This window comes from Tenrec ecaudatus, chromosome 12 (genome assembly GCF_050624435.1).
Source record: "Tenrec ecaudatus isolate mTenEca1 chromosome 12, mTenEca1.hap1, whole genome shotgun sequence".
Classification (NCBI taxonomy): domain Eukaryota; kingdom Metazoa; phylum Chordata; class Mammalia; order Afrosoricida; family Tenrecidae; genus Tenrec; species Tenrec ecaudatus.
Genome location: NC_134541.1, coordinates 37,368,254 through 37,440,342, shown reverse-complemented (window position 1 = coordinate 37,440,342; position 72,089 = coordinate 37,368,254). Strand labels below are relative to the sequence as shown.

At 43.7% G+C, this 72,089-nt stretch overlaps 1 protein-coding gene and 1 pseudogene across 1 annotated transcript; both read left to right on the top strand.

Annotated features, from left to right (window-relative positions):
* The first annotated feature begins 24,788 nt into the window (after positions 1-24,788).
* Positions 24,789-68,295, top strand: FERMT1 (FERM domain containing kindlin 1). The gene is made up of 14 exons (XM_075527827.1): positions 24,789-24,939; positions 27,455-27,688; positions 31,007-31,153; positions 37,138-37,351; positions 40,970-41,072; positions 43,402-43,509; positions 43,945-44,076; positions 45,973-46,022; positions 50,686-50,810; positions 53,183-53,289; positions 54,800-55,021; positions 55,877-56,001; positions 66,356-66,497; positions 68,122-68,295. Exons 1-14 carry the CDS (start codon positions 24,789-24,791, stop codon positions 68,293-68,295), a joined length of 2,034 nt encoding a protein of 677 aa, XP_075383942.1.
* Positions 51,211-52,045, top strand: LOC142422200 (hypoxanthine-guanine phosphoribosyltransferase-like; annotated as a pseudogene).
* Positions 68,296-72,089: the final 3,794 nt, after the last annotated feature.

Here is a 72,089-nt window from a genome sequence, read left to right as displayed (position 1 = left end):
AAGCCTTTGAGACCCCAGATGCTATTCCTTCTGATAACTGGGCATCATTGAGGTTTTTGGTCATGCTTTGCTGAAGCACCCATCTCTTGGGTAATCTCTGCATGAGGGCAAGCATTGAGCAGGCACATGTTGATATGGTCCTTGTTATGAATTTCTGGAGGCTGACAGTGGACTTGGAAGAAAGTGAGAAACTTTTGGAGGGGCTGCAGCTTTGAGAGACTTCCTAAGCTTTCCTGAGCTTTCCTTCCTGGAACTCACTAGATCCTCATGGTAAGGAATGAAAAAAGAACCCCTCATGATTCTTTCAGAGAGAGGAAAGATTGGGAAATGTATCCAGAATTTTCTCCATCAACAGCACCAACAAGGAAAGAGCATTGGCGAAATGTTGCAGCCAGGGAAAGAAGGAGAGGGTGGGTGACGGGAGCAATATCACTGGAGGAGGGGCAGAAACCCTCCTGAAGGTCATGATCCCAAAATGCGGCACCTAAAGTCTGACACTCATTCACAATAGCAAGCATCACCTCTCCCACAACCTGCCATCAAAAGGCAGCAGTACAATAATGGACTATCGCTGGAACGTTATGAGATACAGTCTCTCTCACAGAGAGTACGAAAAGAAGCAGAGAGGAGAAAATGGGGAGACAAAAACACTAGAAGAATTTAAAACATCTAGTACCACTCGCCACCAAGTCGTGATTTATAGGACTTTCAATGACTGTGATCTTTGAAAGTAGATGGCTAGGACCTTCTTTCAAGGCACTCTGGATGGATTCCAACTGTCAAGTTTTTAATTAGCAGCCAGTCACAAGGTCTACAGTTCAAAACCCCCAGCCGTTCAATGGGAGAAAGTTGAGGCTTTCTGCTCCCCCCAAATTTCCAGTCTTTGAAACTCACAGGAGCAGTTCTGTCCTGACCTCTTGGATTATAATGGATTAGAACTGACTTGGTGACAGTGAGTGTGGGCTTTCTGTTTTGTTTTGTTTTTTCATGTTTAATCATTTGTGTCACCCAAGGATTCTGAGATCTTACTTACAGTCTCTTAGTATTCACACACAGTAAAGTCATTTAAAATCAATAATTTAAGCTTCTTTCTTGGGGAGGAAATAAAGAAAAGAAATGAAAAGTAAAACAAGCAGAGGAAATAAAATCCTGAAAATTAAAGTCAGAAAAATTGAAAATGGGAAAATCACAAAACCAAAACTGATTGCCAATGGAAGGGGGTTGTCATTACTGATCCCTCAGACATTAAAAGAATCATAGAAATACTATAAACAACTCGGTACCTACAAATTCAATAAGTTGGACGCAATGGACAGTGCCTTGCAAACTAAATGTGCACAGGGATTGTCTAGATACCTGGCTAGACAAACGCAGATTTCTACTGAGTAGGTCTAGAATGAGACCTGAAATTCTATATCTCTGACCAACTTCCAGGTTATAGTGGAAATTGTAACTACTTGAGCTTCCTTTCTTTTTCCCCAAAAAACCATTTTATTGGGAACTAACACAGATATCACATAATTCCATAGTTCAATCATATCACACAGTATTGTACAGTTGCTCCCACAATCAGTTTCAAAAACGTATCTTTCTTCTTGAACTCCTTGACATCAGCTCCGTTTGACCACACCCCCTGCCAGACCCCGCCACTGCACCCCCTACAAACCCTTATTCTACTTGCTGTTCCCACAGGTTCATTAATCCTGGGTTTCATGAACTGAAAAAGGATCACCCCATATGAAAAAGTACATCTGAGATAAACCCAAATATCAACAAGCAAACACGCCCCCCACACACACACACAATAGAGAAAATGTTGAAAACCAGATAAGGCCCAATGTGCATCAGAGGGGCGGATCCACTGACAAGGTTTTACTTGAGCTTTCTTAGGATTCATGTGAACATGGTCTAGCCTTCTTTTCTAGGAGTACTTATCTAATTGAAAGATTATATGTCTTTGATGAGGTGTATTAGATTTGAACATAAAACCACTGTGCTGCATTTAAGGCTGTTGAAAATGGCTTATCATTGCCCACTTATGTAGTCGATCCTGCAGCTCTACTTACAAATTTTTATAATAGTTGGACAAAGTTCTCTCCTAGTATTTTAGAAATTTAGGACGGAAGTTTAAAACTATAAATCCACTTGTGTTTGAGACTCTTCCCTTCCCCATCTATCCATGACAACAATATTTGTCAGGGTCAGTCAATAGTTAAAACTAATAACCCCTCAATTTATTTCTGGCTCAACTCCCAAAACAAATGATTCTGACTTTTGATACCTCTGCTCAAGACCAGGATTCAGCGTTTCAAGCTTGTCCACATTCTCGTACCTCTGCTACCTTTAACACCTATACACAGAAGCAAGAAAGATCCTGGTGGTACCCAGCCAGTGATACGCATCTGGGAATAGCACACTCATTAGAGTTACCTTCTATTGGCCAAAAGTTAATCACATGTCATATCAGAGTGCAAAGGAGACTCAGAAGTCTGGTCTCACTATACACCCACGGAGAGGAGAAGGTTCTGAACATAGCAATGCAGTCACGGTGCTTGGTTTCTGCTTTAATCCCTCTTTATTCACTTTATGAATATTTATTACTATCTTACTTTTTCATTGCTTCTAGTGTATAAGGATACTGGAAAGATGTTTACTTGTGTTATATTGACTGTGAGGATCATCCCAAACTATGGATAACATTGTAAAGAATGGGAATTCCAGAACACTTCACCGTGATCCTGCGCAGCCTGTACACAGAACAAGAGGGAGTCATTCAAACCAATAAAAATGTGTGCCGGGTATGGGCCACTCACAGTGCTTGCTCAATCTATGTGCTGAGCAAATGATCCGAGAAGCTGGACTGTCAGAAGAACGTGGCCTTGGGATTGGAGGAAAACTCATTATCAGCCTGCAAAGCACATGCGACGCGCCCTCGCTTGCTGCAAGGGAGGAGGGCTAGGAGCACCTGCTGATGAAGTAAGTGCAAAGATCGCAGCCTTCGATATGGATTACAACTCAATGCCAAGAAAACAAAAATCCTCACAACTGGACCAATCGTGATAGTGGAGAAAATGTTGAAGTGGTCAAGGATATTGTCTGCTTGGATGCCCAAGCCATTCTCATGGAAGCAGCCATCAAGAAATCAGAGGACGCCCTGCACTGAGTGCTACACAAGCCCTCTTTAAAGTGCCGAATAGCAACGGTGCTACTTTGAGAACTAAGGTGCAGCTGACCCAAGCCAGGGCATTTCCCATTGCCTCATCTGCATGTGAAGGTTGGACATTGAGCAAGGAAGACTGAAAAAGAATGGATATATTTGAATTACAGTGTTGCCAAAGAATATTGAAACAACCATGGATTGCCAAAAATGAAATCTGTCTTGTAGAAGTACAGCCAGAACGCTTCTTTGTCTCAGGTATTTTGGGCATGTTTTCAGGAGAGACCAGTCCCTGGAGACAGACATATGCTTGGTGAAGTAGAAGGCAGTGAACAAGAGGAGGACCCTCCACAGATGGATTCACACACACACACAGTGGCTGCAGCAATAAGCTCGAACATAGCAACAATGGTGAGGAAGGTGCAGAACCGGGCAGCATTTCATTCTGAGGTACAGAGTTATGATTAGGCAGAAGGAATTCAACAGCATATAACGATAGCAACAAGACAGCAGCCTGGAAGCCATCCAGCTGCTGACAACTCATCAGCTCACACTCCGTGCTTGAGTTGTACTGAGGACCTAGCTGATCTGCAGCCCCGCACCACCACTTAGACCACGCTTTCTTCCTGGGATACCTAAAGTGAACTATGCCCTCCACAAAAGATGCACACTAAAGCCCTAACCTCTGCCCCAGGGACCGTGACCTGGTTTGGAGAAACAGAATTGGTCTTTGCAGATGTTAGCAGTTAAATTAACAGATCACACTGAGGTGGGTGCATCCTGAACCTAATCCTTCTGAGTGACTCCAAAGACATTACAAAAGAAAATATTAAAGAGAAGACACATGAGGGGGGAGTTGGGAAAGGGATCCGCATTCAGGGGAAACAGCATGTAAGGATCTGTCCACAAGCCAAGAGAATCCAAGAAATTCGTGGAGCTGTAGAAGCTGGAATGGAGTCCCAGTGGCATAGTGGTCAACAGTTCAAAACCACTAGCAGCTCCTTGGGAGAAACACTGGGCTTTCTACTCCTTTGAACAGTTACAGTCTCAGAAACCGCAGAGAGTCACTATAGGTGAGCATTGACTCAGGGGACGTGAGTATAGGAGCTGGAAGAAATGAAGGAGCATCTTCCCCTGAGAGCAGAGAGAGAGAGAATGTTAGATAGATAGATAGATAGATAGATAGATAGATAGATAGATAGATAGATAGATAGATAGAACATGTAATCTGCCCATATCAGAATTCAAATTTCAAAGTCACAGAATTATCAGAAATAAATTTTTGTTCCTTTAAGTCACCTACTTTGTGGTGCTTTGTGATGCAAGATCTAAGAAACTAAACCAAGCTTCTTTCTTCGATGACAACCATTCATTCTTCAAGAAAGAGTTGTGTCATCTTCAAGGAGAGATGGAAATAGAGGCCTTGTATGCTATTTGGAAAATACTTTTTGGCCATGTCATATTGCCTCACAAACAATATTGGCAACAGTAATAACAATAAAACTCCCAAAACCAAACCCACTGCCATCTAGTTGATTCTGTCTCATAATGACCCTATCGAGGTTTCAAAGACTGTAAATCTTGACAGGAACAGACAGCCTCACCTTTCTCAGCAGAGTGGCTATTGGGCTTGAACTTCTAACTTTTCAGTTAGCAACATATTGCCTAAGTCACAACACTACCCAAATATATACATACATACACACATACATAAATACATTTACTGCCATTGAGTCAATGATAACTCGTACCAACCATATAGGACAGGGTAGAACTGCCCTTTTTGATTTTCCAAGATGGTAACTGTTTATGGAAGTAGAAAGACCTGTCTTTCTTCCAAGGAGAGGCTGGGGGGTTCAAACTGCTGACCTTCAGGATTGCGGCCCAATGCATAACCACTACACCACCAAAGCTCCTCAACATTACCAAGGATCCTTCATAATAACAATAGCTATCCCCAATTCTTAATGTAGTAAACATTGTCCAACGGGTTTTAGTATAACTTCAATTATTCTTCATAGCGTTCTTCTGGTGTATCATCATTTCCATTGTACAGATGGAACACTGAGGGGAGGAAGGAGAAGTACTTTGATTCAGAACCCACAGTTATCAAAAGATAGAGGCTAGATGCAAATCCAACTCAACTTTCCCCAGAGTTTTTGTCCTTCACACTATACCTACATGTTTTTCATTATTTTCATTTTACATTATTTTCAAAAAGCAAAAAGAAAAGAACCTATGCATAACAGGCACATGGAAGAAAGGTACCCCGTGAATGTTTAGGAAAGGAGCCTCCAGTCCTAGTCAAGCCTTCAGAAGCCTGTAATCCCAGCCGACCTTTTGGTCACAGCCTCAAAAGAGACCCAGAATCACCCACCCAAGTCATTTCCAAAGTCCTGAGCCACAGAAATGGAAAGATAAGAAATGTGTGCTGTTTAAGCTACTTGTGATAGTTAGGTTTATTGTGCCAACTAGACCTCCAGAGGAACATGTGAGCAGAGTTTAATCAGGTCACAGCTTGATTGGATGGTGACTGAGATAAGTACTTTGCATTGCCAGCATCTCATCTCTCTTTCTCCCTGGTGGTGGACCAGCACTCTGCTACCTGAGCTAGTCCTTTGCCTCAACCAAGTGATGTGCTACTGTGAGTTAAGCCAACCCGTGGATAGCGTGCCTTGCCACACATCGCTGAGCTTCCGCCCAGACTTGCTTCACCATGCTGCTGGTACAGACATTGCTTCACAGCTGTGCGTATATCTCGAGACCCCATCAATGCCTGCTTTGCTAAGCTCCCCCACCAACATTGAGATGCTTCCACCACCACTGGATCCACAAGACTTTTCACCCACCAGCTGGTGATCTTCCTGCATTAGGCATCATTGCATGTGCTGCATGAGTCTAAAGAGGAATTTATGGATGAGTAGCAGACATATAGGCTAATATCAGACTTATGGACTTGATCTGGGCTGGGATGTTTTATTGATGCATGATTACTTCTTGATATAAATTTCTCTCCTACACATATGAGTGTCTCTGAATTTGTTTCTCTAGTCCACCTGGACTAACACACTGCTGAATTTTAGATAAGTGGGTATAGAATAAGAGACAACTCCTGAATACACCGCCGTCCTTACCTCAACCTCAGATAGAACTGTTATTGTTTGATCCTTACCTAAGATGCACTGGCTTTTAAGGTATGTGGTGCTGTGGGCCTCTTTGGCAGTGCGCTAATATCCTGCAGCTACGATAACAAATCACACAAACTTAGTGGCTTAAAACAATACAAATGTATTGTCTTCCCTTAAGGAGGTCAATTCAGAATGGGTCTTGCAGGGTCCACAGAGTTGTTTCCTTTCCCAGTTTCTAGAAGCTGCCAAAGAGGAGGCTTTTTACTTCCTCAAAGAGTTACCATCTCAGAAACCCACACGGGCAGTTGTACCCTGTCTTAGAAGGTGGCTATGTGTCTAACTTGACTCAGTGGCAGTGAGTTTGGTTTGGTTTGGGGGTCTGGACCCTCTCCTCAGACAAATGCTTTTAAGTGCATAAAATAACATACATATGGTGGCAAAGAATACTAGTTCCATGGAGTACAGGTACCAAAATATTTTTAATAAAAAATGTGTGCTATACTTGTATATGAAGTCACTAAGAGCCAGAAGAGACTGTAGGTACAGCCTTATTAATACATTAGATACTAATACATTGCTAATGACCTCAATTTCAAGGAATTGAAGGATAGCAATAGTGTGATACTTTTAAATCAGTGACTTCTATTGGATGTATAGTCCCAGACACTAGTACTGTGACTTTGTTTTGTTGCCTACCTTCGTGAACAAAGACATTTTCAATTAAAGGTTAGTCATTTTGTTTTTGTTTTGTTTCCCATTCCAACTCACGAACCTCTTGTTAAAAACCCCTGGTGGGATCAAAGCATTGACTGGATTTAAATAACTTAATAAATAAATAATGCTGCAGTGGATTAAACTGAAGGGAAAAAAAGATTTTCCTCTTCAAATTCCTAAGAACGTCCCTTTTCTATTCAATTTCGATTTTATGAAGAACCTACTGTGTTTGGAGTATACGTTTGACTTAAGAAAAATAAATAAATAACGAGAGATCAAGGCAACGTGGAAGTAAACGAAGGATTCTGAGAATTTACAGGGGGAGAAAAACCTGACCTTAATTTTAAATCACAATTGGGTGGGGGAAGGGTGGGTGGGAAGATTTGGAAACGTGACAACAGTGCCATCTAGCGAGTACTCTGGGGTAAAGCACCTCGTGAGCCTACCTAATAGCAGCTAGCGACCAGAACACTCACAGCTGGTGAGTGGATCCCGACTCAGAGGGACCTAATAGGGCACCGGAGAACTCCCCTCGTGGGTTTCCAAGGCTGTAAATCTTTATGGGAGCAGAAATCCTCATCTTACTCCCGCACAACACCTGGTGGTTTCACACTGTTTGACCTGGAGGTTAGAAGTTCAATGTGCAAACACTCCACCACCCACACACTCACCTATGACTATCAGTAGTTTCGGGCTCAGAGCAACTCTATTTGACCAGAGAGAACCGCCCCCTATGAGTTTCCCAGCGTGTAACTGTACCTGAGGTGAATGCCTCTTCTTTCTCCCACAGAGCGGCTGCTGATTTCAAACTGCTGACCTTGAAGTTAGCAGGACAATGTGTAACCCCAAAGCCACCAGGGCTCCCTTAATCACAGAAAGCTGCATTCGTTAAAGACGTATTGAGCGAGGGACGGGGGAGCAGGGAGGGAGGGAAAAAAAAAAAAGAGGACCTGATGCAGAGGGCTTAAGTGGAGAGCAAATGCTTTGAGAGTGATTAGGGCAAAGAATGTACAGATGTGCTTTATACAATTGATGTATGTATATGTGTGGATGGTGATAAGAGTTGTATGAGCCCCTAATAAAATGTAAAAAAAGAAAATGATTAGGGCAAAGATTGTACAGATGTGCTTTATACAATTGATGTATGTATAATCATGGATTGTGATGAGTTGTATGAGCCCCTAATAAAATGTTTTTTTTTAAAAGAGTTGTTAGAACCCCAATAAAATTATATATTTTTAAAAGACTTATTGAGCATCTATTATGGATTAGAATAAAAATAGACCCATGCCAGCAGCACCCCACACCATGAAGTCCACGTGCACCTCAGCCTAGTCCTAGTGAAGTCCCACATACAGGAAACCACAATCACTCCTGCCTGCCCTCTTGTTTGAACTTTGGCGGCAGGGGTGGGGGGAGGTGGGGGTGGGGCAGCAATAATAAATTTTTCAAGATTGTGGATTTCCGCATCTCCTTCCCCCTAGTGAATCTGGACAAAGTCAGCCACGGCCTCCAAGCCATTTCCTCAGCACTACACTTCCAAACTAACACAATTTAAGCAGACTAGCATAAAAGAAGAAATTAAACATGTCATTAAAAAAAAAAAGTCTTGGTGCAGGTGGTCTCACAGGTGAATTCTACCAAACATTTACAGAAGAGCTGGCAGCACTAAAGACAACTACAGGGGAATGCCCTTCCCGTGGTGACCCCAGAGCATTTTGACAAAACTCGAGCCAACAGACTCCAACAACATCTCAAAAGAATAATAATACACCGCGACCACGTGGGATTCATACCACCTGTACAAAGATGGTGCGTCATTGAAATGCTAAAATCAACATGATCCGTCACATAAATAAAGCAGAGTGAAAACCCAGATGATCAAGTCAATCGGGGCAACAACAAGAAAAAGCGTTTGCCATAAACCAACAGCTGTCCTTGATAAAACCACTCAGCGAAATAAGAATAGGAAAGAAATGGCTCAGTATAAATAAGGGTCTGTATAAACCAATTCTCAATGGAGGGAGTCTGAAAAGTGACACAGACAGGGATGTCCTTTATCACGGCTCCTATTCAATATTGATTTTGAGTCCAAGCCAGAGCAATAAGGTAGAAAGAGAAATAAAAGGCATCCAAAATAGCAAAGAGAAAGTATAAGACGATATTTGCAGGTGATAACATTTTATGCATCGAAAAGCCTGGAGACGAGAATTCTAACAGAACAGACAGATTCAGCAAAATGGCAGGGGACAAAATCAATGTGCAAAACGTACTTGATTCCTCAACCGCAAAACAGAGAGCTCTGAGAAGGGAACACTGTTACTTACAATCAGCGTGGCAAAGATGGAGCTCTTAGGAACCAATGTAACCGAAGATACAGAAGGCCTAATGTTTGTTTGTCTGTTTGTTTGTTTTAAACTACTACAAGAAACCAAAAGAGGTCTACATAAATGGAAGAATACACCAGGCTCGTTTATAGGAAGACTTGGCATTGTGAAAATGTCAATACCACCCAGTATGCTCTATAGATAAAAATGCAATCCTGGTGCAAATTCATAATCAGTCTTTAAAGAGATAGAAAAGCAAGTCATCGATTTTATATGGAAAGACCTCGATAAAAAGCACAAAGAACCACAAAAGAGGCCCCACATGTCCCAATCTCAAATGCTACTACCCAGCCGTGAGATTCAAGGCAGTCTAATATTGTTACAAAGGAACTGGTTCCCCCTTACTCCCCACACCCCACCTTTCCCTTACCCTCTTGGTATGGCTACTTCCTATATGGGTCCTGAGGGGGTCATTTGTCCTGGATTCCCTGTGTTTCCAGCTCTTATCTGTATCCGTGTACGTGCTCTGGTCTAGGCAGATTTGTAAGCTAGGATTAAGGTTACGATAGTGCGATGGGGGAAGGAAGTATTAAAGAACTAAGGGAAAGTTGTATGTTTCATTGGTGCTATACTGCGCCCTGATGACTGGCTGTCTCCTCCCCGCGACCCTTCTCTAAGAAGATGTCCAATTGCCTACAGATTGGCTTTGGGTTTCCACTCTGCACTCGCCCGCCTCATTCACATTGATATGGTTTCTTGTTCGGGGTCTGTGATGCCTGATATCTGATCCCATCGACACCTCATGGTCACACAGGCTGGTGTGCTTCTTCCAGGTGGGCTTGGTTGCCTCTCAGCTAGTCCCTTCAGGTATTTTGTCATTAGTGTTCAATGCCTGCAATCTGTTCTTGCGATAGCCTCCTACTTTAGGTGGGATGTATTCAAGGATATATTTTGGACCTCGTGGACTTGTTTAATTTTCTTCAGCTTCAATCTGAACTTACATATGAGTATGTGATGGGGTTTTCCACTCTCTGCCCCTAGCCTTGTTACTGCCAAGGGTACTGAGCCTCTCTTTCCATAGATATAATCAAGGTAGTTCCTGTGAATTCCATCTGGTATAGCCCAGATGTATAGTTATTATTTATATTGTTGAAAAAAGTATTTGCTATGAAGATGTCATGGACCTTGCTAAATTCCATAATCTCCCGCTTTGTTTCGATGGCCTGTGCCAGATCTTTCAGCTGCTGTTCTTCCTCTTTCAGTCCAACATTTGTATACCAATCACCAAAAATTATCAATGCATGTTGAGTGCGTATATGATCAATTTCAAACTCAAAACGTTGGTAGGATCCTTTCGTTCCTTCACCATTACCCTCAGTGGTCGTGGGTCATTTGAATCATTGTTCTAATACCTGGACTTCCTTCGAGGTGTACTGATGCTTCCCTGTCACACACAGCATTGCACTTAAAGACAGATCTCGAAATGTTCTTGTTACTGATTTACTCCCACTTAGTCTCCCACCCCTGGTGATCTCCAGATAAGGAAACCCTTTTCTCAGCTTTTTGCATTAGTAGTCTCATTATGATTTCTCTTGTGAACTTCTAATTTCACTCAAATAATATCTTCTAAGTGCATGTCATGCATGTTTTGACGGGATGAGGTATTAGGTATCAAAAATCCCCAACAAACTATTGTATTGATTAAACTGTGGTGGGGTGGGGATTGGAGTGGAGACCCAAAGTCCAACTGTGGACAATTGGATATCCCCCCACAGAAGGATTATAAGAAACGGATGATTCAATCATGGTGCAGTATAGCACCGATGAAACACATCATTCATTAGCAGTTCCTGAATGCTTCCTCCCCACCACTACCAAGATCCAGTTCTACCTTACAAATCTGGCTAGACTGGATAACACACATTGGTACAGATAAGAGCTCTCAACACATGGAATTCAGGACAGATAACCCCCTCAGGAACAGTAGTGGGAGTAGCGATATCACGAGGGTAGGGGGGTGATTGGGGAGGGGAAAGGGGCACAAAGGGGGAACCTATCACAAGGTTGGATATACAGCCCCGCTCCCCCCAACGGGATGAATAACAGAAATGTGGGTGAAGGGAGACAAGGGACAGTGTAACATACAAAATAATCATAAATAATTGATTAAGGATTCACGAGGGTAGGAGGGTGGGTAAAAAAGAGGATCTATATCAAGGGCTCAAGTAGAAAATATTTTGGAAATGATGATGGCATCATATGTGCAAATGTGCTTGATACAACTGATGTATGGGATGTTGTAAGAGCTGTTAGAGCTCAGAAACACAGCCAATTGCTTCTTCATAGTCTATTCTTAGTCTGAAAGCTCCCCTGAATGCTGTCCACCGTGATCAGTGTGGGCATCCCGGACTCCATCACTGTGATCATGTGGCCATGGCACATGGACCAAGAGGCGGCCATTTGAACAAAACAAGGGAATGCTACACAATTGAAAATCAGGAAAAGTAGTCAGCAGACTTGTGTCCTTTCTTGTTTGTTTTTTCACTTTGGTTTATAAAATGTCATTTTATTTGGGGTTACTCTGCTGTTACATGGGGTATAGCATTGTCACAAGACTGTTGGGGGGGCTACAGACAAAGATTTGCAACACACAATCATTGTCCAACTCTCTCAATAACAATCGCCGGACACCCTGGAAACCCTCTCCCGTTTGCACAGACCTGCATGAAAATGGACTAAAATCCTAGAGTTGGATTTGTGCGCTGCATTTCCCCTCCTGGTGCATCAAAAATGACATGGACTTTAACGGCCAAAGGCAATACTTATATTCTGGCAGCAACGTGCCACTGTGGCATGAGTCCCAGAGGTACAGAGGCAGGATTGGAAATGCATTTCTATTCAGAAGGGAAGTTGTCAACTTCAACAGCAGCAAATGAAGAGTGGGCGAGGAAACTCCCTTTGGTCACAGTTCATGACCTCCATAATATGTTAAATAGGAGGCACTTTAACCTGTGACCCCCAAGCCAGAAAAGCTTGCCCAGTCAATCTAATACTTCTGGATTCCCACTAAAAATGACTACTTTTTTTTAATAAATCATTTCATTGGGGGCTCTTAGAGCTCTTATAACAATCCAGACATCCATTGCATCAGACACCCCTAAATAATAAGAGAATGTAGAACTTAAAAAGTTTTGCAGAATCCTCTTTTAATTGTAGTTAACTCCATTTTCAGAACTTCACAATAATCAAACAAACACAGTCACTTGTACTTGCTGTTAGGCACCATCTCGTCGTTCCCTCCCTTAGCAAGCCTCTGCACAACAGGGTGAGCGTCTGCAGGGCCGGGGCCCCCTGACAGCTGTCCCTGTGCTAGAGCCCATTGTGGCAGCCACCGTAGGAACCAATCTCCTTAAGGGCCCTCCCCTTGGTCACCGCCCCTCTGATTATCAAACGGTCCCTTCTCCAGGGACTGTCCCCTCCTGAGGACATTTCCAAAGCATGTGAGGCGAAGCGTCGCTGTCTTTGCCTCCAAGGAAGCTCTCTGACCGTAATTCTTCCAAGACCAACGTCTATTTTCTCTCCATTCTTTTTTCTATGAATTTTTTGAAAGCTTTTTATTTTGAAAGGTGTGAACTCGGACAGAGAAGATAATCAGCGAAAATTGAATTGTTCGTCCACAGGCTGTTTCACCTCATTCACTGCAATCCCCTCACAGGCCCATCGTTATCCCATGACCTCCCTCGACTTCCGGCCTCCAGGCCTCATTCTTTCTTAAGCCTTCCGAATTTTGTCCTCGCGTAAATGCCGTCCATTGGACCATAAATAATTGGCTATTCTCACACAGCAGGGAGGTTAGTTCTGAACCCGAAGGATGGAAATGACTACGGGCCACAGTTCGCGGGTTCCACCAGTCTCTAGCCACACGTTTCTCTTACGCCATCCAGAACCTTCTAATGAGATCCCTTTCACACAGTTGGTAGTGGTAGCCGGGCACGATGTAGATTTTCTGGTCTTGGGGTAATGGAGACTGGATTTGACGTGTTCAATTAGTCCATTGTGCTAATCATGTCCGTGTGCTTATTATTTCTTCACACTTCTTTCCACCAGATAGGGAGGGACCACTGATCTCCACTGAAGGGGCTGCTTCCGAGCTCTTAAGACCACCACTTCTCATCAAGTAGAAGTCGAACATTGTCTTCGTGAACTAAGTGATGCCCATTGGCCTTGCTGTCCCCTGAAGCTTTGGACCAGGGTGCCCAAGCCCCGTAAAAGTCCCTCAAAATATGTTGTTATAGCTAAGAAGTTTTTATGACTTTGTCACCTAGGTGTTCCACCACATTTGAGGACATATTCTGCTGTCAAGTTGATATAGATTTGTGGACCTGCTCCTATCTCCCTCCCACATGTACTCAGATTATATGTCCACCCATGCATCTACTTGACAGATTAAATGTTTAACAGCATGCTGTCCTCTCTCTTAAGACTCTGTTAAAAGAGGCAAGTAATCTATGTCACCAACATTTGGATTATTCACTACCATCTCCCTACTGTCACCACCTTGCTGACTCTGTATCTGCATCGTCAAGCATATCACCGTGTGAGCAAACATGCTGCCCGTGTGTAACAAGTCCAGCCTGCCGGGTCTGTGACCTCTTAGCCCAAACCCCACCTGTCTCACTCAGCCAATTCCACTCGCTACACGCCCACTCAGGGTTTCATAATACAAACAATAGGCTCTACTATGGATAAACGGGGGGGGGATTAGAAATAATTAAGGAGGGGGAAAATCAGAATGTCAGAATGGCATGAAAGAGAGAGCTGCCTCCAAGCATCAAGAGTCAAGAAGAACATCTGGCAGGCTGCCAGAGACCTGGCGCGATGGGGGAGCGACACGGCAGCATCCGGACTCACCTCAGTGCACCTGTTCCTGCCTCCATCCGGCATTGCTGTCCCATCTGCACTCAGGATCAAACTCACAACCGCTGTGCAGGAAACCATCGCAACTACCAACGCCACTACCCTACCGCTGTCGACTCGGCCTCCACTGACGTCAGAAAAACAAACACCCCGGACTCAGTTGCCTCCACGCTTCCCTCACTTCCATACAGTTATGCCTGGACACATCAGGTCACAGGCTTGGTCATGGCTGAGAGGGGGTTGGAGTTTGCGCTCTGACGTTTACCTTGGGATAATCACACAGGAATTTCCACAGATAGGGAATATGCATTCTCCAAGGACGGTGGGTAGTCACGACCACGACAATCATCATGATATTTTAACGTGAGAAAAGCAAAATGCAAGGCAGCACAGGTACACTGTTATTGCTTGCAGAACAGAAGCAGAATGAGTTCAGCTACCTGCATAAGCTACCCCCGGGCATGGTGCAGGAACCTGGTAATCGCTGTTATCCCGTGTTAATCAGAGGAGAGAGAGAGATATTCATTTTCACGGAATACTCCTTTGTCCCCATGTTAATGTGGATGGGAATCAGGCCTGGAAGGAAGGAAGGAAGGAAGGAAGGAAGGAAGGAAGGAAGGAAGGAAGGAAGGAAGGAAGGGAGGGAGGGAGGGAGGGAGGGAGGGAGGAAGGAAGGAAGGGAGGAAGGATAGAGAAAAGGAGGGGTGGCATACAGTGAAGACAGAAGGAGGGGAGCCATCGCGTTTGCTTCATTCGTTCTCAGCTATGGACGCAGCATGGCCCCTGGCCTAGGAGGTGCTGTGCCCCGTCTTTGCTGCTCATCGCTCTTCTTCACCCAGTGTCTATACACACATCAGGCCACACCCTTTCCACTCGCACCGGAGAACATTTAGAACTTGCCTGGGCATGGAAACAACCTGTCCTCCCGCCAGCTGGAAAGGAGGGTGTGGCTCTAATAAGCACATTCTGATTCTTGGCACTTTACAGGACTTCAGGCTCTCCGCACACAGCTACACGGCTCTGGTTCGTATGGCCCGACCACTAGTTACAATAAAGTACCTTTGACATGTCTGTTGCCATTTCTTTTTATTATTAATAGTAATGGTATTGCCATTTCTTATTGGCTCAGTGTTGAGCCTCTTTGTAAAGGGAAGACTTAAATAAATGTATAAGGGATAGGAAAGGAGAGTGGTGGAAATTGAAAGACACATAGAAAGAAATGTCCTATTACAACGAACCACTGCTGGGGTGAGGGTGGGGTGGGGGCTCACATTAGAAGGTCCTGAATAGAGGGGGAGAAAAATGTGGATCAAAACTCAAAATCATAAGAGACCAGACTTACCGGTCTAATAGAGATTGGTGGGAAACCCTCCCCCTTTCCAGTCACCCTTCAGACCTGGAAATGGACTGAGCATCTTTCCTCACTTTTCAGTTAAATGGCAGGGGAGCAATAACCCTGGGGAAGCATGCGCACCTCAGCATAACCACTCACCTAAGCTCTAGAGGGCAGAGTTTATTGAGGGCGAGTGCAGAAGAGTCAGGAAAGACAGGGGAATGGAAACAGGAAGGAGAGGGGAGGAAAGGGATGTGTGAGGGCATGGTGAAGAAATTCCAATGGATGAGATGAAACAAAATGTGTATGAATTGTTGAACATAAAACAATTGTCTGCTCTATAAACCTTCACCCACATCACAATAAAAAGTTTGTTTGCTTAAGCATTCGAGCACTTTAAGTATCAAGTATTAAGTACCCAAATAGTCAAGGCATAGAAGTTGACTGCTATAGCTAATAATAAAGGCATTAACTGAGGACCAGTCAGCAATTGATATGTGCCAGATACTAAGATTTGCTTTGGAGAAATTATACAATTTATTCTTTACAACAGTTCTATGAAGATGAAGTTCTTATTATGGTCATGTTACCTATGTGGAAACTGTAGCCTCGAAAGGTAATTGTCGAGTGTCATAGCTGTAATCAGGACCCCAGCCTAAATGAAAGAGCCACTTAGCCTTGTGCTGAGTTAGTAACTATGACATGCTACCAATTAGTGAGATAGAACAAAACACTGAAATATTTTGGGATACAGAGGAATAGTTTCATCTATCAATTATGAACCTGTGTTTAAATTTCTACATTCCTCAGCTTTTTAAAAAAGAACAAGGCTTTTTATAGAGAAATAGCCCCGATGATTTAATTTTTTAATATTTAGGAGCTTCTTGAGTTGAATATATAAGTTCATTGATTTGTGACTATAAATATAGAGCCTCTATTAATATCATAATAATTCATTATAAATCCATATTTCAACTACACCTTTTCATTAAAAGAGTTGTTAAACCTAACTTACATCGTTAGTGTTCATGAGATTTTAATTCAGGAATAATTTTTTTTCTTCAGGAATAAATTAAATGTGGCACAGAAGAAAAGATTGCTTTCTAAACCTTCCTCATTACTTAAATAACAAATCTTTAAAAGTCCTCAGAAATAGTAAGCTTTTGGAGAGATTTTTCATTTACTAATGTGAAAGCCATTAAACGAAATAAAAATCATAATCATAAAAATAAACACAGGACACACAATACAGATGAAACTCACAAGCAGACACAAAATAGTACATATGGGGAAGTGGGTTAAGACAAGTTATTGGGGGATGTTGATAAGTAGCTTAAATTGTTCAAATAAAAATTGAAGGCCTGAAATGTAAACCCTCACCTAATTCACTATAAAAAATATTTTTAAAGTAGTACATTTGATCTGATTTCATCAACATAAAGTACAAAAAGAAGTCAGGATAGTGGACTTCGTAAAAAGGTGGTAGTGACCAGAAGGGGCACAAGAGGGCGTCGAGGAGCCAGTGATGGCCACACACTGAAAATTCTTCAACTTTACCAGGGACTTCAAAAAGTTCATGGAAAATTTCCATTATCTTTTCCTTTCCTTTTCCCAAGGATTTTTGAGCCAGACCCCACCAAATAATCTGTGTGTGTGTGTGTGTGTGTGTTTGCGCGCGCACGCACATGTGTGTGAAATTTCCGAAACAACCTGGAACCAGTAGAAGACTTAAAACCAGTTGGATTACTCACTCACTGCCATAGAATTAATGCTGACTCATAGCGACCCCCTATGAGTTTCTGAGAGTTTAGAACTGCTGACTCTGAGTGTCGCAGCCTATTTTGTAACCACCACACCACAAGGGCTCCCTCAGTTGGATTAGTACAATCCAAACAATTTCAACTAAAACGAGCAATCACATTGATGTCACACACAAGATCTTGAACACAGTCTAATTTCTACCTGCCTTGAGTAGAGTCTCCAGAAACAATTTTTTTTTTTTTAACCATCAGCATCTCTTGATCAGCAGAGTCGAAAACTATGCCTGGCACACAGATGGTGGGTGACCCACCACCTCCTTTGGATGCGTGAAATTCTCCTCATTCCTGGCAATAATCCAATCTCCTGCATCAGGCCCCCTACAAGGACTCGCTACATCTCTTCTGAGTCTGATATTAAAGGGCTTCAACCTGTCATTTTTCTCTTCTGGGTATCATTCCAGTACACCCACATTTTACAAATTCAGATCATTTCCAATTTCACTGTGTCAGCCATGACTTGACTCGTTCGGACTGGTTTTAAGACCTAAGGTGTGGTAGGGCATAGGGCTATCTCCACCAAACTTGGAGAAATTTCCCCAATTTAAAATAATCTCCCCAAAGTGTGACAGTCAGAGGGTGAACGTGTTGACTGTAGCCGTCATCAACAAGCTCGAGGTGAGCTCTAGTAAAACCTCACTCCAAAAATAATCAGTCCTGTTGGTGTTTACTACTTAAAATTGATGGTCCCAGTGACAGAAATTGGGTTGACATTAGAGAACAATGGTCCGGGGCTAATAAAGTCGGCAAATTGATTTGAAGTTCTCTTTTAAAGACCCACAGATTTAGACTTTAAGTGTGGTTGCACTATCACAAGCTTTCAAGCTTTATATACTTGATTAAATCACGTGTGTGTGTGTGTGTGTGTGTAATATAAATACATAGTAGGGCATGGAATTTCAAGCCTCTACCTATTTTATACGGCCCTGGTGGCACAGTGGTTAACAGAAAGATCTGAAGTTGAAACACACCAGCCGCTCTGTCGGAGGAAGATGCAGCCGGCTGCTTCATTAAAAACTGCCATTGTTACTGCTCTGGGCCTTTGAATCAGTTCTGACTCATTGCAAGCCTATGAGCCGCAGAATGAAGCCGTGCCTGCTCCTGCACCATCCCCACAGTCGTTGGTCTTTTTGAGCCCCACTGTCTCAATCCATCTCCTCTTCCTGACCCTCTACTGACCCCCAACCTGACCAAGCATGATGCTCTTCTCCGCAACCACAACCGAAGCTGTAAAAGGTGACCGCCTTGGAAGCCCTTTGGGAGCGGAAAGGGAGTTTACCGTGTGGGACCAGGTTCCTATCCGGCACTGTGAACCTGAGTCCTCAGTCACAGCAACAGACTGTTATTGTTGTTTTGCTTTGTTTCAGTTGGTTTCTTTGTTCTGCCCATTTCATAAACGAGCCAACTATCGTTTCCTTATCTGCATGACTAACCCCCTGGCTTTTCAGAGTCACCTCTGGGAGTCTGCTCCGTAATAAACAAACATGAGGTGTCCCCAGTTGCCCAAGGTGGCCCGGTCTTCCTGGGTGGCTCAGGAAGCAAACCAGACCGGAAGGTGAGCCACCAGAGGCGAGGCTCAATCTTAGGCCCTGGGCCATTGTCTGTCTTCTGGGTACTTCTCTGTTCTCCGGGGTTTGCCCCCTCTTAACTGAGCGATGAATCGCCTTTGTTTCTTTCCCCCCACCTCCCCTCTCCTCCCCCCCCCCACACACACACACCTGCACTGCTCCTCCAGGGCGCTAGAAAGCTGTGTCACTTGACAGCACCTCCAGGTGGGAGTGTGGAAGCTATTGGGGCAGGGGGGGGGGGGAGGTAGTGACAAGGTGTTTGATCACTGGGTTGTCCGCAGGGGCCTTCAGGAACCCAGAAAGCAAGGGGGGCGGCCCAAAAGGGGCGGGGCGTGATGAGCCAAGGGAAGAGGGGTCCAAGTGGGCGAGCACCGGTCGGGCGTTCCCCTACCCTGCCCACTGCATAACAGCCCTTGGGCCACCCGGTGCCCTTAGAAGCTCCGTGGACTGCACCTCCTCTGGGGGGACGAGACCTAGCAGGCCCGGGCCGAGCGTGCCCTCGCCTGCCCCGCCGCGCGCTGCCCCGGCCCGGCCCGGCCGCCCGTGGCCACGCGGGGCGGAGACGCTGCACACAGCACAGCGTGCGGTCGCGCGCGCCTGGGGTTGGGCGCCGAGCCCCGCGGGAGGTCCCCGCGGCCGTGTCCGCTGCGCTTCCTCGCCGCCTCCCCGCGCAGCCACGCGCCTGGGCGCCCCGGTGCCGCGCGCTCCGCCGCCGCCGGACCTGAAGTGGCCTTGACCCAGCGCGCTACAGACGCTCCCTCCCCGTGCCCTGCCGAGACTGGCCGCTGCGGGCCTGCGAAAAGAAGGTGGGTGCCGAGTCCGCAGGCGGAAGGTGGGGTGGGCCAGCGATAATGGGGACCAGGGGAGGTTGTGCGGACTTCTGAGAAGCCTGCGCTCCTCTTTGCAGCCTCTTGCGCTTAGATGGCTGGTGACGGTGACTTTCAAACAATTGCATCGGGATGCCCCGAAGACCTTCTGCAGCCCGGTGCACCTGGCCCCGCACCATAAGCTCCCTTTCAGTCCCCACCATAAGCTCCCTTTCAGTCCCCGGCGCGCCCTTTGCTGCGAGGCATCTATGGCTCACCTACCCCCGTCCCTGGCGCCCGCCGAGCCCTGCACTGGGGACCGTAGGCAAAGCCCAGTGGCCTTAGGACCCCGGCCGCCCTCCGATCTCGTAAGAGACCCTCCGGCGCTATTTTCCCCAATTTTTCTTCTTTCTGGCATTTTCTGAGAAGAGCTGACGGCGGCGCGCGGCTGGATTCCTCGTGGGGGCAGTCCAGTCTGTTGCCGGCCTTGGTTTCTTGGTCTGCATTCCCGAGATGCGCTTTCGTGCGTGAAGTTTGCTCCTCGCCCAGCAAGTAACAACTTGTAGAGATGAGAGGTTCCCTCGGAAAGGAAGCTGCGGATAGATGGGAGAGGAATGTGGGGGAACCAGATGGTCTCACTCTCACCTGAATTTCCTTGGCGAGAGGAAGTGTTTTGATCTCCCAGGCTGGGAAGAGAAAAGGCGTAAGGTCTGATTGTCCCAAACAAACAGAAAGAGTTCCCCTTGAAAGAAAAGCCAAGTTTCTTTATGTAGAGAAACACTTAACGTAACTCAACCTCGAGTGACAGCATGTTAGGAATTAGAAGCTTCTTCCGACTATATCTAAAGGGAGGGGGTATTTTGAATGTCTTTGACAGCATTCTAGAAATTAGAAGCCTCTTCCGGCTATATCTAAAGGGAGGGGGTATTTTGAATGTCTTCTTATTAGGAAACTGAAGACCTGCCCCAGGGGGTTTCTGAGATGGCCAGTCTTCACAGTAGCGCAAGACCTCAGCTCTCCCTTAGAGGGGCTGGTGGCTTTGAACTCCTGACTTTCCAGTTAGCAACCCAATGTGCAACCACTGAGCCACAGGGACTCCTGTGTGTTAACAGAGATGCAAAGTGGGGGTGGCAAACACTTTAGCGCCTGTGGTTTTTATAGTTTTAGATCACTTTGTCCTGGCAAAATTATCATGGACATGTCCAGTGTGATGGTTAAGACTTCAAGAGGAGCTATTTCTAAATTCTTGAGATTTGTGCATACACATAAATTCTGTCCTAGACATGGTCTGCTGTGTAGTTATGTTGTGTACTTCAAGATTCTCTGGTGGTTAGAGTTTCAAATGAACGTGAAGCTAGTAAGACCTTGGCTCTTTGATTATTGTTTATTATGTAGAATAGTAGTCGATGCCCCCTGGCTTAATACTGATAGTGCAAGATTGGAGACATGACCCAGGGCCTGGAGCTACTTTTTCACTTGGCTGTTGCAACCCCGAGTGTGAGCCACAGACTGGTAGAGCCTGAGGCTGGTGAAACCGCTGTCTCAGCCCCACCCTAAGTGTACAGTCAGTCCGTCAGAGCCTGTATTTTAACAAAATCCCTTAGAGCAGTGGTTCTCAAGCTGCCTCATGCCTCCACCCTTCCATACAGTTCCTCACATTGTGGTGACCCCCCCCCAACCATAAAATTATTTTCATTGCTACTTCATCACTGCGATTTTGCTACTGTTATGAATCGGGCGGCCCCTGGGAAAGGGTCATTCGCCTCCCAAAGGGGTTGTGACCCACAGGTTGAGAACCACTGCCTTACAGTCTGCATTTAACAACATCCCTTTGGCTTTTTCACCTCCCCGGAAAAACCCGATCTTAAGAATTCTGAGCACACCACTGTTTCTCAAATATTCAGTTATTGTCTCATTACTAGATTCCCACTCACGGCAGCACTGGGTGCACCAGACTAGAACTGCGCTCCAGAGTGCTCACACTGCCTGAGTTCTGAGAAGCAGATCACCCGGTTGTTCTTGGGTGGTACCTCTGGGCAGACTTCGCCTTCCCACTTCTCAGTTAGCGGCTGGACACATTAGTTGCTTGCACCACCGGAGAGCCCCAACATTGTCCTAGTGACAGCGTGGCTTCCTCGTCATCCGACTTTACACCATCAAGTGAGAAAGAGTCGTTATAGTTATTTAAATAACTGGCCTAGATTTCAAACTTGAAAATACCCAGAAGAGGTATTGTCATTTGCCTTCCGTTGAAATGTAAGAAAGCTGATTTCTCAATGTTAAGTTCTGCCAACTATGAATTCTGGTGTTTCTCTTACTCCTGACATAGTTCATACCGAGTAGCTTCATACTGCATATAAAGTGCTCACACTACATAGTTCCTTTCGTTCTAGCTCCTTAGGGGGAATTATGGGCTTGAAGTTCTCAGCCTGTGTGTACTTTGAAAAGTGAGTATTATATGCTTGCCACACCTGCGTTAAAGTCTCTGGTGAAAAGTTGCATCCAAAAACGTGACGCATTTATTTATCACCTGAGGTAGTTAGTTTATTGTGCCAACCTACACGTGCTAAGTTGGCAAAGGGTGGATTGAGGTAGTTAGTTGATTGTGCCAACCTGGCCAATAAACACATGTGGGATTAATTGAAGGGCGGAGGAATAAATGACTTGGTGAGCCTCGCCTTTCTAGTTGTAGGGTCTCTTGCTTTCTGATGGTCGGACCAGAGTGCAGATGCTTTAGCCAGTTCCCTGCTTCAGCTGGCAAGGCTCACTTCCTGCAAGACATCCCCAAGGAGAAGCCACATGGACCCACCCCAATGCAGCCTTGGGTGCTGGAGCAGCCATATGGAGACCCCTGCCAGCACTGAGATGCTTACACACTCACTGATTCGGCCTTCCTCCTGCAGTAGGCATCATTGCGTGTGTTTTGTGAGATGGAGGAGGAATTTGTAGATTGATGTCAGACATGGGTTAATGTTGAACTTGTGGGGTTGGGCAGCACTGGGTTGGGATATTTTCTTGATGTGCATTTAACCTTTATATAAAACTCTCTTATATATGAGTTTCTGTGTATTTGTTTCTCTAAAGTACCCAGACTAATACATCACCCTTTCTGTGATAGAAACCAGTACCCAGGTGTTAAAAGTCTGGGTCTGGTCTTCACATGCATGTAAAAACCAGACTCCATTGCCACGGAGTCCGCTCTGACTCCCAGAGACCCTCTAGGACAGAGAAGACCTGACCCACTTGGCTTTTATATACTGAAGCCAACCACCTCCTCTTCCTCCCATGGAGCAGCTGGTGGGTTCAAACTGCTGACCTCTTGATGAGGAAAAGCTAGTAAGAAAGAAAAGCACTTACACGACTGACACTGAATTTTTACTTTTTGAATTTTTTACCAGAACACACCATCAGTATTTGTAGCAGAAATACAGCAAGAGAAAGAGAGACACACAAGAATGGAGAATTTATTGACTTCCTCTAGACAATCAACTTTATTGAGGTTTTTCATTTAATAAAATAAAAAGAACTCTACGTTTTTGATTTGCATTTTAAAGTAGTTATAGTTTAGTCACGTAAAGTTGATTTGTTGGAAGAGAAGGTGCATTTGATTACCATGGTGCATTTGCATATTGTGAGAATTGTCCTTAGGAGATGAGGGACAGGAATACCAGAAAACGGAGATGCTGCATTGGAAGGATACACACAATGAATGTCCCATTCCGGGAAGATCAAAGTGCAGTCCACACATTTAGAAGGATGGGGACCGGTTTGGGGACTGTTTTAATTTAAAGTTAAGATACTGAATTTAGTGACTTGGGACACTGGGAACCTGTGGAATTTTTGAAGAGGAGGATAAAATGAATAACATTATTTTTTTCAAGATTTAATTTTCCAACCATTTTATTGGCATATCATTCATATATCATGCAATTCAATAGCTCGGTCATATCCAGAAGAGTTGTACAGTTATCACCATAATCAGTGTCAGAACATGGTACTCATCATAATTAGCTGCCGACCCCCCTCTCCCCCCAACTGCCCTTACCGTACTCCCAGGGAACCATTAATCTGGTTACTGCCTCTATAGATTTACTTACCCTGGATTTCATATACAGAAGAACATTTAAAAGTAAACAAACAAAAATAACAAAGTAAAAGAGATCAAAACCGGAATCGAAAGGAAAGCAGAAAATCTTAAAAAACTAGAACAAATTTTAAAAGATCATTGGGGAGATCGAATAATAGGGTGATAAACTTTACCCTAACTGCATCTGTAGCGATTCACTTTCCAGCGGATTCTGCGTGCTGGCAAGGCTTCTCACAGCCCTGGTCCGTGGTGAGAAGGGATTCACCGGGGGCCTAATCCAACTGCTGTTCCCCTTCACTTTTTTTTTTAACTGAAACAACTTTTAAATGGACAAAAATTTTAAGATATTACAATTTGACCTAACTACATGTGTCCTGATGGAGCTTCCAATGCTCTCTATCTGACAACAGGGCTGTTCACATCCCTCAGCTAAGATCAGAAGGGATTCACCAGAGACTTGATCCATTTGTGGAATCTGCAAATGGATTTTGGGCTAACTGCCATCCAGAACCTTCTGCAAACCAGGTGTTCAAAATCTAAGCTCTGCTACCATTCCTTCCTTTAGATTTGGTTTATGTATATTAGTTATAATCCTTGGATCACAGAGGCTAGTGTGCTTCTTCCATGTGGACTTAGTTGATGCCTTGCTTAGAGGGCTGCTTGTTTGAAAACAAGCATTTAAGCCCCCAGACACTATTCTTTCTGATCACAGGCACCATCTAGTTTCTTCGCAGCACTTTGCTATAGCACCCGCATCTTCAGGGTCAGCATCAAGCTGGGCCACGCTATAAGAACGAATTGTTCTTAGATTTGGGCTAGAACGAAGTGCAAAGGGCAAGTTTGAAATGCAGAGTTTCTCAAGTTCATTTCCTTTCTTACATCCCAGTCTACATCTATCTGGTCCTTCATTCCGCAGGCACCTGCATTTACCACGATGCTCTCGCGCAGTGACTCTGCGTCTGCTTCCTGGGAGCTTGAGGTCCGCATCGATCATCCAAATGAGGAGGAGCAGAGAGTCGTCACCCTGAGGGTGTCTGGAGACCTGCATATCGGGGGAGTGATGCTCAAGTTAGTAGAACAGATCAGTAAGTTCATCTCTTTCTCTTCCCTACATTTGACTGCCTCTCTGCTCCATCACCACCAACTCAGAGATGTGGATTGTTCTATCCATCTGAAAGGAGTTGATGTCATTTCCTGGTCAACATGACCTTCAGATTGTCTTCAAACTTCGTTCATATTCAAGAGTAGGCCTCTAATATTCCCTCTCTCTCACACACACAAAAAATTGTATTGATTCTGAGAGCAAGCCCCGCAAGAGAAAGAAGAGAAATATCAGAGCCTTTAAGAGCCTCAACCAATTGGACTAATGTCGCAAAGCCTTCAGTGAATGGTGGCAAATTATTAAAGCTTGCCAGTGGGCATGATACTCTGGATTGGACTGTGTCTCCCAAAAATATTTATCACCTTAACTTTCTGCCATTGAGTCAATGGCAGCTCATAGCAATGTGGGTTTCTAAGACTAGAACTCTATTTTTTTTTTACTAGAACTCTTTACAGAAGTACACAGGCCCATCTTTCTCTCATGAGTGGCTGGTGGTTTTGAACTGCTGACCTGGTAGCATATCCACTATGCTATCGAGATGCCTGTGCATCTCCTTAAAGAAGTTCAAACTCAAACACATTGCCATCAAGTCAAAGCTGACTCATACATAGTACCCCTGTAAGAAAATGTAGAACTGCCCCTGTGAGTTTCCAAGACTGTGACTCTTTATGGAATAGAAAGCCCTGTCTTTCTCCCTCAGAGCACCTGGTGGTTTCAAACGAGAGAACTTGCAGATCACAGCCCAATGTGCAAGCACTATGGCACTTATAATTCACATCTGGGCGAATTCACATTCACACCTCTGTCTGATATACTGGCAGACCTTGACAACTTAAGAACGTCCTTAACATCAACCTTTTCCCCATTTATCATGATGTTACCGATTGGTCCAATTGTGAGGATTTGAGTCTTATATACATTGAGTTGTAATCCATACTGAATTTGTGATCCTTGATCTTCACCAGCAAGTCTTTCAGGTCATCCTCAGCAAGCAAGGATTGTGTCATCTGCATATCTCGGGTTGTTAATATGCCGTCCTCCAATCCTGATGCTACATTCTTCTTCATACATTCCAGCTTCTCTGATGACTTGCTCAGCATAAAGGTTTCATAAGTAGTTAGGAGGATACAACCCTGTCACACACCTTTCCCGATTTTAAACCATGTTCCATTCACATATCTGCCTCTGGATCCATGTACAAATTCTGGATGAGCACAGTGAAGTGTGCTGGAATTCCCATTCTTCTCAAGGTTAGTCATAGTTTGTTATGATCCACACAGGGGAATGCTTTGGCATTGTCAATAAAACACAAGTAAACACCTTTCTGGTATTCTGTGCTTTCAGCCAAGATCCATCTGACACCCGCAACGATAGTCCTTCTTCCACATCATCTTCTGAATCTAGCCTGAACCTCTCGCAGCTTCCTTGTCTCGCTGTAACCATTGTCAATGTCTCGCTGTAACCATTGTCAATGTCTCGCTGTAACCATTGTCAATGTCTCGCTGTAACCATTGTCAATGTCTCGCTGTAACCATTGTCAATGTCTCGCTGTAACCATTGACAATGTCTCGCTGTAACCATTGGCAGATGATCTTGGGCAAAATTTTACTTACATGTGATATCAGTGATACTGTTCTATAGTTTAAGCATCCTCTTGGGTCACCTTTCTTTGGAATGGGCACAAATATGAATCTCTTCCAGTCAGTTAGCCAAGTAGCTGTCTCCCAAATGTCCTGGATAGACAAGGGAGTGAAACCAATGCTTCGTCAGCTTGTTGAGACATTGCAGTGGGTATTGCATAAGTTCCTGGAGCCTTGTTTTTGGCTGATGCTTTCAGTGCCGCGTGAACATCTTCCTTCAGCACCATTGGTTCTTGCTCATCTGCTACCTCCTGCAATGTAGAACGTTGACTAGTTCTTGTTGATACAGCAAGGATGCTGCAACATTAAAATATCAGTCAGCACAATTCACCACATAAATAAAACAAGAGAAGACTCACGGGATCGCCACAGTCAATGCAAAAAAAAATGCATTTGATAAAACCCAACATCCTTTCCTGATTGAAAAAAAAAAACGTTCGACAAACTAGGAGTAGCATGAGAATTCCTCGATGTAATTAGGAGGCCTTGCAGTTCCGCTCAATCCTCATGGTGTTACCATGACTCCGGCTTGGCCAATAGCAAATAGGTGGAGCTGTAAAGAAGATGGAAAGGAAAAGATGAGTTTCACGTGGAATGAAATTGATTTTGCTGTGCTTGGCTCCCTCTTCCAAAACACCAAACGCACTGCCATTAAGTCAATGCTGGCTCAGAAAAAAACCAGAGTGTCCAAGACTATAACTATTTACAGGAGTAGAAACCCCAAGTGTTTCTCCCGAGGAGCTACTGGGGGTTTCAAACCCCCATCCAGGCAAATCGCAGCCCAACCCGTAACCACCACGCCTCCAGGGCTCCTTGCCAATGTCTTATTCTCCTTCATTATGTTTTCCATTTTTGCAGACATAGCCCGAGACTGGTCAGACTTTGCTCTCTGGTGGGAGCAGAAGCACTGCTGGCTTCTGAAGACCCACTGGACCCTGGACAAGTGTGGAGTCCAGGCAGATGCAAAGCTTCTCTTCACCCCTCAGCATAAAATGCTTCGCCTCCGACTGCCCAACGTGAAGACAGTGAGACTGCGGGTCAGCTTCTCGGCGGTTGTTTTCAAAGCTGTCAGTGGTATCTGCAAAACACTGAGTGAGTGCCCCGGGGAGGGGATGCCCCTGTCCCATTGAAGTGCACAGCAATGGATTGCAGGTGGGGGGGCGATGATGTGTGTTCTCTGCCCGCCTCAACCTGATAGCGTTAGAGAAACCTGCCCTAAGTATTTAGGAGACATACTTTTCAAGCCCCAGATGCTTTCATCTTTAAATGAGGTTACGCCAAAAGAAATATTATTGGAATCCATCAGAATTGTTTCCACAAGGCCCAAAATTCCTTCAAAAGAGATTTCTAATAGAAATAGAAAAAAAACCACAAAGGTTACTTGCCCTCCCTGCTTCAAAATAATCATTTCTCTTAGCGAAGATCCTTATCATACTTAAGACAAAGAAAATTGAGTTCCATTAAATTATTCATCCCATACAGGCCCCGCGCCCTGTGCTGTGTGCAGTAACAGTGCTGCAGCGTCTTGCTTGTTCACTGACACCATGGCTTCAGTAAATAGTTCTGTCCACCACTATCATTTTTAGAGTTTCTTTAAAGCAGAAAAGTAGACTTTGGATTGAAATCTTACTATTGTGGGCTGATGCCCCAAAGTTTAACAGTCATTAGGGACCAAATGGATCGACCCACTTGTTCTCCGTAGAGATTGGCACAAAGGAAAACCGTGAATCATAAAGGTGCTCCTTTTTAAAAAATGTTCTTAAAGTGTGAGGTGTATCGCTTGTCCCAAGGCCATAGTTTATCACTCAAACACAGAATAGCTGATATGAGTGGCTATCTATCGTCCCAGTTAAATTACAGACTTCATTCATTTCTGCAACGCACATTTACTAAGCACCTACTATGTGGCAGACACTCTGATGAGACTAGGAATACATTAGCAATAAAAATAACCCCAAATCCCTCCCCTCCTGGAACTTACATTTTCATAGGCAGAGACAAACCATAAACAATACATGTAATCAACAAGGAAAGAATGTACTCTGATGTTTCACATTCATTTAATGCTTATTAAAATGGTGTTCTTTCTCAAAGCAAAGGATGGAAATGTATGGTGGTATGAGGAGACGGGTGGTAGAAGTGCAAAGGACAAAGTGCAGTAGAGTAAGGATTGGGAATGGTGGTGTTGGGTACCAAGAACCAATGAGGCATTCAGGGAGGAGGAAATTGAAACCATTTCCTGAGTTCATTTGGATTCATAACACTTAGGACAATGCCTGGCACACACGAAACCAAAATCCACACCAAGCCCATCACCATCAAGTTGGCTCCTGAATCAGAGACCCGGTGTAGGATTCTCAAGACTGTCAAGCCTTATAGAAACAGAGAGCCTCAACTTTCTCCCACAGAGAGACTGGTGGGTTTGAACTGCCAACCTTGCAGTTAGTAGTCCAATACTTAACCTGGCAGGGTCACCAGGGCTGCTTGGCACACACTAATTACTATAGACCTGTTTGTTGACTGAACTGTTTGACTCTAAAACATACCTTGGACAAGTGTCCCTGATGCTTGGCATTCCAGTGACAAGCCATGGACACGGTGTCATCAGTAATAGTCTAACGAGGACTTGAAAACAAAAGCCGAGGATTAAATGATAACAGTGTGCCCCCTGCACAGCAGTGGAATGGAAGCGTGCATCAGAACTGGGACCTCGAACTTGCTGTTTTGAAAGATCGAAGTCCTCAGCTGTTCTCTCTTCCTGCCTAGTGTCCTAACGGTCTCAAATTGGCATTTCTAAACACTACTTTTTATAGCTAATCAATGGAGGCTAATCCAAAATTAACCGTCTAATGGTTTTGCTTTTGAAGAACAGAAAAGGACACAAACCTTTAGGCGTAGAGAGAAATATGTTGTTGTTTTGTTTTTACTGCTTCCACTGGAAATTTGATTCATCACCAGGTTTGGTGTATAAATAATGCATCTGGCTGGGCACAGCTGCATGCTGCGACCCAACTATCAGACATCCTTGGTTCCTGGGGAGCGAATCAAACTCGGTATGTAGGATGAGAAAACAGGACGACCTCATGGAATTGGTGCATTGACCACCAGGCAAGCTGCCCAGAGACCCTGAAACATCCAAATTCTGTGGTTTTAACTGGGATCAAGGCCACACAGCATGATGCCTAGCTACCAGGAGTTCTGATTGGCAAGTGTAAACATATTTGATTGTTGGGGAAAATGAGGTTGGTCTTAGTTTGTGTGCTTTCTGAGTAGGACCTGAGATAAGGATCCAGGACACATAGTTTATTCAGGAGGGGAAGCCAAGAAATATTGCTTGGGGGTGAAGAGAGAAGAAAAGGCCACCAATAGAGTGTGTCACCAATACAGGCACACGGTGGACACATGGAGACCTCTGGAAGTCACACCTCAGAGCCGTCCCACCTGAGAAGCGAGGAAGTTGAGGTGTTTAAAAGCCAGTTTGGGTCAGAGAGCTGCTCATGGAGTGCATGAGTCCCCTATCCTTGGGGCCTGTTGCATGCATGAGTGGGCAGTCATGCTCCGGGGTAGAGTAAGTTCTTGGAAAGAGAGGTTCATGTTAGACGTTGGACCCGCCTGCCCCAAATGGTGAAAGAGGTGGACAAAGTATTGATAGTGCCTGTGCCCGGGATAAAGTTAGCACCTGGGCCACGACTGAGAGAAAGTCTCTCAGATTTTGCTGTCCTTGAAGAAAAAGAGAGGTAGGACCCTGTCACTGTTAAGTCGAATCCCACTTGTGGCAACTGTGCTCTCTCTGTTTTCAATGGGCTGATATTTTGGCAGCAGATTGCCAGACCTCCCTTGGCTTTCTTCTGAGGTGCCTCTGGGTGGATTCGAACCACCAACCTTACAGTTAACAGTGAAGTGTTAACTGTACAACCCAGGAAACTCCTTCATTGTTTAGAAACATTTTTTTAATGACAAGAAATCGGTGATGGTGAAGAAATAGAAAAGCAAAGCGCCGATGGTAATGGAAGTGATGAGCACGGGGAGGAATTACAAACAAACGCAAGTAGAAAGAAAATGTGTTGGAAATGATGATGGCAACATATGTACAAATGTGCTTGATGCAATGGATGTAGGGATTGTTATAAGAGCTGTGAGCGCCCCCAATAAAATGATTTATTAGAATGAAAAAGAAAAGCAACCTATACATTATTTTTCAAACTATACACTTTACTAGACGAACTCTCCCCCACTTTTTGACACATACCCCCAGCTCATAGCCCATTGGGGAGGCTCATTTCCCCACCTGGTTCCTCAAAAACGATGCAGTTTAGTTCCATTGACATCTCAAGAACCTCCTAAGAGTTCCAAGTTCATTCAATTATTTTCAGCCTTTGAAGAAATTCTTCTTTTTTTATTTCTTTTTAGATATTAGACGATCAGAAGAAGTTTCCTTGTTAAAACCTCCTGGTGATTATTTTAAAAAGAAGAAGAAGAAAGACAAAAATAATAAGGAGCCCATCATTGAAGATATTTTAAACCTAGAGAGTTCTCCAACAATATTAGGTCCCCCAGGTAAGAATCCTAACGGGTGTTTGGTTACTTTAGTTTGCTGCTGTTGAATTTCTTCAAACCCAAGAATAATGTGTTCACCCTCTTCCTCTCGTTCTCTCTCTCCCCTTCTCTCTTTCTCCCTCCCTCAAACAAAGAGGAAAGATTAAAGTTGCAAGATGATTCTGATGAGAAAAAGATATCCAACTTGGCAGAGCAGTAACAATTTTCCCCACTATCTTTTAACAAGACAGTCTTGGCAACACATTATTGTACTTGTCTTTTTAATTTTTAGTTGTGATTTAGGCGAAGATTTACAAGGCAGATAATGAATATTCATTTAAAATTTTTACACGCTTTCTTTTACTCTTCATCCTTGGTAATCCTCTCAATATCCCACTTCCTCCCCAAGTATCCTGTGTCCACCCACTTCTTTCCTAACTCTCTGCCCTGGGTAAACAACCACCCTTGCCATATCCCCAAGTAGCCATCAAGCCAGTTACTGTCACAATAGGTTGACCTCTCCTGGATTTTATATACATAAAAACATTAAAAAGCAAGCAAATAAATAGCTACCTAATTAAAACCGCAATAAAAAAGACATCAGAAAATATTAAAAACTGGAATAAATTTAAGTGGATCATAAGGAAGCTCGGGTGATAAAGAGCTAACTTTAACCAAGCTGTGTTGGCAACAATCCACTCGCTGATGCCTGCTGCCTGTTGGCAAGGCAGTCCACGCCCCTGGTCCTTGGGCACACGGGATTCACCAGGGGCGGTTCCACGTGCGGTTCCCGTGCATTTTTTCCCCTTTTTTCAATTGAAATGGCTTTAAAATGGGTCTAAGTCTCTAAGAGGAGATCAAATGATACGATTACATTTTGACCTAAGATGTAAGCACTGCGCCACTAGTGCTCCTAGAACCATGGAGGCCTCATATATGCTCATGGCTCTCATTCCTCTGGGATATATACCAAGTAGAGAATGTTCTCCGTTACGTGGTCTTATCGATCCCTACATTTTTGAGAACACGCCGTACCTCTTTGCAAAGTGATTGGACGGTCCCATCGGCACTGCATAAGGGTTCTCGTTAGCTCTGTTTCCTTAAAACTTTTCGGGATGAGGCGCTATCTCATTGTTCTGATTTGCACCTCTTGAGTTGCGATTGCATTTTCTTGTCTTTGCATGTGAGATCACACGGTATCTATTCTTTTGTGATGTACTGAGTTTACTAAGGATATTGTCTGTCATTCTGCACTTGTCTGTCGGTTTGTCAGACTGTGGTGCCTTGTGCGATGTGATGCTGGAAACTATGTCCCTGAATATCACGTGCCAGCAGGGTCACCCAACATGAACAGGTTTCGGTGGAGCTTCCAGACGAAGAACAGGGCTGGGCATCCAATTCAGAGGAAGGAAAGGCTGAAAAATTCATACATAACTTCAAAACCATGGCAGATGCTGAAAGCCTTATGAATGGAAACAGAACAGTGTCTGAGGTAGTGCTGGAGGATGGGCCCTCGGCTGGGAAGGCACTCAAATGTGACTGAGGAGGAGCTGCCTTCTGCCAGTGGAGGCAGCCATGCTGACGGGAATGCAGTAAACCTGTGCTAGTGGAGCCTTCGCGATTCACTTGCTGATGGGCCACAACTCAAGTTAAAATGAAACACCTGCAAAAATCTATAATGATCAGGACTTTAGCAAACTGGGAAAATTGGAAGTTGTCAAAAATGAAATGGAAGACATAAAGATCGATACCCAGATTTCAGGTACTAGAGAGCTGAAATTGGCTGGTAGTAGCCATTTTAAATCAGAAAATTATATGATTTATTATATCATCATGAATGACACAAGCAAGAGGAATAGTGTTGCATTCATTGTCTAAAAGGATGTTGCAAAAGCAGTCTTGGAAGTACAATGCCTCCGGTGATAGGAGTATATCAATCCACGTAGAAGGAAATCCAATCAAGACAACTATTATTCAAATGTATGTAGCAACTATAAAAGCTAGTGGTGAAGAAATTGAAGAATTCTACTAACAATTTCAGTCTGAATTTGATCAAACATGCAGTCAAGATGCTGGATAATTATTGACCATGGGGAATGCAAAAGTTGGAAACAATGGAGAAGGAACAGTAATCGGCAAATACAGACTTGGTGATAGAAATGAAGCTGGAAATCACATGATGGAATTTTGCAAGACCAACAACTTGTTCATAGCCAAGGCGACTATACACACAGTCTTCTCCAGATGGAATACACGGAAATCAAACTGACTAAATCTGTGTGAAGAGACGATGGAGAAGATAGATCACTGTTAACAGCTAAAACCAGGACAGGGGTTGACTGTGTGTAAGTTCAGGTTAAAGCTGAAGAAAATTAAAACAAGTCCATGAGAGCCAAAATATGAACTTGAATATATCCCACTTGAAATTGGAGACCATCTCAAGAACAGATTTGATGTACTGAACACAGTGAGAGCACATCTAGAACATTATTCATGAAGAAAGCAAAAGATAATTGAAAAGACAAAAGAATAAAAGTGTATGACAGACAAGACTTTGAAAGGTGATCTTAATCATATAGTAGCTAAAGCAATGGGAAAAGATGATGACATCCCAGAGCTGAATATAAAATCTTAAGGGGCAACTTGAGAAGACAAAGCCAAATATTATATTGAAATGTACAAAACCTGGAGTTAAAAAACCAAAAGGGAAGAACACACTCAGCACATCTTAAACTTCAGTACAGCAAGAAAAAAAAATCAAGCCTCAAAGTACAATACTGAAAGAGCCTATGGGCAAAATATTGAATGATGCAGGACACAACAAAAGAAGAGGGAACAAATACGCAGAGTCACTGTACCAAAAAGTAGTTGACATTCCACATTTTAGGTGGTAGCAGATGAGCAAGAACCAGTAGTGCTGAAGGAAGCAGGTCAAGCTGCACTGAAGGCGCCAGTCAAAACCAAGGACCCTGGAATCGACAGGATACCAAGTGAATTGTTTCAGCAAGCTGATGAAGCATGGAAAGCACTCACTCACCTCTCTGCCAGGGTATTTGGAAGACAGCTACTTGGTCAACTGACTGGGAAAGAAATCCATATGTGTGCCCATCCCAAAGAAAAGTGGCCTAAAGAATGCTCAAACTATACAACAATATTTCTGATACCAGACGGAAGTAAAATGTTGCTGAAGATCACCCAACAATGGTTGCAGCAGTACATTAACAGGAGGCTGCCAGAGGTTCAGGCCAGATTCAGAAGAAGACATGGAAAAAGTGATACCATCACTGATCTCAGATGGACCTTGACGGAAAGTAGAAAATACCAGAAAGATGTTTACATGTGTTTTATTGACTATGCAAAGGCATTCAGCTGTGTGAATAATACCAAACTCCATATAACTTTGAGAAGAATGGGAAGTTCAGAACAATTCAATATGCTCCTGCAGGACATGGATCAAAAGGTCGTTGTGTGAATGGAACAGGAAACACTGTATGTTTAAAATCAAGAAAGGTGTGGGACAGGGTTGTATCCTCTCACCATCCTTATTCAATCTATATGCTGAGCAAATCATCAAAGAAGTTGGCTTATATGAAGAAGAATGTGGCATTAGGATTGAAGGAAGGCTTATTAACCACGTGAGATGAGCAAATGATGCAACCTTGCTTGCTGAAAGTGAGGAGAACCCGAAGCACTTGTGATGCAGATCAAGGATCGCAGCCTTCAGTATGGATTGCAACTCAGTGTAAAGGAAACCAAAATTGCACCCTTCGATAGCTCAGCTGGAAGAGTGGAGGACTGTAGACTACACAAGAAAACCAAAATCCTCACGACTGAACCAATAGGAAACATCATGATAAATGAAGGAACCAATAGGAAACACCATGATAAATGAAGGAAAGGTTGAAGCTGTCAAGGATTTTGTCTTGCTTGGATCCACAATCAAGGTTCATGGAAGCAGCAATCAAGAAATCAAAGGCATATTGCACTGGGTCAATCTGCTGCTTAAGACCCTTTCTAGAGTATTGAAAAGCAAGGATATTATATTGAGGATTAAGGTGCCCCTGACCCAAGCTGTTGCCTCGTTTGCATGTGAAAGTTGGACATTGAATAGGAAAGACCCAAGAAGAATTGATACACTTGAATTGTGGTGCTGGAGACCAGTGTTGAAAGTACTGTGGACTTCTAAAAGGACAAACCAATCTGTCTTGGAAGAAGTCGGCCTGAGTGCTCCTCAGAGGCAAGGATGGCAAGAGCTTATCTTACAGACTTTGGGGATCTTGTCAGGAGAGACCAGTTCCTTTCAAAGTGCATCATGCGTGGTAAAGTAGAGGGCCACTGCAGAGAGAGGAAGACTTCGAGGAGCTGGATTGACACAGTGGCTGCGACAATGGGCTCAAGCACAGGAACAATTGTGAGGATGGTGCAGGACCAGGCTGTGGTTCATTCTGTGGCACTTGGGGTTGCTATGAACTGGAACCAATTCAGTAGTACCTAACAACAACAAATGTTTGTACATGTACTATTGTGTCTCCATTGAGATGCAGAATTTTTGTATAACTGGCCATGAGTTTAGGATAAAAGTATGATTCTTAGACTGGCTAGACCAGAGCATGTACACTGTTGCAGATAAGAGCTCTCAACACACAGAATGCAGGACAGATATACCTTAGGACAAATCATGAGAGTAGCGATACCATGAGGGTAAGGGGAGGTGGGGGCAGAGGGGGAACAGACCATAATGATTGACCTACATCACCCCCCCCAACCAGGGGGATGAAGAGAAATGTGGGTGAAGGGAGACAGCAAAGAGTGTAAAATATGAAAATTAAATCATTTATAAATTATCGAGGGTTCATGAGGTTGGGGGTGGGAGGGAGGAGCTTATACTAAGGGCTCACATAGAAAGAAAATATTTTAGAAATGATGCTGGCAACATATATAGATATGAGCTTGATACAATTGATGTGTGGGTAGTTATAGGAGCTGTAAGAGCCCCCAATAAAATTTTGTTTTGGGGAACTGATTACAAGGATTCACATGTGCCCTCCTCCCTGAGAAATGGACGGCAGAGAAGTGGGGGAAGGGAGACTCCGGATAGGGCAAGATATGACAAAATAACAATCTATAAATTATCAAGGGCTCATGAGGGAGGGGGGAGGGGGGAGGGAGGGAAAAAAAGAGGACCTGATGCAAAGGGCTTAAGTGGAGAGAAAATGCTTTGAAAATGATTAGGGCAAAGAATGTACGGATGTGCTTTATACAATTGATGCATGTATATGTATGGATTGTGATAAGAGTTGTATGAGCCCCTAATAAAATGTAAAAAAATTGTATTAAAATTATGGATACTTAGAAAAGAGTTGTGTCACTCAGTTATACTTCTTTTTCCTGAACTCAGTTTGCATTGACTATGTAAAGGGAGGACGGATATCAATTCTGGAGCACTATGAACCCGTTCATTTCATATTAAAACAAGCGTATCTCTAGCTTGCCAGAAGCACTGAGGGCATTCTTGGATAGTGTGTTGCAATGCAAAGAAGGAAAGAAATGTTTATTTGTACTTTATTCATTTTCGAGTTGAACCATTTATAAATCACTAACTGACGGGGTTCCTAAACTTAGCAGATGTCTCTCTTTCTTTAAAGGATTTGTCTCTAACCATTGTGTGTGCATTGCCTTCTGGGAAGTCTCCATTGCTCTTGAACACTAAGATAAACAGGTGAACCTTGAATCCTTTGGAAGGAGATGGTCCCCAACAGTTGACTGGGTTGATACTTAGGTCAGAGCTACTACAGGCCTTTGAGTTCTCAAGCTTTCTGAGCGTTAAATAGGCCAGCAAGAGTTTTGCTATGTGTAACTGCTCTCCTCGCCAATTATTTTTAACAGTATAAGTATTTAAGTCCAAAATTCGTTAACAAAAGAGCAACGGCAATGTTCCTACTTGTTATACTAGAGAATTTTACCTCCTGAATCTCACCTCAGAGTGTGTTCTGTCTACCTTTCAGTGAGCCCCGGATTATACAGCAAAACCATGACTCCTACATATGACCCCATCAATGGAACGCCAGCATCATCCACCATGACTTGGTTCAGTGACAGCCCTTTGACTGAGCAAAACTGCAGCATCCTTGCATTCAGCCAACCCACTCAATCACCAGAAGCAGTTGCTGATATGTACCAGCCTCGGTCTCTGGTTGATAAAGCCAAACTAAATGCAGGGTAAGGACATGGATCCTTTGTGTCTGTCTCTGAACTGACAATAGGCAACATAGGATGCTAAGGTGGGGGGATGGGGAGGAACAAGAATAGTTAAATTTGTATGTAAGCATGCCTGAGGATCATACACTGTTAGCGAAAGTCTGCGCTGATTTTAGCACAAGAAGAGAAAATAAACGACCTTTGGTCATTTCAGTATCCCTGCAGTGGTTACAGGCCATCCCTGGTTACAGGCGTGATGCATTCCTCACTGGGTCTTTAAGAATTTATAGACCAGTTGGAACAGGTGCATAGGAGTCTGACTCACCCTTATTCTAGTGCAAAAAAAAAAAGGCTGGAAGGCTTTTCGATTATTTTAAAACTGCCCATGCAGGTGATTGTGATGAAGAATTGCTCCAAGTCAGAAGAAAGCAAGATCCATGTAAGATGGATTTTGAGTGAAACAACGATGCCTGCAGGCATAGAGCAGTGCCCTGCTTACACATGGCAGCCAACTGTGCCTCCCCACAGTCCTGTCAGCAATCCAGTCGCACATACCCGTCTCCTGAAAGGGTTCACTGTGCCTCGCCCAAGTGCCCCATTTTCCAGGGCTTCAACCCAGAACTTTTTTTCATTCTGCTTGTTGTGACAAAGCACCCACATTTTAAAAATTCAGGTCTCTTTCTGCTTTGCTTCATCAGCCTTGACAGAACTAGCTCAAGGTGGTTCAAAGACCTAGTTAAAAGGCAAGGAGGAGTTGTTCCTAAGTCAGATGTTCATAACCCAGGGACTGCTTGTGCATTTAAAATTCTGTCCCCTGGGTGGTGAAAATTATTAATACACTTGGCTGCTAATCAAAACGTTGGAAATTTGAGTCTACCCAGAGGCACCTTGGAAGGAAGGCCTAGCAATCTGTTTCTGAAAATTCAACCTCTGGACACTCGGGAGCAGTTTAATCTAACCCCCCTAGGCTCCTCATGACTTGTATCAACAAGGCAGAGAGTGTTAGTCATTGGTTTTGAAGCGTGCCAAAAATGTTCTGGTAATTCAACGAATTACTCTATGGTGAATACGGATTCTTTGCTTCTAGAGGTGTCCGGAGCATATTGTATGGGATTCCGAGTAGTTTCGATGTGTGTTGGTTGTCATGAGCCCCTGGGAGATCCAAGGTTGTCCACCTCAAGTTTTCCAAAGAGCAAGGCCTTGAGCTCTGGGTGGAGGGGTTTCAGAAAGCACCAAAACTATTTCTCAGATCACCATTTCTTTTGCTTTGCATTGCTCGCCAAATCAAGTTCAATTTGTTCATCAAATTGAACAGTTAGTTTAGCCTTTAGTTCCCTATAAGATATGCTTCCAGTAGACGTACATGTAGCTTACCGTGACCTTATTCCACAATGATGCACACCAACTGTTTCTGCCTCTGCCTTGCCTCCATGTCTTTTTTCTACTCCCGAACTCTGCTCTTCCTGCCTTCTCTACCGTTAAGCCCTTCCTTGTCCATCAAGGTCCAGATCATGTATTGTATGCTACTCATATGTCACCAGTCAAGATCAGGCTCTTCTCCATAATCTCTTCGTGCCCCAATGCCACATTATTCCTTTCTTACGAAGGTTGGTCTCCCTAGCGGTCTGTCATTTCCTTTAGGAATGGAGATTCCATCTTGAAAGGCCTAATATAATCAAAGTTGAGACATTTCCCCCCAGTGGTATTGGGTGACACTCATCTCCATCTTGTTTTGTTTGTTACTTTTAATTTCCACTCCTCAACTCCTCTAGACCTGTATTGCTTTTCTTTAATTTTAATAAATCATTTTATTGGGGGCTCTTACAGCTCTTATAACAATCCATACACCAGTTGTATCAAGCACATCTGTACATGTTTCCATCATCATTTCCAAAACATTTTCTTTCTACTTGAGCCCTTTTCCCCTCTCCCTCCCCCGCCCTTCCACCCACATGAACCCTTGATAAATTATAAATTATTTCCATATCTTACACCATCCACTGTCTCCCTTCATCCACATTTCTGTTGTTCGTCCCCGAGTGGGGCAGGGGGTGGGGTGGTGGGAGAGTACGTCTATCATTGTGATCGGTTCCCCTTTTCTCCCCCCACCTTCCCCCTATACTCATGGTATCACTACTCTCATTATTGGTCCTGAGGGGTTTATCTGTCCTGGATTCTGTGTGTCGAGAGATCTTATCTGTTCCAGAGTACATGCTCTGGTCTAGCCAGATTTGTAAGATACAACCTGGGTCATGATACTCAGGGGTGGGGGAAAGCATTAAAGAGCTAGAGGAAGGTTGTGTGTTTTGGCTGTGCTATACTGCACCCTAGCTGATCCTTGTGACCCTTCTGTGAGGGGATGTCCAGTTGTCTACAGATGGGCTTTGGATCTCTATTTCACGCCCCGCCCCTTATTCACATTGATATGATAGTTTGTTTTGGGTATTCTGATACCTGATCCTGTAAACACCTCGTGATCACACGGATTGGTGTGCTTCTATAACCCTATTGTTATATATTAATATATATATATATATATATATATATATATGGATGCCTATATTGATACGTCTATAAATGTCTTTTGCCTCCTAGTTCTTTCCTCTATTTCCTTTTACTTTCCTCCTGTCCCACTATCATATGCAACCTTCATTCAACTCTCTGTACTTCCTTTCAGCTACATTTGTGCTACATTTCAAATGTTCAATAGTCCCCTGTGGATAATGGCTACCCTATTGTACAGCACACCTATAGAATCAAGTTCTGTTGGACACTAGAAGATAGTGTTTTCATTCACTATTGTTTTCATTCACTAGAGCAAGTTCTGTTTTTCTAGAGAGTGAGACGAAGCCACCATAAAGCACAGGATCTTAAACATGTCACTAAAGTCACGGTGATTCAGTTTCCTCATCTGTAAAACTGGGATCAAAGGACTGCCTTGGACCATCAACTGGGTTGCTTTAGAGCAGTGGCTCTCAGCCTTCCTAATGCTGCAACCCTTTAATACAGTTCCTCATGTTGTGGTGACCCCCCCAACCATAACATTATTTTCATTGCTACTTCATCACTGTAATTTTGCTACTGTTATGAATCATAACAGTAAATGTCTGATGTGCAGGATGTATTTTCATTGTTACAAGTTGAACATCATTAAGCATAGTGATTAACCACAGAAACAATATGTAATTATATATTGTGAAATATTTATTCCTAATGAAAAATAAATGAAATTTTGTCTTGAAGCATGGTGTAGCCTGGGTAACATTCTTCACTCCGGGTACTCGTCTATGGGCATGTCTGCATGTGGGTAGACCTGCCTGGAGATGGATAGAGAAGCGGTGTCTCGGTTCCTAAGACCATTGGAAATAGTGTTTTCTGACCCCTGTGAAAGGGTCTTAGGTGACCCCTGTGAAAGGGTCGTTCAACCCCCAAAGGGGTAGCGACCCCCAGGTTGAGAACCGCTGCTTTAGAAACATGTGTATGAAACGCATTTTGAAGACTCAAAGGTAAAATGTCAGTGTGAGCTGTTATCAAATACTCTCCTGCACTGGGTTTCAGTTATTTTGCTGACCCTGACTTTGTCCAAGGCTCTGCGTGTGAAATTGATTGACCTTAAAAGCTCACCCTCTTGCTTTCTAGTTGGCTCGACTCCTCACGCTCCCTTATGGAGCAAGGCATCCGGGAGGATGAGCAGCTGCTGCTACGATTTAAATATTACACTTTCTTCGACTTGAATCCCAAAGTAAGATCCTTTTTGTCTTTCTTTTTCTGTTGTTGGTTTTAATGTGAGTGCATAATAATTGTAATAGAGTCATCTTGTTATCAACATCAGAATTAAATTATTTGTGTGTTATTCTATCTACCTATGCAGGGCTAGACTGATAACTGATATACTGGTCTCTTAGTTTTTAACCTTTGGGATCCTGGTGAGCATAGTAAGCTACCTCAACCTAGCAAGAATCTCTAGGAATCTTTTAAGAAGCTCTTCATGTCAGCAGGGAATACATCTCACCTCTCATTCTCAGGAATCAAGGAACAAATGAAGAGCAGCTCACAGAGCTGGAGTCTTTAACACGTGTTGTTCTCATAGACAAATCACGACCACATGGCCCATCACAGTGCTTACGGGACTTCTCTGCAGTTCAACCCAGAGTGTGACTCGGGGTTACCGCTTCTGAAAGTTAACATTTACCCCAACCCACACTCACGATTACCGCCAGGGAGGTTAATTCACCCCTGGTGGAAGAGCCCAGGTAGGGTCATGGGTATGAGCTGAGCTGCTGACCTCAAGGTCGGTGATCCAAAATAACCAATTGCTTACGCTGAGGTAGTCGATGGACTTTGGGCCTCTGCTCAAGCCCTGCCTCAATGCAAAGAAACACCTTTTTCTAACAACCTGGCATTCTGTGATGCTCACCCTCCCAGCATGATCGCTGAAGACAAAATGGGTGCATGAGCAAATGTGGTGAAGAAAGCTGATGGCCCGGCTATCAAAGATATAGCATCTGGGGTCTTAAAGGACTGAAGTTAAATAAGTAGCCACCTAGGAGAGAAGCAACAAGTCCACATGGAAGAAGCACACCAGCCTTTGTAATCATGAGGTGTCAACCGGATCAGGTAGCAGACACCAGAAGATCCAAAACAAGCAAACAACTAAAACCCCATATTGTTGAGAATGAGGGGAGTTGGAGCAGAGACCCAAAACCCATCTGTAGACAATGGGACATCCCCTCACAGAAAGATCACCAAGAAGGGATGAGTCAATGAGGACACAGTATAGCATTGAGGAAACACACACTATTCCTCTGGTTTCTTGAGGCTTCCTCACCTCCCACTATCCCGACTCCAGTCCTGCCTTTCGCTGTGGGCTAGACCAGAGCATGTACACAGGTACAGCTAAGAGATAAGAGCTCATGACACACGGGATCCAGGAACAAGAATGGAAGTAGTGATACCAGAAGAGTAGGGGGAAGACAGGGAGAGGAGGGGAGGAAGGAGCAATGGATCACACTGATGGACACATAACCACACACACACACACACACACACACACACACACACCTTAGGGCAGTGGTTCTCAACCTTCCTAATGCCGTGACCCTTTAATACAGTTCCTCATGTTGTGGTGAACCCCCAACCATACATTATTTTTGTTGTTACTTCATAACTGAAATTTTGCTACTGTTATGAATCAGGCGACCCATGTGAAAGGGTCATTTGACCCCCAAAGGGGTCGCAACCCACAGGTTGAGAACCACTGCCTTAGGGGAAAGAAAGCTGATAGTGTCCAGCTATCAATGATATCGCTTCTGGGGTATTAAAGGCTTGAGGTTAAACAAGTGACCATCTTGCAGAGGAGTAACAAGTCCACATGGAAGAAGCACACCAGCCTTTGCAATCATGAGGTGTCCACGGGATCAGGTAGCAGACAGCAGAATATCCAAAACAAGCAAGCAAATAAAACCCCACATTGTTGAAAATGAGGGGAGTCAGAGCAGAGACCCAAAGCCCATCTGTAGACAATGGGATATCCCCTCACAGAAGGATCACCAAGAAGGGATGAATCATCCAGGGAACAGTATAGCAGAAACGGTGGGGGAAGGGAGGCAGAGGTCAGTGTAAGATATGAAAATAATAATAATCTACAATTTATCAAGGGGTCTTAAAGGAGGGGAAAAGGAGGAGCAGATACTAAGGGCTCAACTAGAAAGTAAATGTTTAGAAAATAATAATAGCAACATACGTACAAATATGCTTGATACGATTGATTTATGGATTCTTATAAGAACTGGAAGAACCCCCAATAAAATGATCTTTTAATAATATAATATATATTTAATAACTACATTATTATTATATATAAATATATTTAATAAAATAAAATATTTGGCGGGGGAGAAGAGTTTTGAATTGAAACCATATTGTAGTGGGGAGACAAGTGTTGCTTGAACCAAAGTTAATTGAACTAAAGCTTATTGTCTCTGATGAATGGGGAGGCCCTCGGTTCTCTCAGGCTCTCCGTGTAGTGGAATGTCAACATCGCATCCAACACACACTGTTTCCTTCTCTAGTACGATGCTGTCCGAATAAACCAACTCTATGAACAAGCCAGGTGGGCCATTCTCTTAGAAGAAATTGACTGCACAGAGGAAGAAATGTTGATCTTCGCAGCATTACAGGTATGAAATGCCGGAGCCATTTGTCTGACAGGAGGCAAAGGAAGTCTATTCTGGTACAAGTTTGGGGGTGGGTTTTTTTCCATACTATCCTGACAAAAATGGTGACAAAGAGGGCAGCAAACTTCCATTGGCAATGCTCCTCCTAGTCCACAAGTGCATGTGGTGTAAGCCCTCGCCATCCCGATCTCTTCCTCACAACAAACACACGTGGCGTGGGGACGGGAGGAATCACGTTTCCACGGGACTGATCATAGTCAAAAGCCCTCGAATCCTTTGGACTTCAGGAAATAGAAAGCTTCCAGTACAAAGATGATTGCAGTGAGAATGTCATTTTCCATGCGCTTGTCAGGAGGTGCTCCGTCTGCGCAGAGGAGGAAATGGCTCCGGGGTCCCTTTGTATCTCTCACATCTCTACAATTTGTGTTTTCATTTTAGTATCACATTTGCAAACTGTCATTGTCAGCCAACTTCCAGGATCTTACAAATGAGTCTGAGGTTGATGAAGTCGAAGCAGCGCTCTCTAATTTGGAAGTTACCCTTGAAGGTGGAAAAACAGATAACACGTTGGTATGGACTTCTCAAGAACTCCAGATTGGGTGGCCTTATTGAGATTGGTTGGAAAATATAGATGAACTTTTCTTTCTTTGTTGGCTTAAAAATGGGACAATATTTGGTTTGATTTGGGGGAAAATATCTTCACTTTATCTTACCCCTAACATAGCTTATATCTAAGAAGAGCTGATGAAATTTCCTTCACTTAGCTCTGTAAGGAACTAGAAAGCCAAACCCAGCCAGTTGGCATCAAGTCATGTTCCACTCATGGTGAAGTGTCCCCAAGTATGTTAGCCTCAAACTCAAACCAGTATTTTAGCAATGGGTCAACAGATCCGGGTGGGTGTTTCTGTTTGAAGCCCATTAACCTTTGCTCCACCCACGGATGCAAGCCATTTTTTCCCAACAGTTTTATTGGCAAATAATTTACATATCATACAACTCAATCATTCCACTGTTCAATCATATCAAGGAAAATTGTACAATCATAACCAAATCCATTTCAGAACATCCCCCCACCCATGGTAGAAGACATTTTTATTTACCATTAATGACAACACTTTTGTACTGTATGCCTTCCTAGGGATAAGCTGACCTGGTATAAAGGATAAGACAGTTGAGGGCTCTTTACTAGTGTGGGAAACAGAGTGAGTGCCTTAGATAAGTCTAGAAAAAAATCATTCTGTCCATTGCATGGGGAGAATAGAGTGTATTAAACAATTTTTTTTAAGCTTTGCTGATATGAAGTCTTAGCACCTATTTGCCTTGCAACTCCACTGGTCTAGGTAGAAGTGAGGTTCTTTGGCACATGCCCTTGTTAAAATCTCCTGAATCCTTTTAACTTCAGGAAATAAAAGACTTTTAGAAAAACATAAAGAAATAAAACTGTTTTATCGCTCCTTGTTCCTTATCCAGGAAATATGGTGGAATGCCAGCTTTGTCATCTGAAGGCGCCTCCTGTTTGATGCATTCATTGGGCGCCCCCCTTTTGTTTGACTCTTACAGTGCAGTCACCCTGAGCCAAAGCGGGAGGCCCATTGAACCTGGACCTAAGCAGTAATACTAGATAAGAATGAGTCACTGTATTCATATGCATTTAATGAGTCACTATATTCATATGCATTTAATGTGTGTTCGCTTATCATTAAGTGCCTTAAAATAGGAAGTAATATTACATAAAATCAGATACTCAATACAAACACAAAGCCAAGATAGAGAACGTGTCTCACATTGATAGCAGGCATGAGCCCCATCATAATAATGCTTCTTACAATAAATGAAACTCCCCCTACGCTCCCTTGGATATTTTTTATATGACAATAAACAATAGGCTATTCAGTTTGAAAATAGGCCCCAACCTACAGTACAAAATGAACTTTGGGTCAAGTTCCTTTGAGTGCTTCATCAGTGAACTAGATGTAGCTGGAGTTACACACCCTCATGTAAATACTATAAAATCTTTTATCTTTCAAAAGAGTTCTTGTTAACTGAAATTTTTAACGTGAATGGTATGTACAGGGAGTTCTTCGTCAATTTCCTTGTCTTTTTTTCTTCATTTTTTAATGATATGTGACTATGAGTCAGAATTGACTCAAAAACAGTAGGTACAACTGGTGCAACATAACAATTTAGTGCTCAATGGTTACCTAGTCAAACAACAGGACTGAGTCAGTCACCCCAAGGCCCCTTTCATGTGACTCATTCCATTCCCCGCCCTTCCTTATTCCCCTTGAAATGTGACTAGTGTTACAGAGGGACTGAATTTTTTTTTGCATTTTACTTAACTTTAACCTATTTGAATTGAAATAACCACATTTGGTGAATAGCTAATTGTTTTGGACGGTGCACGTATGGTGTATCAATGCTACCTGTGAAATGACTGCATATGAACTATTGTCTGTTTTTCCTTAGGAGGACATTACTGATATCCCTAAACTAGCAGATAATCTCAAGTTATTTAGGTGAGTAACCTTAAAGCCAGGGGAAGGGGCAACTCTTAACAAAGTCTTGCAAGTAGAGATGCTGGGAGCTTAAATCGCCCATCTTTTCAGACAGGTTCAAGGTTCGATGGGGAGAACATCGTAGAGTTTGGCATCCCTCAGGTTGGCTGAATGCTAGCACCATGGCACACACCAGCTGGGTGACCTTGAGCAATGTCTTTACATGTCTGAGCCTTAATTTTCTGGTCTGCAAAATGGGGATATGCTTCCGCTTGGGTTCCCTTGGCAGGATTAAGTAAGGTCATGAACATAAGGCATTTAACACAGTGCTCAAGAAATACGGGATATCAGTGTGGATTCCATTGGCAGTGAGGAACGTGGGCCCATCCTGGCCTTCCTGTGAAGGACTACCTCAGAAATTTAAGATTCTGACACCCCTGGAGACCTTTTTACTGTTTAAAACCCAGTCAAATCTAGGACTTTGATCCTGGGTAAAGGCTGTCATTTTATCTACTTCAGTTTCTGATAAACCTGCTGGTGACCTCGAGTTGATAGGAAACACTTTAGAAAAGCAGCGCCATTTTTGTTCCCATGGAAATAAGGCCGTTTACATTTATGATGGCGCCCGGGTGGGTTAGGTTAAAAGGCATAAGGTTGCTTTGAAGTTCTCTCCGTTACTTTCAAACCTTTTATGGTTTGTTGACTCTCCTTTAACAAACCGACATTTCACTCAGGTCAGTTCGGCTTCAAAAGAAACCAGGGCTTAAAAAAAAAGACAGACAGACACCAGGATTGCTTTTTGATAAGATAGGATACGAAGAATGACTTGGAATGAATAAGCGGCCGTAGATGCAGTATAAATTGGAAACAAGCTCCCCACCTCAGCAATAGTTATCATTGAGTTTCTGCAGTTTTTGTTTTTGATATGATCACAGGAGGTGGTCTCAAATAATAGAATCATAAATTAGCTTCTGTGACACAAATAATCACCATCGGTATTAGTCCTATTGTTAGTGTCAACACTGTAGAAGGTAACTATTGGAATCCATAAATATGTACTTCCAAAGAATTTATAATTGTTCTATAAAGAAATTGGGCTGTCACATTATCCACATGCAAATCCAGCACTTCAAAAACCAAGCTATAGCAACTCCCTTCCCTAGAGATGCCTCAGATGAAGGAGATGAGATCTGGAGTCAGTCTCGACCTACACATCAACCACGCTGCGCAGAACTCTCATCGTGGCCTTGGGCGTGAGTGGTAGAAGCATACTCACAAAGGTATCCTTGTAATGTGGCCACGGAACATGTCCAGTGATGCACAATACGAGTCCAGGAAGGAAGGAAAACAAAGAGGGAAGGAGAGTGGGAAGGTGGGAAAAGGGAAGGAGAATGGAGTTTTATTCGCTGTGTGGCCTTTACCAAGCCCTTCCTTTCCCTGAGCCTCTTTTCTTTATCAGTACAGGACTGGACTAATTCCTGGATTTCCAGGGTTCCTTGTTTGCTTTTCTGCTTCAACAATAAGGTTCTTTCAGGTTCTAGCAATCCCTAATCTCGCTATAACTACATGGGCATGCTGGCGAAAAGAAAAATAAGAGAATTGCAAATAAAAAGTCAAGCCTGATGTAAGACTGGGAAATCCCACCTTGCAGGAAATAAAGAGGAAACATCACTCTACCAATGAAACCTCAGCAGGGTTTGCGGCGTCGGCGAGTGGTTCCACCCGTAGGGGAAGGGATAGGAGATAAACTCTGGGACAATAAAGGAACAGCCAGAGCTGCATTCTGTATCAGATGGAGGGGCATTGTTGGGGTTCCAATGTAGCCAGGAGTAGAAAAACTCATCAACTGGAGCAAACTCTTCCTCGCATTGGATTCTTTGTAAGGAATTAAAAAGCCCCTCCAAAGAATCAGGACTCAGGCATGTTCCCCAATCAGGTGTGAGTCTGAATGTGTCCTATTCAAAGCCCTCACCGAAAAATAAGACTGACACTCATCTAGGAACTCAGCCCTATGACATCCTAGCAAAGGCAGTTGCAGAACACTCAGAGGGAGCGACTAGTCTGCGTGGGCCACCAACACGAACCACTCCTTCTTGTTTGCTTGCTTGCTTGATGATTATTACTTTTTTTCCCTTGGGGGCTCATACAACTCTTATCACAATCCATGCATCCATCCATTCTGTCAAGAAATTTTGTACATTTGTTGCCAGCATCATTCTCAAAACATTTGCTATCTACTTGAGCCCCTGGTATCAGCTCTTTATTTTTTTTCCCCTCTCTCCACACCGTCCCCTCCTCACAAACCTTCGATAATTTATAAATCATTATTATTATTTTCTGATGTCTTACACTTTTCGATGACTCCCTTCACCCACTTTTCTGTTGTCCATCCCCCAGGGAAGGGGTTATATTTAGAACATTGTGATCGGTCCCCCACCACTCATCCTCTACAAAAATGAGTTCCCAATTAAAGGACTCACCACAGGAGCTAATGAAACACCATAAAATAGTGACAATTAAGCCACAAATAAGAGGATTTGCAGTTTCAATCATTTTAGGGACTAAGACACTCTGAAGGAGCCTTGGTGGCATAGAGATTTACACAGTGGGATGCTTACTACAAGGTCAGCAGTTTGAAACCACCAGCCGCTCTGGGTGAGAAAGGTGAGGCTATCTACTCAAGGAAAGATTTAGAGTCTCAACTAATGGGGCAGTTCTCCTGTGTCCTACTGGGTCCCTGTGAGTCAGAATCAACTTAATGGCAGTAAGTGTAGTTTGGTTTGAGAACAATCTGAAGGAACCATGAAACAAATATGCTTAAAATTATTAAGTAAATTTAAAAAGTAGATATTATAATAAAAGAAAACAGTAGTATCAAAAAGAATTCCAAGAAGCAAAAAACATAGTGGTAGCAATGGAAAATCCAATAGCACCTCCAACCTGCCGTTAAAAGGCACAGCTGAGATCACAAGAAGGTAGACATGGAAAATAGGTGGTGCATAGGTTTTAAAGGTCCAACACATGTCTACTAGGAGTTTCAGAAGAAGGAATGGAAGCAAGTGCATTGAGAATGCTTAAGAATTTTCCATCATATCGAAAGACAAAATCCCCACGGAATCACAAATCCCAAGTGTATAACAAATCACATGAATGAGGGTTTTGATCAAGCCAACTCTTACCAAGATATTAAAAAGCAGCTACACTGCAGAACAGCTACAATTAGGCAGGCAGCAGGCATTTCTCTAGCAACAAACCCGGGCTGGAATCGATCTTCAAAAAGCTACACAAGATAACAGTTTCTCTGGCATTTAATGCTCTACCAAACTACCTTTCAAAATCAATTCTACTAGTCGATTCGATATTTGATTATAAACATAGTGACTGATGCAAAAAATCTGTAAAGAGTACCTGCTATTCCTTTGGAGTGGATAACAAGGATTCCACAGCATTATATAGAGAGGTCACGCATAACGTTTATGCATGTCAGCGTTTCTAGAAGTCCACTCCTTTGGCCTGTGGAACCTGAGCCAGCCCCAAAGGCCAACATTTCCCCACTACCTGCTTTCTCTTGACACCCTGAACTTCTCTAACCCACGTACAAAAGTTTGCTATCCTCACTGTTGGATATCTTCTCCCACCTCCACCCCACGTCCAACAATCCTGAATTTTTTAAATAGTATGGTCTACCTCGAATAGCTGTAGGTTTCCGTGGTTTCCATTGTACGCTGTACTTTCTGGATGGTTTGTCCACTTTTATGTTTGGTAGCTAACGCAGTTCGTCTCCACAGCTTTTTCAGATCCCCAAAGTGTGATGGAATTCCAAAAATCATTGGCTGGGGTGTTTTCCACATCCTCTTCCAGTAGCTATGGGATCGATTCCACCTCATGACCACCCTCCGTGTCAGAGCAGGACTGCTCCAGAGGGTTTTGCAGGGGTGGGTTTTTCCAAAGTAAATGGCCAAGTCTTTCTCCCAAGTGCCTCTCAGGAAGCCTGAGCCTCCACCCTTGAGGTTCACAGTCCTGCACACTAACTGCTTGTACCACCCAAGGACCCGTGTCCACAATAGTTTGCCGAACACTTAGCAATGCACTGCAGACCTGGTGGTGCACCACGTTACACATTAGCCTGCTGACCACAAGGTCAGCAATTTGAATCCATCAGCCACTCCATGTGAGAGAGATGTGACGTTCTCCTCCCATAAACAGTTGTTGTCTCGGAAATCACCAGGGTCATTTTTCCCTGTCCTATAGTGTCCGGTGAGTCAAAGTCCACTCAATGGCATTGAGTTGAGTGAGTCATCAATGCACTGAGCTACATAGCTTACATGGACTGTCTCATTTACTTCTCATAAAAGCTCTGTGAATTACAGACGATTGCTATCTGTGACAGAGAGGCACTAAGAGCCACCCAGACAGCCAGGATAGCTCAGTCATCCATCTGATAGGCAGTAGAGCCAGGATGGGACCCAAGTGATCTAACTTCTGAGCTCGTGGATGAACCTGTCCAATCAAACCATATTTCTGATTTCTAGAAATGAGTTAGTAACTTGAAATTTTTCTTTAAAAAAAGAGTATGTTGTTTACAAGGATCTATGGAGAACCTTGATTGGTTTGAAATCTGTAATGTGTTCGATATTTTTAGATGGCTGTTTAAATGCTTACCATATCTTATCTTCATTTTCAGGCCCAAGAAGCTCATGTTAAAAGCTTTCAAGCAATATTGGTTTGTCTTTAAAGACACATATATCACCTACTTTAAAAACAAGGAACTTGAACAAGGAGAGCCGGTGGAAAAACTAAATCTTAGAGGTAAGAGTGGCTAATGGCCACTTGTCATGACTCAGCAAGAAGGTGAGCGGCAAGGCTCCTGCAAGGAAGGTTTGCTTCTAGAGGGGGTCTACAAAGCACTGGTGCGGGACGGCAGCCTGCATCTACCGCTCCCCCTGGAACATGAGCCTTAGACTGTGATGGAGGAAGTGTGGTAGTTTTTGCATTCTGCTGTCCCTTCCTTCTTTCCTATTGTACCCTGATTCTATGGAACATTAATAGCTGGCACTGTAATATCCCGAAAAGCTTTTTGAACCGAGAAACAGATTTAATTCAATGCAACTTTAATGTGTATCCTAATTTCTGAAAGGGACTATGAGGATATTGGCAACTCTGTATTGATAGAAATATCTTGTTAACCAGTACACTCAATTCCCTTGGCATGGTGGCAATCAGAGAATTCCTGCTGCTTTATTTTCAAGTTTACATTTATATGAGTGGCTATAAGTAAGGTTAGGTGCCCTAGTGATCAAGTGGTTACACATTGAACTGCTAACTGCAAAGTCAGTAGTTCAAAACCGTCACCTGCTCTTTGAGAAAAAGATGAGGCTTTCTAGTCTCATAAAGAGTTACTGTCTCACTCTTCTGCCCGACCTCAGTCTGTGCTCCGGCCGCCTTCACTATGGCGACCATAGACCCAGCATTGTGATCAGTGATGATGACCCAGGCTATGACCTAGATTTATTTTGTATCCCTAGTCATTATGTGGAGGATTTGGAAAAGGTGTTTATTCCTCGTGGACTAATTATGGACAGGACTGAATGGCTTGCTCGAGATGTGATGAAGAAGATGGAAGGCCATTCCATCGTGGCCCTCTGCATGCTCAAGGGGGGCTAGAAATACTTTGTTGACCTGCTGGATTACATCAAAGCACTGAACAGAAATAGTGATATATCCATTCCTATGACTGTACATTTTATCAGACTGAAGAGCTACTGTAAAGACTAGTCAACCAGGGACATAAAAGTAATTGGTGGAGATGACCTCTCAACTTTGACTGGGAAAAATGTCTTGATTGTTGAGGATATCATCGAAACTGGCAAAACCATGCAAACCCTGCTCTCCCTGGTCAAGCAGCATGACCCAAAGATGGTCAAGGTTGCCAGCTTGCTGGAGAAAAGGACTCCTCAAAGTGTTGGCTATAGACCAGACTGTGTTGGCTTTGACATTCCAGACAAGTTGTGGTAGGATATGCCCTGGACTTCAATCACATCTGAGTCACCAGCGAAACTAGAAAAGCAAATTACAAAGCCTAAATGGATTTGATGAGCTGTGCACTTGAGTGCTGCCCGGTCGGGCGCCACCCCACCCCCACCACCCCCAGCGCCACCCCCAGTGCAAATGATCTTCCAGGCCCACACTACCTGCTTACTTAGTAGAGCTCCCTGCACGTCCCTTCTCAGAGCCTGCTTGGGCCTGGCCCTGAGGGAACTTTTTATTTGCAATATGAGCCGGTAAGCACTCATTTCTCTTTGGGGTTGGCTTATTGTGTGACTTGCAAGAGTCTCTGAAACCATACCACTGAGGGATGAAACAAATGTTTCTGTCCCCGTCAGAAACATTGAAGAGAGAAGATATATTAGTTTTTTCATTGGTATTTTACTTTTTAATTAAAAACAGCCCAGACGTGATTGATTTATGGTCCTCAGACCACTGGGTGTTTGGGGGAGGTAAGAGGCAGCCAGCTTGCATATCGTTGACAGACCCGGGGCCACTCTGTTGTAGCCAGGCTCTGTGGAGGCCCCGGGTGACTTTTAGAAGTATGTCAGTGGGAGTGACTGTGTTGTGACCACTTGTCCCACTTGTCCAACAGTTGCTTTTAAATAGAAATAAAAACATCTCAGAAACCCACGGGGCAGTTCGCCCCCGTCCGACAGGGTCACTGTGAGGCAGAGTGGACTCAAAGGCAGGAAGGTTGGTTTGTGGTTCTGAGTAAGGTTAGCCAATACCTACCTTAAAAATGCATTCAAGGAAACAATTTTCTCTTACCCATGTTAGTTGCTTCTAAACCAAACGCCTCATTACTCTGGAGTCAATTCTCACGCACAGCCCCCCTACAGGCTGTGTTCTTTCTGGAATCAAGCGGACACATTTTCCTCCTGTGGATTTGAACCTCCAATGTTTTGGTTAGCAGTTGAGCACTTAACCACTGCAGCACCAGCGCTTCATACAGTGTCGTATAAGCCTGATTGCGTTGTTCATTGACTGATGTTATCAACTCGTCCCTCCATTTTTTCAGAAAAGAACCAACCCGCGGCGCTTGTGTCCAGTGTCCTTATTCTGGATGCCCATCCGTTTGTTGTATTATAACAAACTTGCCAGACCTCACTCCTGTCCCTGCTTCCATCATTCAGGCAGTGAAGTTGTGCCAGACGTAAATGTCGCCGGCAGGAAGTTTGGAATCAAGTTGCTAATCCCTGTTGCTGACGGCATGAACGAAGTGTATCTGAAATGTGACCACGTAAGTAACACCACAGTCGCGAGTCACTTTATCCTTTCCTAAGCACAAGGGTCAAACACATACAGTCTTTTCTCAAGTCAGAGTACTCTTGTATCTGTCAACTACTGCTCTGTAACAAACAACCACAAAAGTAACAGTGAAATAGAATAATAAACATTGGTTTCTGAAGCATCTGCCGATGAATGGGGGCTGAATGATTCAAACTCTGAATCACACTTTCTACATTTGTGTGTCAGTTGACAAACACACCCCACCACACACACACACACACACACAAGATGCATATTTGTAAATGCTGCTATACCAATTTTTTTTAACACGTTGCTGCAGTGTCAGCTACAAGAGGCCTAGTGGCATATGGCTATGTGTTGGGCTGCTAATTGCAAGGTCAGCAGTTCAAAACCACTGGCCACTCCTTGGAAGAAGGACGGGCTTTCTACTCCTATAAAGAGTTGCAGTCTTGGAAACTCGCAGGGGCAGTCTCCTCCTGTCTTATAAGGTCGCTCTGAGTCAGCATGGCCTCAATGGCAGTGAGTCTACTTGTTTTGTTTTCAGCTGTGTCAGCTGAGCAAATGTGCTTCGAGACATAACTTTGATGAGGCTTTGGGCCCATGTCTGTGCCATGTGTACTTATTCTAGCTTTCAAGCTGCGTCAAGAAAGCTCAACTCATAACAATGGCAGACATGCAACAGGGCAACTGGAAACCTACAAAGCCTCCTGAGACTTCAGCCTGAAATTATCACTGTCAAGTCCACGACGGGCCATTGACCAAAGAGAGTCACATGACTGAGCTCAAACTCAAGGGGTGGGGCATTCTACGTTGACTCTAGTGGGAAGGAATGTCAAATTAGGGGGCAAAGAGCATAGGAAGGTGAAGACAGAGGCCAATGATTTAATGTGGTGAAGACTGAGGCCAATAATTCCATGTGGCATAGCTACTGCCGCTTTGAAGAATTCAACTCATCGAAGAATTCCTCTCTGCAGCCACTCGATTACAATCCCTGAGATCCAAAAGAAACAAAGACCTTAGAGAACACTAGAAACCACCACTGAATGGCTCAGATTCCCATCAGTAGCCCTGACTCCTACCTAGGCATTCAAATCTTTACTATGGATGTGCCAGCAATAGGAATACCATGGGATATCAGTTAATGATTTCTTCTGCCAAGTGAAAAATAGAAATATGTATCAAGGGAGACTCTCGTGTAGTTTGTGTTCTTTCCTGCTTGTGCTCCATGATATTATTTTGTGCTCTTGGTTCATCATTAAGACAACATAGCCCTTCACTAGCCCTTTTACATCTAGAAACTCAATACAGGGCTCAAAAACTGTTGCTGGATGTTGAATTGGGTGACTGACACCAAGATTGGGTATGCACATCTTTTCTTGTGGAAAGATGGAAGGTAATGACTTTGTGTTAAGATGGAGACCACGCCCAAGGTATGCTCTGTTCTCAGCAGTTGGCTTTGCCCTTGAACTTGCTTCTCTGTCTTCTCATGCTTGCTGCAGGAGAATCAGTATGCCCGTTGGATGGCTGCTTGCATCTTGGCATCAAAGGGAAAAACCATGGCAGACAGCTCCTACCAGCCTGAGGTCCTCAGCATCCTTTCATTCCTGAGAATGAAAAACCGGAGCTCAGCTTCTCTGGTAGCTTCCAGTGTTGAGAACATGGACATGAACCCAGAATGTTTTGTGTCTCCTCGATGTGCAAAAAAACACAAGTCTAAACAGGTACCCCATCTTCAGGTACCCCATCTTCTTAGGGTGATTGTTTGCAATGAATGTTTTGTGCTCTGAAAAAAAGTGAGGACTCCCATTTGATTGGGGAAATCATCTTGAAAAATCAGGTACTGCGGACATTTTAAGATGGACTGGACATGAGATGATAATTAAGAAATGATTGTTAATTTTGGTGCCTGAGCTATGAACTGTACGTGGGTATGTTCTTGGATTGAATTTAATTAAGAATGAAACTGTATGCTCTCCACAAATTAAAGCTCAATTGTAGGTTTATCCTAAGAGTGAGTTAGGAGTCTCTAGGTAGACTCAGTTACTAACAGAAAGGTTAGCAGTTCAGACCCACTCAGAGGTGCCTCATAAGAAACTCCTGGAAACCTGCTTCCTAAAGGTCACAGCCATAAAATCTTCAGAGCCTAGTTCTACTCTGAAACGTATGGGGTACCCATAAGGTGGACGTACCTGGACAGCGCCTGGTCAGAGGGGGTTGCTGGTTGAACTGTGTGACTATGTGGCCAGTAGGTAACACAGACACAATGATTAGAGTAGAAGCATTGCCCTTGGGCAGTTCTAGAGAGAGTAGCTCCAGGCATTTCCATTTCCATCTGCCTGCTACAAGGAAGGCACTTATGTGCTGGCTGGGCTTGCTTCTGCCCCCAACCCACCCCCATGTCCATGTCTTACAGAAAAAGAATGAAAGCATAAGAGTGAATTTATTTGAGGAGTTGCACTTAGAATTTGCTTCTTCTTTTTTTTTTTTTTTTAATTCATTGGGGATCTAGACCTAATGGGGTATTTAGCGAGTAGTCGATGCAAACTGAGGAGAGTGTGATGTCTGCTTTTGCTTAGCTGGCGGCCCGGATCCTAGAAGCCCACCAGAATGTGGCCCAGATGCCCTTGGTTGAAGCCAAACTGCGGTTCATCCAGGCTTGGCAGTCTCTACCTGAATTTGGGCTCACCTACTACCTTGTCAGGTAATTGTGATGTTAGCTTGCTTCTCACATTCCATTAGATGTTCAGTGTTTTGCCTAGAGATCACTTTATTCTCACTCAGTTTAAAGCACAATCTTCTTTTCTCAGACTACTGCTCTTATTAGGTGCCAGGAAGTTGGTTCCAATTCTTAGCAACTCTGTGTACAGCAGAGCAAAACACTGCCTGGTCCTCACAATTCTTATGTGTGAGCCTATTGTTGAATCTACTGTGTTGATCCATCTCACGGAGAATCTTCCTCTTTTTTTGGCCCCCTACTTTACCAGGCTTGATGTCCTTTTCCAGAGACTTGTCTCTCCTGACAATGTGTCCAAAGTACATGAGACAAAGTCTCACCATCCTTGCTTCTAAGGAACTTTCTGGCTGTAGTTGCTCCAAGACAGGTCTTTTTGTTTTTCTGGAAGTTCGGGTATAGTCAATATTCTTTGCCAAGAGCATGGTACAAATACATGCCAAGAGCATGGTGCAAATTCACAAATCTTTTTCTGGTCTTCCCTATTTACTGTCTGGCTTTCACATGCATATGTGGCGATTAAAAATACAATAGCTTGGATCAGGCACAAAACAAGTGTTTGCTTTCTAACACTTTAAAGACATCTGTTGCAGCAGATTTGCCCAGTGCAATGTGTTGTTTGATTTCTAGACATTCCATGAATGTGGCTTACGGATCCAAGTAAAATGAAATCTTTGACATCTTCTTTCTCTTCCCCATGTATCATGATGTTGTCTATCAGTCCAGTTGTGAGGGATTTTGTTTTCTTTACACAGAGTGGCAATCCATATGTCAAAAACAGTTATTTGCAATGAAGAAGTTATTGGTCTTGCAAAATTCTTTCAGGTGATAGAATTCTGCCCTGTTTTGTTTGTATCACCAAGCTATGTTTGCCGACTACTGACCCTTCCTTAGAATGCTAACCTTTCACAGAGGCCTGGAGACTTCTGGTGGCTCATAACACATTTCCCTTCCCTCTGGTCAAAGTACTAATTAATACCCCTGAAAGTTGGATAAGTGTGAGAGGGCAATTTTTATATATATTTTTTAAAGATTTGGCTCGTTTAGGATAACTACATGTGCAATGCCAATTTTATGAAATCTCTCACTCTGTGTCCTTTCGCCCTCCACCACTGCCACCACTGCCCCTGTTAGTGTTCACATACTGTATTTCAGGGTAACTTCACAGAAGTTTAAGGTTTCCAAACAAGGAGGTCTCAGTACATCCTGTGCCATCTTTTTATGTAGACTCTTCTGCTAGAGAACCAAATCCCATGGGTCTGAATAGTCCTTGGTCTTCAGGGCTCTCATGTGTCCCTTGTAGTGCCCTCACCTTCTGCTTTATAGACGAGAAAGCTCAGAGGAAAAGACTCTGCCATCAAGCAACTCTGACTCACGCCAACCTAACAGGACAGAGTGGACCTGCCCCCGTGGGTTTCCAAGACTGTGACTCCTTATGGGAGTAGAAAGCCCCTTATTTCTCCTCTAGATGAGAATACTAAAATACAGAAAACAGCTGACATGCCTCGTCCAAGTTCACCTCCATGCCAGGGACACAGAACCCAGTGTCCTCATCAATATCTCCACTGATAGCTCCACCCAACCAGATAAAACAAATGACTCCCCAACATATCTCCACACGCATGCCTACAAATTGAGTTATATCCTTAATTCAATAAGAAATATCCACATTTAAGGGAAATTCCCTTAATCCTGCATGAAAACAAGTACCTTCCTGCTCTCAGTTTGCAACTCAGGGGTTGGAAGATGTATTTCCTTTAAAGACTTCACTCTTTTCGTAAATGTACAGTTTTCATTTCTTGTCTGCCCTCTTTCCAGACACCAAGCTTCTCTTTCCCATCTAGCAGGAAAGTCTATCCTGATTCTTCTATTCAATACAGAAAATGCTCATTTAATATCCATCCCAGTGCTTGTCTCAGAGAAGTCGCTCCTGCTTCCATCCCCACAATGGAAGAGAGAGGTCAGAGTTGTGCTGGACATCTGCTCGATCACATGTATGTGTACGTGAACAGGCTGTAACTCTATAATCAGCCTGTTGTTGTTAGGTGCCATCGAGTCAGTTCCAACCTCTAGTGACCCCTGTACACATGGAACAAAACACTGCCCAGGCCTGTGCGGCCACACAGTTGTTCTTATCCTTGAGCCCGTGACTGCAGCCACTGTGTGAATCCCTCCCACGGAGGGCCTTCCTCTTTTTCGATGCCCAGTACATTGAAAAGATCATGGGTTCTTGCACCAATCAGGTCGAGCTCCCTGTCCCACTCCAGCCAGTCACTAGCTTTCTGACTTTGTCATTTTAATTAATCCCACATCCCCCTGGGTTGTTGTCCCCTTTCTCTGCCCCTCTGTGCACACAAATTCTTTTTCATTAAATACTTTTATTGGGGGCTCTTACATCTCTTATCACTATCCATACATTCATCCATTGTATCAAGCACATTTGTACATATGCTGCCATCATTTTCAAAGCATTGTCTTTCTACTTTAGGTCTTGGTATCGGCTCCTCATTTTCCTCCTTCCCTCCCCTGTTCTCCCTCCCTCATGAACCCTTGATAAGTTATAGATTATTATTTTCATATCTTACATCGTCCTCTGTCACTCTTCACTCATTTTTCTGTTGTTTGACCCCTGGGAGGAGGTTATATATTGATCTTTGTGATCGATTCTCCCTTTCTACCCCCACCTTTCCCTTATCCTCCTGATACCTCTATTCTCATTATTGGTTCTGAGGAGTTTATGTATCCTTGATTCCCTGTGTTGTGGGCTCTTATGTGTCGCAGTGTACATGTTCTGGTCTAGTCTGATTTGCAAGGTAGAATTGAGGTCATGATAGTAGGGGGAGGAAGCATTAAAGAACAAGAGAAAAGTTGTATGTTTCACCAGTGCTATACTGCACCCTGACTGGCTCCACACTTCCTTGTGACCCTTCTGTAAGAGGGTGTCCAATTTTCTACAGATAGGCTTTGAGTCTCCATTCCATACCCCTCCCTCCCATTCATATTGGTATGACTTTGTTCTGGGTCTTAGATACCTGATACCTGATCCCATTAATGCCTCATGATCACACAGGCTGGTATGCTACTTCCATGTGGACTTTGTTGCTTCTCAGCTAGTTGGTCTCTTGTTTATCTTCAAGCCTTTAAGACCCCAAATGCTATATCTTTTGATAGCCGGGCACCATCAGTTTTCTTCACCATATTCACTTATGCACCTGCTTTGTTTTCAGCAATCATGTTGGGAAGGTAAGCACCACAGAATGCCAGATTGTTTGAAGGAAATGTTCTTGTGTTGAGGGAGTACTTGAGTAGATGCCCAATGTCCATCTGCTAACTTAATTCTTAATATATAGACATAAGTAAATAGATCTATTTCCCTATAATTATATATATTTACATATATACATGCCTGTATTTAGACCTCTATAAATGTCAAAGAACATTTCGTTGTCCTTTGACCTAGTTCTTTCCTCTATTTCCTTTTACTTTCCTCTTGTCCCTCTATCATGTTCAGCCTTCATTCAGGTTTAGTAATTCCTTACTGTTACATTGCACTAGATTAACCCAACTAGGCATCCTATTCCCTTCTCTCCATTAATTTTAGTTCACTTGTTGGTCTCTTGTCCCTGGGTTGGTTGACAATGCCCCCCTTCCTTTCTCCCACCTCTCCTTCTCCTGTGTCCTCCCAGAACTGTCGGTCCCATTGTTTTGGTCTCTGCATTGTTTATCCCACCTATCTTATCTCGATAGACATGCAGAGACATTAATAAGCATAAAAAAACAAGGAAAGCCAAACAAAATAACAAAGGAAGACAAAACCAACAAAATAACAACAAAAAGAAAGCCAATGACAAAAATGGAAAAGCCTATAAGTAGTTCCAGGTCTGTTTTATGACCTTTAGGAGTGTTTTCTAGTCACGTCTGATGGGGTGCTGCACTCTGTCCCCAAACTCTATTTTTGGTATTCCCCAGGGATCTCATCGCTTTGCTCCTCTTGCTACTCAGTTGCATGCCAATAGTGTTTCTCCCAAGAGTGATGGGGTGAGATCGGGCACAATTCCCACAGTGTGTCTCCAGTGTTGTCCCCTCTAGTGCTTCTAGTGCTATGGTTCAGTGATGGACATTGTGTCTCATGATGGGGCCAGCCCTATGGTCCTCTCTATGCATTGTCTGCTCTGAGCAGGAATATCATCCTCAGGTCTTGGTGGGCCAGGTTGTGTTCCCCTCCCTCTCCATCCCTCTTCATTTCTCCTCTGTGCTCTAATCAGATGTGCCCCTCTCGTCAAGCTGTAGCTTCAGTGCTGTCCTCTGAAGTGCATTCTTCTGGGAGGGGTTGGTCCACATAGTTGGGATTGGGGCCGGCCCTGTAAACCTCTCTATTGATTCCTTGGTACATGCCAGTAGATTGTATTCACGTCTTGGTGCACTGGGTTGAAGCCTGATCTCTCTCTCTCTCTCTCTCTCTCTCTCTCTCTCTCTCTCTCTCTCTCTCTCTCTCTCTCTCTCTCCCCCCCCCTGTGGAGATATAATAATACCCATCCCTTGGGTGGGTTAGTGCCCTGCTCCCCCACTACCCATGTCTTTTTTCTCTCTCTCTCTTTCTTTCCTCTCCTATTTGGTTGGCTGCCATATGTACCTCTGGATTGGTTTGGGCCCCTGCCATAGTACCTGGACCTCACCCCAGGAGTGTATAGTAGATTTGCCCCTATGCCCCATTTTTTAAGCTTACCTCAGTGGACTCATGTTGTACTTGCCCTTTTGTACGTGGCTTACTTCACTTAGCATAATTTACTCCAGTTCTTCCCAGGTGGTAATGTACTTCATGCATTTGTTGCTGCTTTTTAGGGATGTGTAGTACTCCATTGTATGTATGTAACACAGCTTTTTGATCCATACCTCTATTGATGGAAACTTGGGTTGTTTCCAACTCCTTGCAATTGTGAACTGTGCCGAGATGAACATTGGAGCACAGATGTCTGGCCATGGTCTGTTTCTTGCCTCTTCTGGTTATATGTCCGGTAGGGGGGTTGCTGGGTCATATGGTAGCTCAATCACCATCTGTTTTAGATATCGCCAAATCTATTTCCATAATAGCTGTACAAAATTACAGGTCCGCCAGCAGTAAACAAAAGTTCCTATCTCACCACAGTCCCTCCAACACTTGTTACTTTCTGATTTTTTGAATTGGCCTCTCTTTGAGGGTGTTAGGTGGTATCTCATAGTTGTTTTAATATGCATTTCTCTTATGGCTAATGATCAGAAACATTTTCTCATGTTTATTGGACATTCAGATTTCTGCTCTTGTGAAACTTCTGTTCAAATTCTTTGCCCACCTGCTTAGTGAGCAATTCGGTTTTTCTTATTGTACGCTTGTAAAGTATTGTAGATTTTAGTAATCAGGACTTTGTCTGATGTGTCATTGCTAAAGATATTTTCCCAGTCTGAGCTCTCGTATTACCCTCTGGCTGAGTTCATTCAATGTACATGGGTGTTTTATGTTCAGTATATCCCACTTGTCAATTTGCTATTCCTCTGTAATTGTATCTTTCCCTCTTTCTGGTGGCCTATGTATTCCCTGTGCCAAGGTTCTCAGGTTTGTCCCTATTCCCTCATTAATGGCCCTAATTGTTTGGGGTTTTACCTCAAGATCTGTGATCCACCTTGAGTTTATTTTGGGGCATGGAGTAAAGTAAGGGTCTTGCTTCATTTTTCTGCAGGTAGATATCCATTTTTTTCTAGCACCACTTATTGAAGAGGGCATCTGCTTTCCACTTGATATTTTGGGGCCCTTATTAAAAACCCCTTATTTCTGGGGTTTCATCTCTTTTCCATTTGGTTTGAATATCTGTCCTTATACTAGTACCACACTGTTTTGACCACTGTGGCTGTATAATAGATGCTAAAGTCAGGTAGAGCAAGCCATCCCACTTTGTCCTTCTTCTTGAGAAATTCTTTGATAATTCTGGGCTTCTTCCCTCTCCATATGAAGTTGGTAATCAGTTTTTCCAGTTCTTTGAAGAAGGATGATGGTATTCATATTGGGATAGGATTAAACTTATATAGTGCCTTCGGCAGAACTGACATCTTTACTATATTGTCTTCTAATCCATGAGCATGGGAGATTCTTTCATTTGTTGAGGTCACTCTTGGTTTCTTGTGAGTGTTCTAAAGTTTTCTTTGCACAAACTTTTTTCCCTAGATATTTCCATTTGTGCTTGGCTATTTAATCACCTCTTCCATGATCTTGTCAGATGTGTAAAGCAGTCTGATAGACTTCTGTTTATTGATCTTGCATCCTTCCACTCTGCCATATTGCTCTATCATTTCCAACCTTCCACTTGTGTCTAACTGGTGTTCTTTCAGCCTCCTGAATGGTTGCCTGATTTTAATTTATTAAGTTGGGCAAGTTTTCCTCTAAGAATTTCCTCACTCTTTTAGCTTTTGACTTCTTTGTTATGTCTTATTCCAGTAGTCCGATTATTCTAGTCTTGTTCCACTGCATAGCATCAGACATGGCTCTCAGGTTTTCTTCAGCTTTTATGATTGTCTTATTTGACTGTCTTTCCCATTTGTTGAGGTCTTCCTTGTTTTCCTCTAGGTCAGGGGTGTCAAAGTCAATGAAAACACGGATCATTTGTTGCAACAGGCGAGATTCATGTGGGCCATATCACATTTACAAAATGTGCTAAATTTATATTTTGAAGTGAGGATTCAGGAATATGGATAGGATAATTAAAACACTATGTAATTGCTTTTATTTAAACATTTATTTTATGTCTTTATAAAACTGAAATTATTCTTTTTTACCCAAAACTTGTCAGTGCTTTCCTCCTCCTGTTTTTCCAATATCATTAAGGCAGATAGATGTCTAACAGTTAATCTTGATCTGTATGCCATTTTATTTAATTTCATGGACAAAAATAGTTGCTGACACATGACTTCCCTCTAAAAATGTTAACTAGCGCTGCTGCTAGGTATGATTCATAACAACACAGCCCAGAGTGCTCTTTCTAACCTTTTCCCTATTGGAATTTGTTTACATTACATGACTCTGAGAGTGGCAGACATTTTGCTTCCAAACATCGCCGGAACTGAATCAGTGTGTTTATACACATCCACAGGCCCCCAGGAAAGGCACTGGGCAATGTGTATACTCATCTTAAGTTGTTAAAGAGTTAATGAGGGAATTGTGTGTATGGTATTGCCTCAATCTCCCCTAAGCACTATTTTCTTCATAATAATTTTTTCTATTTTCATTTGATTTCAGAGCATTGTGGGCCATAAAAAATTACCTCTGCTCTAGGTTACAATTCTCTGCCTCCTCAAGTCTGTTGCAGCTTGTTAATTTGCTACCGGATTTTGTTATTTCATCCTGTAGGTCTTGTATTTCCTTTTGGTATGTGGCCTTTATCTCTGCTATCAGTTCATCTTTTTTCTGTATTGCATCCCTCATATCCTGTATGACTCCAAGCAGCATTCTGAAAACTTCTTTTTGTGGCAGGTCAATGTCTGCTTCTTCTATGCAGCGTTAGGTTCATGACTTCTTCCAGCATTGTCTGTTTCTCCTGCCTTTTCATTGAGGCTGTTGGGGCTGGTTGCTGTTTACATGTTGCTTTAGAGGGTTCCCAGTGCCATCTTCCAGAGAGTCAAAGACCACTGGCTTCTCTCTTTGGGAGACGTGCAGAGTGCTCCATCGAACTGCCTACAGCTAGCTGCACTGGGGGGTCAGGCTCCCACTCTATCTTCCTGTGGTTTGCTCTCTGACCCTAGCCAACCAGCATTCCGGTATTGGTGTGTGGGTTGCATAGTCCTCTCACAGGATGCTGCTCAGTTGATTGTGGGCCCACAAGGATAGTGCTTCACTGGCTGATCTCCCAGGAAGTCATGGTAGCATGGGCCACAGGGCTTGGAGCACCACGGATGTTGTGTGGCAGTTCCCACTCCAACAGGAGTGCTGCGAAGGGTGGGTGGGTGTACCCACCTCTGTGTAGAGCACCATGGATGTCAGGTGGAATTACCCTAGTCAGAGAGATTGCCATAGAGGTTGGGCAATGTTCCTGCAGCAGCGTGGAGCACCACAAAGGGCTGTCAGGAGTTCCCCAAGTCACTTGTAGGGCCTTGGAGTGTAGGCAGGAGTTCCAGCCATTTGGAGAGATCCTCCAACCATTTGGGCTGCAGTAGACGGTGGGCGTGATTTCCCCAGCTGCGTACACACAACTTCTTGAAAGAAATGCATGTACCCACTGTCTCCAATCCCTTTCTTGCATTCTTTCTTGGACACAAGCCAATCAGAATTTCTTCCCTACTGCTCTCCCATAACTTCCATTGTCAGGGTCTCCCACGGCCTCCACTCTGCTGCTGAATTCCACAGTCAGTTCTCCATCCTTAGCAACATCTGCCATACCGAATCACCGCCTCTCTGTCTTCCCAACCTCTTAGTAAGTAGAATGAGTGCATGTACCTCAGTCCTTAAATCACTCCTTTTCTCAATCTGTATACCCCCTCTTGGGGATCAACCTTTTTTAAAAAATTAACTTCATTTATGTGCTTATTATTTTTAGATAGATAGATAAATCTTGAGTCCAAAAGTGTCTCTGGAACTTCAGACTCATAAATCTGTCTATTTAAGATCTTCCCTTGGATGCCAAATAAATCTCTCAACAGCATATCCCAAACTCTGACCTTTCCTCTTAAACTTCCTGCTCCTGGATCCTTTCACATCCCAGTCAATGGCAATTCCTTTTAGATCATAGGTTCCCAACTTATTGTGCCTACCTCCTCCTTTTTAGAAAACTACTCAGTACCCTCTTGGAAATTAAAAACTTTTGTACTATAGCCCATATCCAGAATAAAGCATAGCTGTCTGCTTTTACAACCCCACTTCCCTCTCGTATCATTCCTGAGCATCCCAGGGTCCAGTATTGCACACTTTAGGAAACACTGTCCTAGATGCTTAGGTTAATTTCCTTGGGGTCATCCTTGCCTCCTCTAGTTACCTTATAGCTCATGTCCTACCCATCAGCAGATCCTACTGGCTCTACCTTCAGAATATACCCAGCATCGACCCACTTCTCACCATCTCCATCACCACCGCTGTAGTCCAGACTAGCATCATATCTCACCTAAATCTCTGTTAGAGTGATGCTCCATGGGCTCCCTGCTTCCATGTTGCCACCTCGACTTTTCAATTTAGCAGACAGAGTGACCCCATCAACATATAAGCCAGATTATGATGCACCTCTGCTCAAAACCATCCAACGAGTTTTTCTGTTCCCCAGAAGAAAAGCCAAATACTGAAATAGCCTACAAGACCTTAGCCTTCTAATCTATGTTCCTCTCTTTTCCTTCACCATGTCCAGTCACACTCCTTTTGCAGGTCCTTGAGCATGCAAAAATGTACTCTGGCCTTTCCTTCTACCTAGAATGCTCTTTACCTTGATATTCATGTGGCTCAATCTCTCTCACCACAAACCTTGACCCAAAGTCACCTTCTCAGTGTAAGGCCTTCCCATGTCTTCTTTGTTTTTAATTACAACAACTTCTTCACCAGTATTCTTTCTCTGCTGCATTTTTCTTCATGTCCCTTTGTGGCATACACATCTCTCGCCCTTACTAGGTTACAAAGAATGAAGTCAAGAATATTCTCACTGTAGTTCACTGATATATCATGCCTACACCAGGGTATGGCACACAATTAGTACAAATTTTGATTAAAACTTATTTGATTTTCTCTTGATTTTGTTCCCTTCTGGTGTCAGTTTTACCTAAAGAGTATTTTCAGTGGAGCGCTAATCCTCTCCCTTTTTCCTAATCACACAGTAAAAATAGCCTCCTATAAAAAGTGAGTATCTCCTTAACCCAGTTTAAATTTGTCCTAGTTTTTAATATTTCCTACTTTCTTTTTAATTGAGGTTTTTCTCTGGTTTGTTTTATTTATTTTTTGCTGATACTTTTGTAAGTTTTCCAGTATATAAAATTGAGAATAGGTAAATCTGGAGAAAGAGTAACTGGATTAATAACTAATTGTGGGCATGGGAGCGGAGGCTGGAGGGAGACGGGGAACTAATGAGTACAGGAAGGCAAAGCATGTTGTAGACCTGATTACAGTGACGCTCACACAGCTATTTTTAATATGACTGACCATTGCAGTATATGATATGTAAATTATGTGTCAATAAAACTATCAAAAATAAAAGTTAACCCCTCCTTACTCATTTTTCTGAGATACTTTACCAAAATGTTAGTATTATCTTTAGGAGATTGCATGTGAATGAACATCATATTGCAAGAAACTGTTGTTAATTAATTAATATTGTTATCGTTCCAGATTTAGAGGAAGCAAGAAGGATGACATTCTGGGTGTTTCGTACAATAGGTTGATTAGAATTGATGCAGCCACTGGGATTCCAATCACAACATGGAGGTTCGCAAATATGAAACAGTGGAATGTAAATTGGGAGATTCGTCAGGTAAAGTGAAAGATTTTTTGATACTCAGCATTAAGCATGGAAACTATTCGCTCAGAATTACAGATTATTCTGGTTTTTAAAGAGTAACCGTATGTTTAGAATGAACACATGTGGTGCCTGGTACAATAGTCACACACAGTTCTAGGACCCATTGCACTGAGTGAATCTGCCACACAGATCTCTTTAGAGTTTTGAAAAGCAAGGAACTTACTTTAAGGTGCACTAAGCCATGGTATATTCAGTCACCTCATATGCATGTGACAGTTGGACATTGAATAAAAGAGACCAAAAGAGAATTGATGCATTTAAATTATGGTGCTGGCCAAGAATGTTGAAAGTACTGTTTCTTAGGGTTTCCAAAAGGAAATCATTTTAGGAGCCAACAGTCTTATCATTCTCCTGCAGGACAGCTGGTGGTTTCCAACCACCAGCCTTGCAGTTAGCAGCCCAGTACTTACCCCACTCTGCCACCAGGGCTCTTGAGTTCAGATACTCTCAATCTCTAAGCCTATATTAAAGCCTCCCATTGTCTTCCATCCCACAAACCAAATTCAGGCCAGGCATGTATCATGGAAAAGTTGAGGTGAAATAGTCATCATGCATGGACACAGTGGCTGCAACTGTGGGCTCAAGCATGCAAACAACTGTGAATTGGCACGGGACCAGGCAATGTTTCCTTCTGTTGTGCTATGAGTCAGCGGCACCTAACAACAACTCTGACATTGGGAACCTGGCCTTACTGATTTTTAAAGCTCCACTTGTGATTCGAAAGGTTAAACATCATAGCTTGGAACCAGTGAAGTCTCTGCTTCTTTAAAAGATTATGATTTTCGGCTGGGATGCAGTGAGGGGCATGGCTGTAGGAAAATGCAGCTGGGCCGTTAATTCTTGCAGAATCCACAAAGCACCCTGCTCCTCAGCACAAGAACTGATTTGGGGATGTTCTTATAGTTAAATGACAGAGAGAAAAGGAGAGGTTGAAAATAATGAGGGTAATTCAGAATGTTCATAAGTTCATGGAAAAATGGACTTAAATGATGAGATTTGGCCACAGAGTTCTTAAAGTCCCCATGGTGGTGTTGTAGTTACTTGTTGGACTATGATCCGCATGGTCAGCAGTTCAAAAGCACCTGCAGCTCCAAGGGAGAAAGATTGGGCTTTCTACTCCTGTAAACAGTTAGTCTCAGAAACCCCGAGGGGTGAAAACCTCACTGCCATCGAGTCCATGCTAAAACATAGTCACACTCCCCGTCTGAGTTTCCGAGACTGTACATGTTTACAGTAGTAGAAAGTCCAGTCTTTTCTCCCACACAGCTGCTGGTGGTTTCAAACTGCCAACCGTGAGGATCACAGCCCAACTCGTAATCACTACACCACCAGGGCTCGCTTGTGAGCATAGACTGTTTAACCAAGTTTGTGGCAAGGTTACCCCACAAGATGGCACAATTAGAACAGAGATGTTTTCCATCAGTATCTCATGAAGTACTTTCATGAAGCACAGGATTCCCTTCTCTCCTTCCTCCCTTCTTTATCTTGTCTGCCCAGGGGCCACATCTGACCATGCAGCTTCTTTCTCAACATTTCGTGTCAGAATATGTAACCTTGACCTTCTTCTTTCTTCCAGGTGGCTATTGAGTTTGACCAAAATGTCTCCATTGCGTTCACCTGCCTGAGTGCAGATTGCAAGGTCGTGCACGAGTACATCGGGGGCTACATCTTTCTGTCCACCCGCTCCAAGGACCAGAACGAAACGCTTGATGAGGACCTGTTCCACAAGCTGACTGGTGGTCAGGAATGAAGCCAGGAAGGCCTGCTTGTGAGACCTGCACTGCTGCGAGAAAAGGCTGCTCCTGCCCAGGTGCAGCGACTCTAAGCTCAGAGACAATACATAGTCATTGCGGGGCTCTAGTCCCTCCCTCAATTGAAACACACCGTGTCGCTCATCCCTTCCCTTACTTCACTTGGTGCTACAAGTGATGGGAGGGGCGTCGGTAGCCTTTTCTGTAAGTGGGTAGCAGGAGAGACCACAGGTATTCTAACATTGCTTTCAGGACCAGCGTTGCGGCACAATTTTGTAGCGTGCAAAACTGGTGGTGTGTACGGCTCGAAGTCGCCTGGGAGCTCACACTTCATTACTAAGTCAGTGGAGAAGCCCGAAAGAGGTAAAAAACACGAGTAGCAAGTACACATCCTATTCCACAAACTCAGCCGTGAAATTCACTTCTTTTAAGCGAGTTTCCTATAGCTCCTGACTTGTCAAAATGGCGAGGGAAGTGGTCCCCACACACAGCTGTAGGAGGGGTGAGAGGGGACGTGATTACCTGGCAGCTGTTGTCATCCCGGGATCAGAGCAGCAGGCTTCAGGGTCAACTGTGGCAGTGTCCACAGGGACCTCTGCCAAGGTGACCTCTAGCCAGTTTGGGCTTGGCCATCTGCCTTCTCGGGTTACCGCTCCCCCCACAAGCTCTATTCCATTCCTGATGTTCTCCGCCACTTCCACGTCCAACTTGAGGATCGAGTGACACAGGGCACAGTGGAAGCCATTCTTAAACACGGCCCTGTGTCTCACCTACTAATCTGGAAGATGGGCGGGTTTTCCCTGTTCATAAACCCACCGCCCAGCACTGGAGATTCCAGTAAGTCTTGATCTGAGGTTGAGGAAAGATGCGCAGGACATGGGGCTGGCCCATTCTCACATTCAAGGTCTGACAGCTTCTTCACGGAGGACTCTTGGGCCAGCTCAGGTGGTGGGAGAGCCACTCTTCATTGCTCCTCGGTGCACGCCTGGATCTGGTGTTCCTCTGACTTCTGCCCTTTCCCCTAAAGGCCTTTGCGCTTGGGAAATCAGCTGCCAATAATCAGCATTGTGCCCTCAGCCTTTTGCTGAGTCATTCAAGTGGTAACACCATGAACCTGGGCCAATGAACAGCCGATCTGAATTGTTTGGGGTTTGGGTTTATGGGTAGCAGTAAGCCGGTTTTCCGCCTCTCGGAGAGCAATGTGAGGGGAGTTTCCCCAGGCACCAGTTGAACTTCTGAGGCCTAATGTAAAGTGAAGAGGTGCCTTCAGACTTGGCACATCTCGGTCACCCCAGCAAGACCTCAATTTGAAAAGCCCAGTGCCCTGGAGTCAATGCAGACTCCTGGTGACCCCCATGGATGTCCAAGAAGAACTGACCCAGAGGGTTTTCCATGGCTGGGGGTTTTCAGAAGTAGATGGCCAGGCCTCTCTTCCCAGGTATCCTTGGGTGGCCACAAACCTCAATCAGCAGCCAGGCATGTCAGTCATTTGCACCACTTTACACTGAAATATGTACCGAGCAGACTGTTGAGCATGGTATGGGCCATTTCTCTATGGCTCGAGGCTCTATTATTTCAGAAACCGGATGAGTCTTCAGATTACCGTATATTGGGTGCTACATTAAAATATTGCTCTTTGACGTCAAGTTGTGCTTGTGTCTTGGACAACATTGCCTAAGTACGGCTCTGCATAGCCACCCACAGCCAAGCTTTGGTGTCACCCTGCTGCTCTTCAGCTCTCTGACCTCTCCATGAAAGGACACTGGAGTGGACTGGCTGTAACCAAAGCTCCCTGTTGAGTCCAACGTTCAAGGGGACATTTCTTCTGGAATTACATAATGACATCCCAAAGGAATAACTAAATGTGACTTTGGCAAAGAAAATCCTAAAAACAAAAAAAACCCCGTAAATACTGCTGCTCCTAAGAACAACTTAGAGGACTTTTAAAAAATTCTTACCACATCAGGGACTTCATATACTGAGCGGTTTTTGATTTTTAATTGACGCGTGCCTTTCAAAGACATTTGCTTTCTTAGCTACACTGGATGCTGAAGTCTGTACTTTTTTTTATTATTTGATGACTTTAATTAAAAGGGTTATATACATTTAAAGACTGTCTCGCCATGTCTTCTCTACCTTGTGTCTCTGAGAGTCTAAAACGATGGATATTTTCTTCATTACAAATAAAAGGAGGCAGTTTTCACTGTAACGGGCGCTGCTCACAGCTCCGCGACCTGAGTCCGCCCTTTGGTGGTGGCGTGGGGAGCAGCTGAGGAATTGAGTCCGCTGAGAGGCATTTACAAACCTCACTTCGCCACTGGTTTCAGAGTTTCCCTGCTGAATCTGTCAGCAGCTTTCCTGGTGTTTTCCGCATTTTCTTGGACTCTCCTCCCCTTTTTCCTGCCCTTCCAATTACCAATTGACTCCCAAAAATGGGACGGTCTGTTTGGGTCAGAGTGGAACTAAACTCCATATCCCTTTTGGAAAACACTCCCTGGCGCTTTTACCAGTGGCGCACTGAGCCATCCAGAAAGAGCCGACTAAAAACTCTGCCTTTAGGGGAAGCCACAACACCTTGAGTTGTTTTGCTTCGATCTGTGGTGTGACAAGTATTTTTAAAAAGAAAGAACTACACTCCAGCGTGTTTTCAGTGGTGGATTTCCCCAGAAGGAGATCACTAGGCCTTTCTTCTGAGGTGCCTCTGGGTAGACAAACCTCCAGTCATTTGCTGAGTCCAGCGTGGCAACCGTGTGCACCACACTGGAACTGCTTTTTGAAAAGAAACAAAGCACCAAGGAACAAAGAGATGCTCTGGGGCAAAGGAGCAGTGGCCGCTGTGCATGTTGATGGCTGAATGTCATGGGCACGTCTTCGTTGTAATGATACACCAGTGTCGTGGGTTGACTCTGACTCACGGGGACAGGGTGCTCAGGAGCAGGTGCTGGTTTTACGTGCCACAATGGCTCCAGTTCATTGAGACCTTTTTGTACAAAAGAACAAGGCCCTGCCCAGTCCTGCACCATGGTCACGATTGTTTGAGCCCATTGTTGCAGCCTCTGTGTCAGGAGCAGGTAGACCAGAAACAAACCAGATCCACTGCCACTGGATTGATTCTGATTCAGAGTGACTCTAGGTTTCCAAGGTCACAGGTCTTTTATGGGAGAAGACAGCCTCATCTTCCTCCCAGGAAGCAGCTGGTGAGTTTGAAGTGTTAACCTTGCAGTAGATGACCCGACAGTGCCACCAGGGTCCCCAGTAGCGGTAACAAACGATTGATTGATAAATGTCTTGCTGCAGGTAGGGACTGTTGGCATTTCCTTATTATACAAAGGAGAAAATGAACAGAAAGTGAAGTAACTTGCCCAAGGTCATGCTGCCAACAAGTGTACACATCTCAAAACCAGCTTTTCTTTCTTTATAAATCACTTTATTGGGGGCTCGTATGGCTCTTATCAGGATACATACATGCACCCATTGTGTCAAGCACATCTGTACATTTGTTGCCATCATCATTCTCAAAACATTTTCTTTCTACTTGAGCCCTTGATAGCACCTTCTCCTTTTTCTCCTCCCTCCTCCACCCTCCCTCCCCAAGAACCCTTGGTAATTTATAAATTGTTATTTCTTTTTCATGTCTTACACTGACTGGTGTCTCCCTTCACCCATTTTTCTATTGTCCTTCCCCCTGGGAGGGGCTATATGTAGATCATTGTGATGGGTTCCACCTTTCTCCCCCACCTTCCCATTACCCTCCTGGTATGGCTAATCTCATTGTTAGTCCTGAGGGGTCTGT

Excerpts from the sequence above, each read along its gene's own strand:
- FERMT1 (XM_075527827.1), top strand. The coding sequence starts at position 24,789 with ATGCTCTCGCGCAGTGACTCTGCGTCTGCTTCCTGGGAGCTTGAGGTC. Across the intron at positions 44,077-45,972 it reads GAAAAACAGATAACACGTTG|GAGGACATTACTGATATCCC; the intron begins GTATGGACTTCT and ends GTTTTTCCTTAG. Across the intron at positions 50,811-53,182 it reads GGAAAAACTAAATCTTAGAG|GCAGTGAAGTTGTGCCAGAC; the intron begins GTAAGAGTGGCT and ends TCCATCATTCAG.